Source organism: Trachypithecus francoisi, unplaced genomic scaffold (assembly GCF_009764315.1).
Source record: "Trachypithecus francoisi isolate TF-2019V2 unplaced genomic scaffold, Tfra_2.0 Lachesis_group17, whole genome shotgun sequence".
Lineage (NCBI taxonomy): Eukaryota > Metazoa > Chordata > Mammalia > Primates > Cercopithecidae > Trachypithecus > Trachypithecus francoisi.
The window spans coordinates 89,974,319-90,046,407 of record NW_022681462.1 but is presented as its reverse complement, the minus strand read 5'-3'; the positions used below and the strand labels follow the sequence as shown (position 1 = coordinate 90,046,407).

At 38.4% G+C, this 72,089-nt stretch overlaps 2 protein-coding genes and 1 non-coding gene across 6 annotated transcripts; all 3 read right to left on the bottom strand.

Annotated features, from left to right (window-relative positions):
• Positions 1–19,132: 19,132 nt before the first annotated feature.
• Positions 19,133–25,795, bottom strand: RDH14 (retinol dehydrogenase 14). Its single transcript, XM_033176490.1, has 2 exons — positions 25,199–25,795; positions 19,133–20,419 (listed from the first exon to the last, which is right to left on the bottom strand). Exons 1-2 carry the CDS (start codon positions 25,721–25,723, stop codon positions 19,802–19,804), a joined length of 1,143 nt encoding a protein of 380 aa, XP_033032381.1. The 5' UTR covers positions 25,724–25,795; the 3' UTR covers positions 19,133–19,801.
• A 2,139-nt stretch (positions 25,796–27,934) lies between these two features.
• Positions 27,935–61,194, bottom strand: NT5C1B (5'-nucleotidase, cytosolic IB). Of its 4 annotated transcripts, none has more exons than XM_033176487.1 (10): positions 61,056–61,194; positions 59,128–59,217; positions 58,619–58,798; positions 57,887–58,024; positions 56,126–56,593; positions 55,679–55,846; positions 54,448–54,577; positions 48,411–48,533; positions 47,820–48,004; positions 27,935–29,169 (listed from the first exon to the last, which is right to left on the bottom strand). In XM_033176487.1, exons 1-10 carry the CDS (start codon positions 61,083–61,085, stop codon positions 28,846–28,848), a joined length of 1,836 nt encoding a protein of 611 aa, XP_033032378.1. In that variant the 5' UTR covers positions 61,086–61,194; the 3' UTR covers positions 27,935–28,845. The 4 variants fall into 4 exon arrangements, with proteins under 4 accessions (XP_033032378.1, XP_033032377.1, XP_033032379.1 ...); XM_033176486.1 differs by having other exon boundaries at positions 57,881–58,024; positions 61,056–61,185; XM_033176488.1 differs by lacking the exon at positions 58,619–58,798 and having other exon boundaries at positions 57,881–58,024.
• LOC117063096 lies at positions 54,937–55,043 on the bottom strand. Its single transcript, XR_004428724.1, has one exon. It is a non-coding gene; the product is annotated as a U6 spliceosomal RNA (small nuclear RNA).
• Positions 61,195–72,089: the final 10,895 nt, after the last annotated feature.

The following is a 72,089-nucleotide window of genomic DNA, read 5'->3' as shown; positions in this document are numbered from 1 at the left end:
TTTTTGTGCACGTGCATTTATCTACATCTGCTAGACTGTGAGTACTTTGATGGGGAAAAAAAAATCAGTCATTTTTTTTTTTTTTTTTGAGACAGAGTCTTGCTCTGTTGCCCAAGCTGGAGTGCAGTGGTGCAATCTCAGTTCACTGCAACCTCCGCATACTGGGTTCAAGTGATTCTCCTGCCTCAGCCTCCCGAGTAGCAGAAATACACGTGCCCACCACCACGCCTGGCTATTTTGTACTTTTAGTAGAGATGGGGTTTCACTATGTTGGCCAGGCTGGTCTCAAACTCCTGACCTCAAGAGATCCACCCACCTCGGCCTCCCAATGTGCTGGGATTACAGGTGAGAGCCGCCACACCTGGCCAATCAGTCTTATTAATCTATGTATCACTAGCACTCAGTATATATTTAGAATATAAAAGATACTTATACTCACAGATAATTTCAAAATAGTTAGTTGACTTCTTCTGGTTGCCTAAATGTGCCAGGCATAGAGACACATATGGATCTGACCCAGGTATAGACACACCATAGCCATGACTTGTGGTAGTATGCTAAGGGATCAACAGAAGTGGAAATGAGAAAGGCTTCCTGTGGTGGTGGTATGTGAACTGGAGCTCATCACTTGGGTAGCAATTTTGAAAGTAAAGTGAAAAATAATTATTGTTCACACAGGGTAAGGGTAAGGGAAAGCATTCCCAGTGGAATGACCCAATTGGAGGAAAATAAGGAGCAGGTAGAAAAAAGGTTAAAAGGCTTCAAGAATACTGAGCGGCTGCAGTTAGCTGAGAAGTAAGAATCGTTTGCTGAAAGTCTTCATGTTGAAGTAAAGGTCCCTGGCTTGCAACACAGGTCACCTGTTTCCGTGAACTTCCAGATAGCAGCATAAAAGACGAGAGCCCACATATGGGATGACTTAAATTGGTGCGAGGAAATGTGTGTGTCACTCTGATCGGGGGTGGTACGTGCTGCGTTATTAGGCCCAGCCTGAGGCCACAGTATAGTCATAAATCAAGAAGCGGGTGTTTAAACAACAGTGGAAGTGTTAAGGAAACATGAAGTGGCTGACCTGTGGGGCTGGGCTGTTCCTCCCTATGAGAACTTCTATGACTAATGATGTGGGTAAATAAGTGCTTAACTTTCTTATAACCACACGTGTAATTTATTTAATTCTGGGGTACTATGCAGTTCTGTTGAAGCCCCTTCAGATGATGGTGATCAGTTGAAAAAGGTTTCCCTCTACTCAGAAGAGGCTGGAGCCTTGTTCTCACAAAGAAGATTCTTTTTTTCTGATAACTGGGATTAATGTATAGAAAGGTGAGATTTAGGAGTAGCCACCCACTTTTCTAGTTTAATTTATAGCTCTTGAAAGTCTACCAGTAGATAATCATTCCATTGGATATTTAACAGCCTTTAAAATGAAAATGAAAATAAAAATATCTGGGAAGAAGATGGGTCTTACTTTAGGATTTTTTGGATCACATTCATTGGGATTCATGAAAGTTGAGTGAGGAAAAGGCCTAAAAGCTTATGGGATTGCAGGATGACAAGTAAATGAGTAGAAGCCTAAGACTGGCCACCTGCCCTACTCATGAACAGCTGCCACCTTCCCCCTCTAAGCCTCAGTTTTCTCATCTGTAGAAGGGGCTAATAATACCTACCTCATAGTTTTATAAAGATCAAAGTACAAAGTCAGACACCTATTCCTAGACATGATATATTTCTTAGATATATATAAAAGTCAAATATATTTAAGTTGAACAAGCATATAGATACATTGTAAGAAAGAGCTGGTCCCAGATAAATATAAATCGCAAAATTTCTAATTACACCTTACAATTTCTGTATAAAAATCTTTATTCTTAGAAATATTTTTAGCATTTTATTTCTATTCTTTAAGAATGGTTTTAAATTGGATTTTATAATTGAACAGAACGACAATGAGTGTAAGCCCAACGAATATTGAGGTTCATCAAGGTCATCAAGTGTTTGCTTTCAGTACACACATTTCATTTCATTCATTCATTATTCAATCATTCAACTGGAACAACAAAATGAGTATCAACTACTTGACAATTTAGTCTCAAACGTGTAAGAATTACGAAACTTAGATTGATTTATCGCTTTCTTTTTAAAAATTTTAACCTTTTTTAAAAAAAGTATAAAATTCAGTCAATATTCATGTAAGTCCACAAACACTGAAGAACATACATGCCACTGTCAAACAGAACTTTTGGCCTCCAAAAATGTCCTGGGGATAATTCACACAGTTTTTTTAAAATTAATGATCATGAAAGTCTAAATTCAACATACACATAAGTTTCAGGGGTGTCAATGTAACATATAGATAGTAGAACAGTTGAAAACCATTACTAACATATCTAAAATGTTTTGGTTAAGGCATCTTCCAAATCTAAAGAAATATTAGGAATAGGATATCATAGGGTGATGTCAGAGTGAGAGAAGAAAGCAAGAAAGCATGCAGGCAAAGGGTAAGTCCTGTTCAAAGACATCATGCATTTCCTAAGAGCTGGCGTAGATCAAGCTCATTTTTTCTCTTTGTTATTCAAGATATCTTCTTAATGTAGTCATTCTCAATCCTGGCTGCTTATTCAAAACATTTGTTATTCCTGTAAACATAAGTCAATACCTGGGACCCACCCAAGGTTGATTAAATTAGAATTTCTGGGGTGGCATGCAGACATGGGTTTGCACTTATGCTTCTTCAGTTACAAACAGCATGGTAGTGAGCAAATAACTTGACTTTTGCATAACAATTTTCTCATTAAAATGGTTACTGATCTATATCACAGATAACTGTCCAGGTTTATTTACACCTGATACATGAAAAACTGCTCAAAATACACTACTTTCCTCTGTATTAGTAGACAATGCTAAAATAGGCAGACGCGAACAGCATTTCTGAGAGATCTTATAATATTATCAAATAAAGCAGGCTGATGAGAGGATGCAGATGCCAGAAGGAGCCAGGGAAAATAACAACATGCTCCTCAGGAAGTAAGCCATTTGCAAAGCATCTGCCAGTTTTCTCAGTCTGAGATGGGGCACCATCCACAGGTCAGTAAGTATGACTGTTTCTGACCCGGTCAATGGAAAGTGGAAAGAGAGTTTGCTGGTAGATGTGATGGAAGAGGCTCAGCACCCCAGAGAGCTCTCTAAGGAACAGGGCATGTTAACCAACCTACTTCTTGCAACTTTTCTTAAGCCACTGAATATTTGATTGGATTAACTCTTCATAATGAAAGGTTACACCACAGGATCAGAGGGTTGGAATTTATAGTTCCACCCCCCAGCCTCTGGGGAGGGTAGAGGAACTGGAGATTAAGTTTAATCACCAACGGACAATGATTTAATCAATCATGCCTATATAATGGGACCTCTATAAAACCCCCTAACAATGGGGTTCAAAGAGCTTCTGGGTTGCTGAAGGCATCCATGTGCTGGAAGGATGATCCACTTTCTGTGAGCAAATTATTGAACCTGAGGATAGGTTGTTAAGAACGTCTGATTTGTGGCCAAGTTGGACAAAATGTAGGTAACCTGTGGACCCACTACTTGCAATCAATGCCTTAAGTTGTAGGGGAGAGTGGTCTTGTGGGACTGCACCTTTAACTCTTGGAGTCTGACATTAATTATTTGTAGATCATGTCAGAATATAATTGAATAATTGGACACCCAGGTGGTAATTGCAGAGAATTGAAAAACTGGTACCCCACACATTTGGTGTCAGAAGGGTTAGCAATAGAGGAACCATTTCATTTGTTTTTAATTTTTTTTAAACCTTCCTTTAGTTTTTGCTGTACTTTCTTTAACTTCTGGAGATAACCACATAAATGATTGATTTCCACTTATGCTCTATGTTTATATATTTATTCAAGACTATAATTTCATTATCTTTTTTTTTTTTCAAAATATTTTAAAACTTCCACCTGAGGTTGGGAGTTTGAGACCAGCCTGACCAACATGGAGAAACCCTGTCTCTACTAAAAATACAAAAATTGACTGGGTGTGGTGGCGCATGCCTCTCCTGAGGCAGGAGAATCGCTTGAATCTAGGAGGCGGAGGTTGCAGTGAACCAAGATCGCACCACTACACTCCAGCCTGGGCAACAAGAGTGAAACTCAGTCTCAAAAACAAACAAAAAGAAAAACAACTTTCATTTTGGTTTCTTACATGATCCATGGATAATTTAGAAGTATATTTCCCTCCTTTCAAACTTATGAGATTTTCAATTTATCATTTACTGATTTTTATTTTAGCTGAATTGTGATTAGAGAATACATTCCATGTAATCTCAAATCCATAATATATGTTGAACCTTGCTTTATACTCCAATAGAAAGTCACATTTTGAAATTCTGCATGTGCTTGAAACTTGATGTATCCTGGAGTTGTTGAGTGCAGTGTTCCGTATCTATACATTGCATCAACTTTATTAATAAAATTGTTGTTCAAAACATTTGTAGGCTCACTGATATTTGGTCTGCTTTCTCAATTACTGAGAGAGATGCATTTTAAAAATCCACTATGACAGTAGATATACCTATTTCCCTTGAAGATACACAGTTTTGCTTTTTGTTTTGTACGTTTGAGACGCTACAATTTTAAATTTTCATGCAGTGAAATTCTTGCAATTTCTAAAAAACAGTTATATTTCTCTGGTGAATTAAAACTTTTCTTATAAGTGACCTTCTTTTTCTATGCTAATGGATTTTGTCTTAAGTTCTAGTTTGTCTTAATATAGTTGAATAAGTTAAATAACTTAACTGAATAACCGGTTATTCAGTTGGTTACTGTTTTCCTGAAGCATCTTTTTTCTTTCTTTTATTTTCAATCTATCTTCATACTTACATTTAAGATGCATCTCTTGAAACAGCATGAAATTAGACTTTTTAAAAAAGTCTAAAATCTCTTCTTTTTACAGAAGTATTTAATCAGTTACATTTATTGTAACTATACAGTTTTGGTTAAATCTCTCATATTATATTGTGACTCACACTATCTTTTTTTCAGAAAGATTATTTTTATCTCTCTGGTTATTTTCTGCTTTCTTAGTTTGGAGATTATACCATCTTAATATTATTTCAGTGGCTACTCTCAACTGTATCATGTAACCTCGACTTACATTTTAATATCAATCTTTTCTTTTATATTATTTCTAGACAATGGAAAACATTTAGAATACTTTAACTCAATTTACTCCGTCCTGATTTATACTTAAATATTGTTAGATATAAGTCATCATTTTACTTTATTATTTTATATTATTATTTTCTAATATAATTTTCAGTTTTATTTTTACTTATTTTTTTTTTTGTTTTGCTTATTTCACAAGTCTCAGAACCTCCATCTGGAATCATTTTCCTTAAAACTGAAGTGAATCATTTAGAATGTCCTTTGTTATGGTTCAGCTGTGGCCAGTTCTGTCAGTTTGGGTACGTTTGTTAACATTTTTGTTTCATATCCATTCTTGATATATATTTTGATGGAGTATAGAGTTCTAAGTTGGCAGTTATTTTTATTCATTAAATTAATTCCTCTGTCCTGGCTTACATAATTGCTGGTGAAAAGGTAGTTGTTCATCAATTGCCTCTCTTTTAATGATGGTCTTTCTCTTTTTCTCTGTCGTTTTTAAGATCTTCTCTTTGCCTTCTGTTGTCTATAGTTTCTTTATGATGTATCTTGGTATGAATACTTTTTGTTTTCTAAATAGGATTCACTTTTGGTATAGTACTTTCTATGGGTTTTGATATGCATCTACCATTGTCATACCACAAAGAATAGTTTAGATGACCTAAACATCCTCTGTACTTTACCTATGCATTCTTCCCTCCCCTCAACCTCTGGCAACCATTAATCTTTTAACTGTCTCCACAGTTTTGCCTTTCCAGAATGTCATGTAGTTCAAATCACACAGTATGAAGCTTTTTGAGTTTGGCTTCTATCAGTTAGCAACATTCATTTAAGGTTCCTTCTTGTATTTTTATAGCTTGATAGCACATTTTTCTTGTTTGAAGGAATACTGTTTTATTGATTGAATGTATCACAGTTTATTATTGCTCACTTATTGAAGGGCAGGTTGCTTCCAAATTTTGGCAATTATTAATAAAGATTCTCTGAACATCTGTGGATCTTATGTCCACCCGTGCACACATAAGTTTTTAATATATGCCTTTTCAATGTTTCTATTTAAAATTAGACTTCTTGGAGCTGTGAATTGTTGTTTTTCATCGATTCTAGAAAATTTTCATTATCTCTTCAAATATTGCCTCTGTTCCTATTCTCTCTTTATTTTCTTTCTATGTCTGACAATTCCCATATCTGAAATATTTGGATCAGTGCTGCTGATTCTCACTCATGGTATCTATACCTGTATCCTCAGTGCTACTCACTGCCCTTAAAAAAGTTATTTACAGAGGCTGCCCAAGCCTTTTTATGAAGTTATCTTCCTCAAAGAAGATGTGGGTTTTTTCCCTGCCAGTCATTTAGTATACTATCAGTCCCTAACAATTTTAGACCAAATCGATGGTTTGAACTTTCTTGGATTGCCCTGGTAAAATCATTTGTACTTCTGTATGGAGGCCAGTGTTTAACTTGTAACCTTCCTGGGAAAGATTTTCCTTTTTCTCCCTTTATATATATACGCTCTCTGCTCAGTGTTAAGGCAACGCTCCTGTTCCATGGGAGAATTAGGAGTATAATAGTGTTAATTCATGTATACCTTAAGATGAACATGTAGTTCTTCAGAATCCAGCTTCATGTGAATCTGTGTGGGTATCTATCAAACCCCAGATTTTTTACAGACTTTCACTTCTGTTGTCCTTGAGGTGCTAGGCAGTCAAAACAAACGTTCACATTCATTGTTGTTTCTTCTAGGAAGACAAATGCTCTCTGGGTAAAAGTGATTTTGCATTCTCTCTTAATTTTTAGGGTTCTCACTTTCATGCTGGCTTGATTTTGACCTGAAAATTTTTCACCAGCTTGTAGCATTATGATGTTTTTAAGAAAAAAAAAGTAGACATATGGATATCTATCTATTTAAATTTCATCCAGAATTTCTAGTAGTTCTGGAATAAAAATTGGTCAAAGTAATTTAGCCCATCATGTCTAGAAGCTGACATTCCTTTAAATAATATCGTTGAAAAGGAAAATACAGTGTTCTCTCTGTGAACTCTAATTTTATTCAGACAATTTTTATGAAATAATATTGCTATATCAAGTGTGTTATTGGTTGTATAGTGGGAAAGCTATACTAAATATTTGGAGTCTTTAGTGGGTTTTCAGAGTTATGTCTAATCTCTGAATTCTCAGCAGATGTTGAAGAGTTAAAACAGTTGCATTTCAAAAGAAATAGTTGCATTTACTATATAGTACTATAATATGGTTCTTTTGATCATCGTATTGTGATTTAACTCAGACATGTTCATTGTTTGTGCAATTTCTCCAAACCCCTGAAAGATGATATATATCCCTCTGGCAGGAAACCAACACTCTAGAGTGGCACTGGGTTATTTAACCACCCTGATAAATAATTTACACTTGGGGATACTATGCAGAAACCTTTTCAATTAACTTGTGTTGACAGAGAAACTAAATATAGTAGTCTGTGAAAATTTTTTTTAACGCATTCTTGACCTATCAGGCACAAATAATCTTATTTGAAATAACATCTACTCTAGAAAATGAATATATGAAAGAGGAAGATTTTGAATAATAACTATATTCGAGAGCTAAATATTATGATTTTTTTTATTTCAGGGGAAATTTTAACTTTTTCTAAGTACATCGTTTTAGTTCACTAAAAGAAGGATCTGCTGGTAGAGTAAAAAAAGTCAAAGGTTCTAAACTCTAAAGATTTTGGTCCAAATCGTGGCTTCAGATGAGTCACTTCAGTTTTCTGAAGCCTTATTTCCTTATCTATAAAATAGGAATAAGAATAGCTTACAATGTTGTTACAAGAATTAGAGATAATATATGTAAACTATCTCAAATAGTAGTTTTTATTCTAGAAATAATTTTCCCTAATGAGTTTAATCACATGTCCTATTTTATTCTATTAACTGATGAGCCATGGTCTTAGGGATTTGCAAGAATGTGGCATTATTTTAAAAAGAAAATAAGTCTTCTTTAGTTTTTTTCCTACATGTAAACTTATTTGAAACTTAATTAAGAGCTGGAGTAAATTAATACTAAATATGGCAAAATTAATTGTGTTGGATTTAGCAAGTCACATCTGTCAACTGAAGACAGGCTGCTTACTAAAATACACAGGCATCTGCAGAAAGAACTAGAAGATGGTAGTCAATAATTTGACTGAACTATACAGAAGTTTCCATGGAAATTTGTGACAGGATGATAATGATGATGATGATGATGATGATGATTGTCTGTATGCTTTCTTTGTAGACATTCTAGTTTTCCTTATACTAATTCCCAATTACCATTGACTATCACTGTCAAAAATAATGCCGCACTTTCTTAATGGCATTTTCGTGCCTACCATTTTGACTGCTAAATACGAGTGTTAAAGAAGAATCCAGCATTATCTTCACAAGCCAGAAGAGCTCTCTTTTCTTCAATAAAGATGGAACTCATTTCCTAGGGTATAGTAAGAGACCATCTACCAGGACAGTCAAATCAGCTCCATCTACCTTGACCATCAGTAATGTGGTAGACACCTGAGCTTTCAGGTCATTAATTAACTAATTAATTTGTCAACCTAATATTTTGTGAGTGATTGATATATAATAGCCCCACACCAGATGTTAGCAGGATGCAGACAAAGTTCAAACAGATTCCTGCTTTCAGTGTACTCACAGTTTAGTGCTTGACCACTCACAACTAACCTTTGAATCCCTTCCTATCTCTACTTCTCTGACTTGATTTGCAGCATAGACATATAAATAAATATTCCTAAGGTAACCAAGGATTCGGTCATGAATGTCTTTCTAATCCATTCACACTACCCAAAACACTTATGCAGGATGATCCATCACGAGTCATTCTATAGTCCTAATCATGCTGGCTGCTGAAGGAAGCCTCGTATTTATTACATTTTTCCTAAATGGAAAACAGCTGTGATAAATTAATCTGTTCACCAGAAATCTCATATTAGGAAATGAAGTATCATATTTCTCATATAGGAATATCTATATCCTGATATAGATTTTTCTCAACTGTCAATGTCTAAAACTGTGAATAATATCTTCCTATACCTTAGCTGTGTCTTTGAATGCGACTGGTTCACTTGGCCCCTTCTACTTCTCTGTCATACAGCAGAGACAAAATGTTTCCTGAGTCAGGCTAGAAACATTTAAATGATAAACACATATTTAAAAAAAAAATGTCACTCAGATGCAGTCAAGTCGGCAAAACAGAATGCATAATTACAAGCCCACTTAAAGAGACACACCCAGAGCATAAATCTCCTGCTTAAGGTTGGGCCTTATGCAGATACTACTGCTAATGCCACTAAACATTCCGTCTCAGAAGTCACTTCCTGTGCTCTGATTCTAGAAGAACTAATTAAGATTCTGGGTATAAGTTGCCTTTCCAAATGGATTTTCTTTATTGGGATACATTTTGCTACCCAAAGAAAATTTTCCTGTTCTTTTGTTGGTTTCTCATTATTGACAGATATTTTGACAAATTCAAATATCTGAGGCTACTAAGCTAAGGCTTAAACATTGTAAAATTGTGATTAAAGAAATGTCATACTGATTGCCTCTCTTCCCGCAACCCACCCCCAGTCCTTCAAGTGGTAATATTCAATTTCTTTGTGCCTTCTATATATGCCGTGGCTTGGTCATTTGCAAAGTGATTTTAATTACCAACTTATGTTTTTCCTTTCTGGTCAGTAATCCTGCTAGACTACATTCATTATATAAAACAGAATCCATCCCAGATATTTTAAGGAGAGAGGAACAGAAAACAGTAAAGTAACTATATATAAAATAATGGGAAGGACTGGAAGAATTGCTTAGGTTCTAGAAATAGAAATGACTCCAAGAATACACAAGAACTGACCTGCGAGGGGAAGGTACTACTTCTGCCCAAATCTGCAACTTCAGAAAGGTGTAAGACCTAAAGGCTGCCAATGGAAATATCAATTAAAACACATGGATTCATGTGTGTCATACTAGGATCAAAACATCAGGGAACTGGGATCAGGATACTACCGCCACTGCAACCTCCTCTCAACACCCATCAGGAGGTGAGTGGACATGGAATCATTGTAGACTCTGCCCCAGTTGCCTCTTGTTATAAAAACAAAGAAAACAAAAGTAAACCAAAAAATGACTCTGTTTCTATGGCCTTTCTTGCTAGCAGAAAATAGCTAAAAACAGTAGGTAAAAAGGCCTGCTCAATTGTCCCCTCAACATCTAATTTCATGGGTATATGTTTGCTGGAAACTGGTTTTCATTCATGACGCAGGCAACGTAGTTTTTGTTTTTGTTTTTAAATTGTCCAACTCATGCAAGATAAAAAAGGGCACTCTAGATGTAGGTAGGAAAGAAAACTGAATACCAGTTCACCATATCCAAGATATTTCATGTTCCATTTGTCTTATGTTCCTATGTTCCTACAAATGTAAAATAACAATTTATGCAAGATACCCTATCTTGCACATAGTCTACTCTTTGCATGCAATCTCTTAAGGCAGATGTATGTATGCATTTGAGAATATGGTTGAAATTGTACCCTGGAGTTGGTTGTAAATTATTATACTTAGTAGCATACTGCATGAGATTCTGTGTTGTACTATACCTGAGGATGCTATAACTAATGATTAAGTATGTAATAGGTTCATCATTGAACATCCCTATGCCATATATAGGCTGAAGAAAAAGCCAGACAAACCTCCACTGAAAAAAGAGCACACTCATATGACTTTTTACATCCCACATTTACTTTAATGAAATATGGATCCCCCAATCTGCTGTTTCTTTCCTTTCTACTATGCTACAATACTTTTCCTATTTAAGAATAATCACTTTTTTGGTAGCTTCAGTTATTTGTTTCAAAATGTCCAATACAGTTATCTTCCTCTTTTCCAGTTCATAAAGAGAAGATGCAAACTGTGTGTTCAGTGAAGAATGAAAAATATATATCCAAGCCTTCTCCAAAAAGGCCTCAGTGACTTTTGCAACATCCTCAACTTCATTTATCTATAGGATGGCTTTTGATAGCTTTATGTAAGCTTTTTAAAGTTCAGCCAAGCCAGCTGCATGATCAACACAAAGACAATAGCTCCCACACACAGGGTTACATGGATTAAAGAACCCGATCCATCAGTAAACCTGCCAGATGGCAGTGGAAGAAAGCTTGTAACTCTCTCACTTTCATTTCAACAGCAGCAAACAATGTTCAATGTTTAAAATAAACTCTTCCAGATGAGCTAAAGATAAACTCTGAGGTGGGTGGACTCTATCTTGCTAGGCTGCAGCTCTGAAGTGTTTGATTACATTAACACAAAACCCCTGGGTAGAACCCACTTCTGTCAACAGAATGCCTAGACTCAAACACCTACTACACGAAGCCATTTCCTGTGCTTTCATGGGTTGGTGGCAGAAACTCGCTTTGCTTTTTTCACAAACTAATAATGATTATATATTTTTCTGTGCTCAATATTTCCTCAAACCATGTGGATAACTTCAAGATATAACTAAAATGCCAACATATATGTATGCCTGCACAGATAAAATATTTTGAATCTGTTTACAACTTAAAATTCTACTATTTATTCACCTTACTATTCTCATAGTAGCAAAAGGGGGGGGGGGCTATTAGGAAGATTTAGAACCAAACCAATTCCATTCTGTTAAAAGCTGGAGAACTACCTACATCTGTGGGTTATACCAAAAAGAAACAAGACGAAGGTACAAGTGCTTAAGTTCAACATTATAAAGGAAGGCAGAAACTTCTTCGTTTTTAATAGACTCTAAAACCCCCAACTCAGGACAAAGTAGGCTGGAATAGTTCATATGTAACATGGCAACTTCCAAATATAAAATGACATACTGAAAAATAACTTTATTAAACATTCAGAAACTTATTTATCACAATAGGAGCTTTTTAAATGAGAGAGAGGGAAACAAAGCTGATGATGAAACTAAATTTTAAGAACTGGCTACAAAAACACTTTAGGACCAAATATATCAAGTTATCAATTCAATATATTGGTGCATTTAAAAAAATAAAACTATTCCCAAATTTAGATTAGAACTCCTTGGAAAAATATGCTTCACCACACAGAACACACTTATTGTCAATCCCACCAAACAAAAACTCTTCTGATATGAAGTGATACCCCTGCTGTACAATAGAAGCATTCTTATTTTGAATTGATTGGTTACATTTAAAAAGTTGATTAAAGCAGAAAGTAAAAAAGATGAATAATATGTACCACAAAATGTTTGAACTTAAAACATATAACATGTTCATTTTTTTGTCTATCTTCTAATATAAGGCTACAGGTTCAGCTGGTATCTTTGCTTTTTTCCTTTTTGAACATGGAATCACTTGGAATTTCATTTTCTTACATTGTTCAAGAATACCTTGTTTTATTATGCTTCACTTGACTGTGCTTTGCAGATACTGCATTTTATTTTTTAAAACAAACTGAAGGTTTGTGGCAACCCTGCAGGAAGCAAGTCCATTGTGACATTTTTTCAATGGTTTGTGCTCACTTCATGTCTCTATGTCTTATTTTGGTAATGCTCAGCAATATTTCAAACTTTATGGCCTGGGGCAGTGGCTGATGCCTGTAATCCCAGCACTTTGGGAGGCTGAGCAGGTGGAATCACAAGGTCAGGAGATCAGGACCATTCTGGCTAACATGGTGAAACCCCGTCTCTACTAAAAATATAAAAAATTAGCTGGGCATGGTGGCAGGCGCCTATAGTCCCAGCTACTCAGGAGGCTGAGGCGGGAGAATGGCGTGAACCCAGGAGGCGGAGCTTGCAGTGAGCAGAGATCGCGCCACTGCACTCCAGCCTGGGCGACAGAGCAAGCCTCCGTCTCGAAAAAAAATATGTATTTCAAACTTTATTATATTATCTGTAATGGTGATTTGTAATCAGTGGTCTTTGATGTTATCATAGTAATCGTTTTGGGGCACTAGGAGCCCTGCCCATATAAGGTGGCGAATGTAATTGATAAATGTTGTGTGTGTTCGACTGCTCCAGTCATTCCCACATCTCTTTCCCTCTCCTTGGGTCTCCCTATTCCCTGAGACACAACAATAGGCGTTCAAGTGAAAGAAAGAGTCTCACATCTTTCAATTTAAATAAAAAACTAGGAACTATTAAGCTTAGTGAGGAAGACATGTCAAAAGCGAAGAAAGGCCAAAAGTGAGGCCTCTTGTGCCAAACAGTTGACCAAGTTGTGAATGCAAAGGAAAAGTTCTTGAAAGAAATTAAACACGCAATTCCAGGAAACACATGAATTATAAGCAAGTGAAACAGCCTAATGTTGCTGATATGGAGAAAGTTTTAGTGGGCTGCCTAAAGTGATCTTCTAAGATCAAACCAGCCACAATATTCCCTAAAACCAAAACCTGATTCAGAGCAAGGCCCTAATTCAACTCTATCTGGGTTGAGAGAGGTGAGAAAGCTGCAGAAGAAAAGTCTGAAGCTAACAGAGGTTGGTTCATGAGGTTTAGGGAAAGAAGCCATCTCTGCAACATTAAAGTGCAAGGTGAAGCAGCAAGTGCTAATGCAGAAGCTACAGCAAGTTATCCAGAAGAGCTAGCTAAGAACACTGATGAAGGCGGCCACACTAAGTGATATGGTTTGGCTGTGCCCCACTCAAATCTCATTTTGAATTGTAGCTTCCACAATTCCCACGTGTTGTGGCAGGGACCCGTGGGATGTAATTGAATCATGCGGATGGGTCTTTCCTGTGCTGTTCTTGTGGTAGTGAATAAGTCTCATGAAATCTGGTGGGTTTACAAGGGGAAACCCCTTTTGCTTCTCTCTCATTTTCTCTCTTCCCTGCAGCCATGTAAGACGTGCCTTTCACCTTCTGTCATGATTGTGAGGCCTCCCCAGCCACGTGGAACTGTGAGTCCATTAAACTTCTTTTTCTTTATAAATTGCCCAGCCTTGGGTATGTCTTTATCAGCAGCATGAAAATGGACTAATACACTAAGCAACAGATTTTTAATGCAGACATAATACCTTTCCATTGGAAGAAGATGTGGTCCGAGGCTTTTAGAGCTAGAGAGAAGTCAATGCATGGAAACAAAGCTTCAAAGGACAGTCTGACTCTCTTGTTTAGGGCTAATACAGCTGGTGACTTTAAGTTGAAGTCAATGCACATACTAAAAATTCTAAGACCTGTAAGAATTATGTTTAATTTACTCTGCCTATGTGCTATAAGGGGAACAGCAAGGTCTGGATGACAGCACATCTGTTTACAGCATGGTTTACTGAAATTTTAAGTCCACTGTTAAGACCTACTGCTTAGAAAAGATGTGTTTCAAAATATTACTGCTCATTGACAACGCACATAGCCACCCAAGAACTCTGATGAAGATGTATAAAATGATTAATGTTTTCATATCTGCTGATACATCTAGTCTGCAGCCCATGGATCAAGGAGTAATTTTGACTTTAAAGTCTTATTATTTAAGGAAAACAACATTTCCTAAGGCTAAAGCTGCCACAGTTATTCCTCTGATGGATCTGGGCAAAATAAATTGAAAAATCTTCTGGGAAAGTATTAACCATTCTAGATGCCATTAAGAACATTCATAATTCATATGAGTAGGTCAAAATATCAACAGAAGTTAGAAAAAATCTGAGTCCAGCCCTCCCTCATGGATGACTTTGAGGGTTCAAACCTTCTTTGGAGGAAGTAAACACAGATGAGGTAAAAATCACAAGAGAATTGGAAGTGGAGCCTAAAGGGTGAGTGAACTGCTGCAATTTCATGATAAAACTTGAAGAGATGAGGAATTGTTTCTTAGGGATGAGCAAAGAAAGTGGTTTCTGGAGATGGAATCTACTCCTGGTGAAAACGCTGTGAACATTTCTGAAATGACAGCAAAGGATTTGGAATATTACATAAACTTCTTAGTTGAGAAGGCAGCAACAGGGTTTGATAGGATTGACTTCAATTTTGAAAGAAGTCCTACTGCGGGTAAATACCACCACATGCTACAGATACATATTTCATAGAAGGAAGAGTTTATCTATTTGGCAACTTGCATTGTTGTCGTATTTTCAGACATTGGTCCAGCCAACCCAGCCTTCAGCAACCACCACCCTGAAGTCAGCAGCCATCGGGGTGAGACCCTCCACCAGAAGAGAGAGAATGACTCACTGAAGTCTCAGATAATTGTTAGAGGTTTTTTAGCAAAAAAAAGTATTTTTAAATTAAGGTATGTACATTGTTTTTAGACATAAGGCTCTTATACACCTAACAGACAACAGTATAGTATAAATATAACTTTTACAAGCACGGAGAAACAAAAAAGCTTGTGTAACTCACTTTATTGTAATATTTGCTTTATTGTGGTGATCTGGAACAAAATCAGAAGTATCTCTGAGGTATTCCTGTACTCACTTAAATAGTAACATCGGATTTCTAGTTTTGTCTTAAAATGGACTCAAAGTTTAAAGTTACTTGCAAAGCACTATCTACAGACTCCTTTTATATTTTTGTATTTATTTTTAGTATTTGATAGTTGTTTGGAAACTTTAGTCAACAGTAAATTTTTAATGACTTGCTTTCATTTACTTTTCACAAAACTACTTTTCTACTTTTCATATAAATTCCCTTTGTACTCACATTTCATTGACTTGCAGTATGATTAATAATTTGTAATGTGATTATTAACCAGCACAGCTGACACATGCATGCACAAATTGGGTTGGGTTTTCTTTGTTGCCTTCTGCACGCCTGGAACTAGAATAATGCCTGGTTACATAATAGGTACTCAATAAATATTTGCTAAGTGAATAACAAATGGTACACATGGTACACAACTTACTCTTAAGTATATAATAGAACAAGAGGAAGCAGAAGGGCTGTTGTGTGCTAGAAGAAAGCCTATCAGCCTAGAGTTTCACATGCTATGTGCATTAGCATTTTTTTTTTTTTTTTTTAGAAAAAGAGAATGGAGAATCAGTTATTATTGCAAATCTCTTAGATGGTAGTTGCTTAAAAGTGCTTCCACTGCACTTTGATTACACATCTGGCTTAGTAAAAGCTTTTCCTTACCGTCTGCATAAAACTAAGCATTCCGTCTTAGTTTCCTCTAGGAGTAAACTACCTTTCTCCATGTTAATCTGTAACTAATTTAACTCCCCACTGCCCAGAGAAGGTTTGTGGAACATCTGAAGCTATCTGTGGGGGCCAAGCTCCTGAAGGGTGATTAGTAACATGTTCTCTCTTCAGTGTTCCACAGGACATTTGGAATCAATTAAATATTCAAATACAGAGTCCCTCAGATCTATGGCCAGGCCCAGCAAGTTTGTCAGGGGAGGGAGTTGAAGGCAGATAATTGCTCTTCCTCACACCAGAATCTATAGCTGGAGACAGACTTTTAAAATATACTCTCTAGGCTTCCTGCTCTGCAAGCAAATAGTTGTCCACAATTAGAAATAATATAGAAAAACAACAGCAGCCTTATAGAGTAATAGGAATCACAGCATATATGACGATTACTCCCAAACAAGGTGTTTTAAAGGTAAACAAGTAGGTGAGTACATTGGGCCTGGAAGACTGCACCAGTCATTTCAGTACAATAGTATGGTATGTGCTGGCTACAAATGGTTTTTACATTTTTAAAAGATTATAAAAAGAAATCTGGCCTTTTAGATGAAGTCTGCTGAGACTTGGTTTAGAGTTTTGTTTCCATCATATGTACTTGCTTAATCATTAGCATCGCTAATTACTATCACTGCTAATAGACAGTAATGATTATGTGCATTGTGGAAGGAGAAATGGATGTGTGCCCATATGTGCCAGGCACTTTGCTAAATGCTTTACCTACTCTGACGCTTTCATTCACTGAGCAATCCTTTAAAGTAGATACTTATATTTCAATATAGAGCCAAAAAAAAAAAAAAAAAAGCTCATTAAGGTTAAGTAACTTGCCAAGGTTACAGGAAGCATTACACAGTAGAGTTGTTAGTCAAACCCAGTGTGGTGGTGTGTTTAAGCTGTGAAACCCCTTGTCCAATTAAATGCTACTGAGAACCCCACTATATGAAATAGTTACTCTGAGCGAAGTTGAAACAGAAGGCCAGCAACCTTAACCCTTCTCAGAATAAAGCTGCTTGAAACAGGAGTCAATTTTTCAAAAAAAAAAAAAAAAAAAAAAAATGAAGCCGAGAACCAGCATGGAAAATGGGCTTTCAACTCAATTCTTCCATTATCTGGCACAATACAGTCTCCCCTCTAATATACTGCTGAGGGTGAGAACAAGTATCAAAACAACAGGACTGCCTTTTACTTATTTCTTTGCCCAGTAAAATGGTTTAAAGTGAGTCAGCAAAAGAGAGAATGAAGGAGGGGAAGTTAAGGACTTCTTCAAAATCTAACTCATCATTTTGGAGCTCTTAGTCCTCAATTCCATCAAACAGTGGTGGGAAGGACATCTTCCAAATGGCAGCTCATTTTACCTTAATAGTTGGTGTTTCCAGATAAGTTTCTAGTTTTCCATCATGGTAAGTTAATATATTGTTTTATTATGGTGCCACAAACAAGAACTCTGAAAGGCTCAACTCTTCCAAAAGGTCCAAATCCCCTGAAAAGCATCAAGTATCAAAATGCAGCCAGAAAAAGATGGTATTAAATGAAAAAAAGGGGGCTTCCTTTTAATGAAGTCGAGGTGTAGGACAGATTTATTAGCTTCCATTTTTCCAAGTTGCATTCTGGTATATTTCCTGCCCATATTTCTAAGTTCAGCAGTTCTCTTTGTAGGATTACTTTTTAAAAATACAATGTTTCAAAGAACATGATGCAGCTATATCCACTACACCTGCAGAGACACACCTGTGATGATATGCTGTTTCTCCAATTCACAAGGCAATGCTCTAACAGAAAACAGACCTTCTGCATGATATGCCAAGATCCTGCCATTCTTGAAAATAACTGATACTCATAAGCTGATATTATAAATGGTCTTAAAAATAATAACCAATAAGAATTATCCCTGGACTAGTCATTAAATTCAGTGTAACTGTCTATACTTTAGTGTTATAATTCCTTTTTCCAATATGAGATAGTGAAACAAATAATTGAAATTAAGTACTTTTGATGTTGTAACACAGATGCCTACAATATTACGATTTGGGCTCCATTATTCTTATGCATGCCATTATTTACTGATTTTTTACTATGTGGTGGGCAGTATACTTGATTCTTGAGGGAGGAAAGCTAATAATAAATCTCTTTTCCTTAGAGAATTTCTATTCTGATTATCTAACTGAACCTGTGAATGAACTCCTAAACTCCTAGTAAAAGTACCAAGATCAAGGGGGGAAAAAAGAGAGAATTGTCTCTGCCTACGAGGGTTGGAGAAAGGAACACATTTGAAAGGGACCTAAAGGCTAAGTTGTTTTCCAAGGAGAAAGGAGAGGGTATTCCAGACTGAAAGAACACTATAAAGAAAGAAAGGCCCAAAGCTAGTGAGTAGGTGACTGTTCTAAAATCAGGACTGGGTTATCTGATGGGATGACCAGAGATGTACTGTCCAAGATACCAGTTGTTAGACATATGCCTATTTAAATTAACATTACATATAATTAGAAATTCAGTTCTCAGTTGAATTTGAAGTACTTAATAACCCCATGTTTCTAGAGTCCACCACATCAGACAATGCAGAGTATTCCTCCCCTCGCTGCAAAGTTCTACTGAGCAGTGCTGAGTGTGAGAATATAGGGTAAGCATGGTGCCATCTCATGGAGCCTCAACTCTATCTTCAACAGTTTAATCTTCAGTTGAAATAAAAGTGGTTTATAAACCACTATATTCTAAGAAATCCCTTTAGGAAGAGCCTTTGGGGACTCCACCTTGGCAGCACTGCAATAACCTGCTTTACCCCTCCAGCTTCTACATTTCAGTGAAACACTTCTTTTGAAGAAAGAATTCTGCAGTTTTTTTTTTTTTTTTAAGGCTCAAAACCCACTGTTTTTTTAAGCAGGAATGTGATAGATTTGGGTTTCTGTCAGAAATATTATCTCTCAGAGCAGTATACAAGCTATGTGGCAAGAAGAGACTGGGCAGACCAAGATCAGCAGAGGCTAATGGTGATATGATAAAGGACTGTATTCAGTGAAGCCTCCAAAGAAATACACAGCTAAGAATTTGTATCAGTAAATTTATTCCAAGTAAGGCTTGTGTGCACACACCAGGCAGATTATTTCCACACAAACACCAAACGTCATAGTAAAAATAGTTAACACTTTGGCCATGAAACTCAAAAATACTTGAAAAACTTCTCGATAGCACTTTGACTCACTTAATTCTGACAAATATTAATATGTCATCCATGCTTGCCCAGTTATAATTTACAATATAATTGTATTTTTCATTGTACTTATTATTCATTATACTTACTATATATTTAAAACATCTTTGCTGAAATTCTCTTATCCCAAAAATAATTTTTCAGTAACTCCAAAATATCCACATGTACCTCTTAGCAGTGCTACTGCAACATCAAAATTCTTTTTCTTCAAGTAACAAGTTCTCAAGCCACACCATTCCTGATCACAGATATAACTGATATGCAGTTTTATAAACAGCTCTTTTACTCCTTGTTCCTATTTTAGCAGGCCAACCATCACTTCACTGATATCCCAGAGTTTTCTTGCAACAGATTCATCCACAGCTTTGGGCAATAATTCTTCCTCTTTACAATCCCCAAAGTATCTTCCTGACACTCCTTCTACTTCAGGTGAAGAGGCCAAATAAATGGAAGTCTGGGCACCTTCTACTGGAGTTTTGAAAAAAGCCCATGACACCAAATTGAAGAGTGGTCTGACCAACAGTGGAATGTGTATGTGCCTCCCCAGATTTGTCCGTACAATACCAGGATGCAACACATTGACAGTGACATTTGTGCCTTCTAAGCGGCGGGCTAATTCCCTGGTGAAAAGAATGTTAGCCAGTTTGCTCCGGCTATAACAAAAGCTTTTATTATAGCTTTGTTCACTGTTCAAGTCATCAAAGTTGATGTCTCCATATTTATAAAGTTTGGAAGAAACTACCACAATCCTGCTGGGAGCTGAACTTTTGAGGAGTCCAAGGAGAAGATTGGTGAGTAGAAAGTGCCCCAGATGGTTCACTCCGAACTGCATCTCAAACCCATCTTCAGTCTTCATGTAAGGGCACTGGAAGATCCCTGCATTATTGATCAAGACATCCAGCCTAGGCTCTTCCTTTAAATGTCGAAAAGACAATGGCAGAATTAAGAACACATGCCTTGTATTGCTTTTTCTGTTCATGATAATTACATTTTAATAAAAATGGGAACTTGAGACTAAAAGCATTTAATTTGTTGTTGATCTATCAATCAGATAACTACTTGAAACACTGGCAATTTTGTGTTTAATTAATGGGGAAAGGGATTCCTCTGCAGGATGTTCCTCAGATAAATACTGATATTCATGATCTTTCATTCAACAGCTCTTTTTTCTCATTTATTAAAATGATATACAGAAAGACATTTATCCAGTCATCTTCCAATAAAAGATGTAGAAACTAACTGTAAGACTTAATTTCTGGTTTTATGCTTTTATAACATTTACAAATATATAAACTTTAACATTGCACTAGAAAGTTGACTATGTGATCAGTACCAAGATCTTTCTGAAAACAGAAATACAGTCAATTTGAGGACAAGGTGCTCCTGTAATCCCATATTTCTCCCTTTAATTTCAGTTGAACTAGGAAAATATCAATTTGGGAGTTATCAGGTTAATACTCAGATCGTATCAAAATTATAATAAGTGTACCTATGATAAAATGTTTAAAAATACTTGCAAACTACTAAAATTCTACTAACAAACAGCCTCCATGAGCTTCCAATAATTGAGAGAAAAATAGAAAAAAAAACAGATGCACAAGCTTGATAGGAACCTGGCTTTGTGCTTGTCCCATGTCACCACATCTAATTCCAACAACTCTATAAGCAAATGAAGCTCATAGGCTAGGTGACTTAACCAGTATCAGAGCTCCTAAGTAGCAAAATAAGATCAGATCTGAAGATTAAGTCTTTGGCACCAAGGCCTATTTTCTTAATTAGTAAGCTGGCATGGTTTTCTAATTGGGATTTTCGAAACAGCTAGAGAGGCAATGAAAGCTAGACAGACCATATGCAGTAGAAAACAGATAAGCATAGTTTATTCCCAGAGCTACTAGTTATCAACACTAAAGGAAACTCATGGTTGCTTTATTCTCTCAGGGGAAATGGCACCATGGGGGTGGAACAACTTCAAGTCATTTTCTTAAAACTGAAACAAGCAATAGAAAAGGTCAGAAATGCAAACAACACTGGAGAGAACATCATGAATAAATCGAGATTCACAAAGAATAATCAAAGATTAAGAAAAAAATTAAATAGGTAATATAAAAATATCCAGCATAAAGGGGACTCTAATTTAGGAGATCTGTATCATCAACATTTTATACTTTGAACATATGCTTTTGTATCTTTCCAAATTAAAGTCCTAAAATTTAGACTGTTCTCATAGGGATATCTTTTTATTCCTTAAATCATGTAAGATCATCTTCTCTAGCCTTTTCTCGGTTGTTCTATGTTTCTTTTGATGGACAAAAAATGCACAACATGTTCCAAGTGTAAAGACACTGTGATGACCCATGATTAATTTGAGGTCAACTTTCAAATTTCACTGGCCCTTCTGCCAACTATAAGTGAAAAGAAAAATGTGTTACATTTCACAACTGTTATCAAAGCCCACCTGTCAGAGGATTAACTATTTCTCATTCTGCCCTGTCTGAGCAACTTTGGGTTTTCCAATAGTCAACTTCAAAAAGAAGGCAAGAGTTCACTCATGGGGGAAAGAAAGGAGTATTCTTTTTCACAAATCCTTTGGAAGAGTTTCCTGAATTAATCATTTGTTAGCCAGCATTCTTTGCTGGGCTTGTGTCATTTTAAAATTTTATCATTTACTATTTTTTAAATTCTAGGAGATAAATGAAATAAATACCAAGAATACCAACCTGTGGGAAATCTAAATTTCCATTTTTTTTTCCTTCTAATTATAGTTACTTAACTTCACAGCCAGGCAGGAACTGAAATACTTAGAAGCAAGGACAACTTAGTTATCTCTTTGTGTCCTCACTTTTTAATTAGTTCTGCCTCAAGTGCCAAAGAAGCACACCCAGTCCCAACTGTATTTTAAAGAGGAACAGAAAGACCCACTTTTAATGCTTCCAAAATCTCACTGATGAGTATTATTTCTTAACCTGTGTTACACAATAATTAAATACTAGCAGTAAACAAAAAAACAACTCTCTCAAAAACCAACAAACAAAAAACAGCTCCCAAACTGTGGCCTACAGTGTTTAGCAAACTCTCAGGGTGTTGTGGAGTATTTTAAATTTTCGAGGGAAACACAGTGATACTTGCTCAATACCTCAAAAACTACTAGCTCCAAGTGGTTCACAGCTTGAACATTACATTGTGCTATATTCCTTTCAATGACATTATTTCTTTGTGGAGCTGACTTTTAAGCAGCTGTTAGCAGTTGCTGTAATAAAAAACAAGAACAATGCTAAAAATCTACCTAGAAGAGGAAATGAGGGTGGCAGTGTCCAATCTGATTCCAAGGTTTCAGACACTGGTGTAATGACCAACAGGGATACATTTCCCATTAGTAGTTATGGCTGTTTAAGAATAAAATAAAGATATTATTTTTTCTTTCAATTATATGCTATCTTCTCAAATAGCTACTAAGTTGTTAGGACGTAACTACTTATTAGGTTGTGTCAAAGGAAAATAAATCTCAGAACCCAAAATCACTAAGTCAAAGGTTAAAGTCAAGCTGGGAACCGCCTCAGACAAACGTGCCTCCCATTTTATTCCTAAATAAGATAGCTACAAAGAAAAAGAAGCTACATACCACCCTCACGATTTGCCCACATGGGCCTCAAGATCTTTACCCTAAAACAGTTCTGTTGAATTTCACCCTGGCAATGTATTAATAAATTGATAGCTCATCTTCACAAGTGCCAAACAAAAGACAGAACACTAAAGTCATCCTTCTGCTCACCTGAGACAAATGCTTATCTGATTGCTGCCTCTGCCCTATTGTTTATGTGAAAATGCAGACTCACTGAGCCAGTCTAAGACATAAGTGATTATTCCTCTATCCCGCCTGCACATGTAAATTGTACATTCAGTGAAAGGCTAATCAAAGACCCAAAAGAATGCAACCTTTTGTCTCCCATCTACCTATGACCTGGAAGCCCCTACTTCGAGTTGTCTCACTTTTCCAGGAGAACCAATGTATATCTTACCCATTTGATTGATGTCTCATGTCTCCCTAAAATGTATAAAACCAAGCTGTGCCCCCACCTTGGGCACATGTCCTCAGGACCTCCTGAGGTTCTGCCACGGATGCATCCTTAACCTTGGCAAAACAAACTTTCTAAATTTATTGAGACCTATATCAGATACTTTTGGTTTTACAGTTGTTTGGACTTAACTACGTAACAAATGAACTGGGAAATATTTCTGTGCTAAAGGCATCATGAAAAAATTACTGAGAAAATCTGGGAACCTCTTCTCTAGACTCAAGAGACTCCATGTCATATAGGCACCTTTCTTGTCCCAGCTAATTTTAAATTTCACTCTTCTGAACAAACGCCCTCTGAGTGCCAGTTATCCCTGCAAGAAACCCTTCTACCTCAGTCTCAGCAGAAAACATCCACTTACTATGGAAATACTTACCATTTGCACAAAGATATCCTCACACCTCACTGCCAGGCAGCAGGAGGAAAGAACAGGGGTTAAAAGCAAGTGTTCTGCAGACAGACCACAAGCAAGTTTCTTAACCTTCCTATGCCTCAGTTTCCTTGCGTTGTAAAGTGGGGATAATAATGCCTACTCCACAGGGTTACTGTGTAGCTTCAATGACAAGTTATAGGCAAGGACACTTCACTTTCATTTAAAACAAAAAGGAAAATCTGAAATGCTTGGCACAACCCCTGGCATACAGATCTTCAATAAATGCTGGATATTATTATTATTATTATTTTTTTTTTGAGACGGAGTCTCGCTCTGTCGCCCAGGCTGGAGTGCAGTGGCGTGATCTCAGCTCACTGCAAGCTCCGCCTCCAGGGTTCACGCCATTCTCCTGCCTCAGCCTCCGGAGTAGCTGGGACTACAGGCGCCCGCCACCTCGCCCGGCTAGTTTTTTGTATTTTTTTTTAGTAGAGACGGGGTTTCACCGTGTTAGCCAGGATGGTCTCGATCTCCTGACCTCGTGATCCGCCGGTCTCGGCTTCCCAAAGTGCTGGGATTACAGGCTTGAGCCACCGCGCCCGGCCTGGATATTATTTTTATTCCTGTCCCTGTATGGAGCATGACCACTGGATTCCAAGCTCTATTCTACTTGGAAATCAGGCCGCAGTCCCGTTAAGGATGGTGCTGAGTTTACTGGTGACAGCGAGCGCCCTACCCCAGCAGAAAAGGAGCAGAGGACGCGGGAGGGAGAACTTTTTTTTAGAGGACTGATCTGAAGTCCTTGGCTAGCAACTTCCCCCAGTGCTCTGGGGTTCTGAAGACACAGCTCTGTGCAAATTCACTTCTGACACAGGAGAAACAATTCAGAGGCCATGGATCTACTCCAGGACGGTCCTCACATAACGAAATGAAATGTTCAGAAACTGGTTTATTTTTCTCTTGGGCCCATTTCTTTCTCGACATCCTTAGAGGACAGAAGGCAGCCCTCCCAGTTAATCTTTCCTTCTCAACCCTGCAGCTTCCCGGCCACCTCCAAGTGGCTTTTTGGACTCCTCTCACCCTCAGTGGTTCCCAAGGTGACACCCTGAATCCCAGGGCAGTACCTCGAGGCTCCGCCCCAGCCCGCAGTCCCCTCCCACCCCGTGCCCACCCAGGCCCTCCCCGCCAGCCCAGGCCCTGCCCGCCAGCCCAGGCCCTGCCCGCCAGCCCGGCCCCCCGAGGCCCACACCTGGAGCATTTCCTGGCAGAAGGCGCGCACAGAGCGCAGCGAGGCGAGGTCCAGCTCCCGGACTATGAGCTCGCCCGCCCCGCCGACGCCGGGCTCTGGGCCGCACTCCGCGTCCTGGCGGAGCTCGCGACGGAGCTGACCCGCCGCCTCCTCGGCGCGCGCGCGGTCCCGGCAGCCCATGATCACGCGCGCCCCCAGGCGCACCAGCTCCGCGGCCGTAGCGCGGCCCAGGCCGCTGTTTGCCCCGGTGATCAGCACAGTCTTCCCGTGCATGAGGCCGGGGTACCCGCCTCCGCGCAGCCGCTGGACCCCTGACCCCGCGAACCGCCGGGCCGCCAGCCACAGCGCCCCGCCCAGAGCGGCCAGTACTGCCGCCGCAGTGGCCACTGCCATCGTCGGGCCGAGGGCCCACCAGTCCCTCCACGGGAGTTCCGAAGCCGCCGCCTTACCGGAACCCAGGAGACACCTGTACGCGGAGAACTCTGGGGCGCGGCGGGTCGGCCCCTGACGGTGTGCGTGGGGCATCCTGGGACTTGTAGTTTCCCTCTGGGGGCGCCTGATTGGTTGGGAGAGTTCAGCGCCCCGGGTCCTTCGCCGTCCGTGAAACCTGCGCCCAGCTTAATGATGGAGGCTGGGCACCCAGTACAGTGTTCAGGCTGCTGGGGTTCATACGTATTGAAATCCCAGAGTCGGGGCGCACTTCCCCGTGGGAATGCCTGATGAGTACTTTGAATTACAGATCTCTGTACAGGCCCTGTACAAATGCCACTCCTCAGGGCATTTCGTGTGTTTTCCTTTGAGGGCTCCTGGGACATGTAAATTCAGTTCAACTCACCTTCTGGGGAATGGGCCCTGACAAGCTGAAGTCTGAGGTAGGACTGTTTTTCATAGATGAGACAAAGAATTAAGCAACATGAATCAGTTGGAAATAGAATGGGCGAGTAGTTCTCAAACTTAAATGCACATTAGAATCACCTGGAGGACTTGCGGTGGGGGTTCAGGGTGGGGGAATGAAACAAAACGAAAACAAAAAACTAGGGCCCCAGTATTAGGGTTTCTAATTCAATAGGTACAGGAAGGGGCCTGATAATTTGTACTTCTAACAAGTTCCCAGGTGCTGCTGTTGCAGATCTGGGAACCACACTTTGAGAACCACTGAACAAGGCATTATGTCACTGGTCCCTACTAAAAAAAAGAAAATCATCTTCAAATGATCTTGACACTGCCAGAGGTACAGTGGGAAAAGGTTGGACTTATTGTAAATATAGGCTTCTGAGCAGGCCATTTACAAATGCCCCCCACCCTCTCCATAGGACTATTACACACAACGATGGAAGGCAAAGTGCTTGGCTCACTGTAAAATGCCTCATTAATATCAGGGTTAGTGTCACAGGGACCCATCTTCAAGCTACAAATTTCATAGCTGTAGACGAAGCTACTTTTGAAGACTCATTCGTTCATCTGCCTCTCCATCCAGTATGTGCCTGGCCTGTTCCCTGTTCCCTGTTAGAGAAATGGGACACCATTTCTGCTCTCAGGGTGCTTACTTTCTGGAACTGGGATCTCCGACTTCCCACCCTCCACCCATTGCAGGTTCTTCAGACAAGGAAAAAGAGCCACAGCTTGTATAGTTTGAGACAAACTCCCCAATAATTGTGATAATCCATCTTCCACTCCCTTACATTTTGGAAGGATGTAACATGCAATAGTCAGAATACAAAGAAAAAGGGATGGATTCCAGGAGGTTTCTTATGATTAATGAGAATGGAGCTCAGAGGTGGGAAAGAACACTCTTACTGGGGATTACACAAGGCACCGGGAACAGGAATCATGAGAGGTGGTCCTACACCACCCTATCCCCAATTTGAAGCTGCTACTCAAACTCAGTGATCCCCCAGCGTGTCTGTTTCCACTTTATTGTCCTTTCTTCCCATCCACATCTTGCCCATCCATCAAAATCACAGGCTACCTCAAGTCTTTCTATTATGACCACTTCCAGCCTATGAAGATCTCTGCTCCCTTCGTGTGTGACCCTCACTGGCACTGAAGACAAACAGCCTTCTAGTGTTGACTGTTTGAGTTTGCAACATTTGACTTCCTTGACCAGATTGTTAAGGTTTTCAGTTTCCTAGAGGATAGGGTTTTGTCTGCATACCTCTTGTGGTCTTTGCATGGGAGGACACCTATAAAATGGTAGGTACTCAGTAAGTGTCATGTGTCACAACTGATGTATTTTGGACTGCTTTACATAAAATTAGGGAGCATCAGAAGATGTGTTTCAGCTGTGGTCTTCTCTCATCTAGAGTCAGGGGTAGAATACATATGTCCAGGTGGAGTAGAGATGAAGGTGGAGGTAGAGAGAGCAGGAGAGGGTAGGAGGAAAACAGGAGGGAGGAATCCTTAGTTAATCCTGCGGTGTAACTGCTGTGTAGTTTATGCATGGAACTTAATGAAATGATTAATCTGTACCAGATGGGTCCAAAGGCCATGAAATTAATAACTATTTGGAAGGGAGGAAAGAGACCTCATTATAACTTTTGAAGTAAGATTTGAATTTGAATCTAATTAGTCTTAATTAGTGTTAAGACTAATCATGAGAGGACCACCTCTCATGATTCCTGTTCCCGGTGCCTTGTGTAGAGTTAAGACTCATTAGCTCTGTATCCTTAAACAAGCTATCTAATTAACCTTTTTGAATCTTAGGCTCCTCATTGATAAAAAGGAAGGTAATAATAATACTATGTAACAAACATTTAATTTGATAAGAAAATGAAGTAACATGTGAAAATAACCAGGTCACTGTGCCTAACATATATTTAATGACCAACCAATTTTCGTTGAAAACTAAACAAAAATTGCATGAGAATGACAATGAAGGACCAGGATTCTACACTTTATGTCACATTTTGAAGTGGTACCGTAGGGTCTTTTTTTTTTTTTTTTCATACAAATATGGATGTGCCAGCCTGCCAGGCCCAAAGCCAGAGACTTCAAATATGAAACTCTGTGGACCAGAGGCATTTAACCCACCAAGTAATTTTCAGAGAACCTTTCTTAAGAGTTTCTGTTTAAGGCTTATCTTAGAAAGTACCCTGGAGGAACAACCAGATGATTTATTTCTAAATGAGCAGTATCAAAATTGTTATGCAGGTAGAGTGAAATTCTCATTTTGCTTTGTTTAAAAGGCTGGCCATAGCAGTCACAGAATACAAAGCTCCAGTTTTCAAGAGTGTACTTAACCATACTCCTTCTACCTTTGAAGACACTATTCTACAATGCTGATGGGTAACAATTCATTCTTATCTACAAACATCCAAAAATGAGCAGTGCTGCATGTAACTAAGTAAGCTTCTAAAACAGTCCCTTAAGCATGCAAATATTCAAGTTCTAAACTTAAAGAGTCATCATTATGGCTTACACAGAGGTAGGTGCAATGACATTCAACAGTATTGGTAGTTCAAAGAGAAATAGTTTGATAGTAACTTGAGGGTTCAAAAGATTTTCCAAAAAATCAAGAGGAAACCTTTCCAAAGAAGCTAAGTTTTAAGGTCCAATTTTCTGAAATACCTATCTAATAATCCTAGAGAGTCAAAAGAAGTGGCTTCTGTAATACCAGACTGTTACTACTTTATTTCTCCTCCCTGCCCCTAACTACTGAATTTTTTATTAAAGCCATAAGCTGCGATGGAACCTAACTTCTGTGCCCCTTCAATGTGGAACATGTGGTCATCAAAGAAGATGTGGGGCCGGATCTTCACCAAGATGGGACTTTTGGGGGCTCCAGCAAGGAAAAGAGCTTCGTCTATCTCTAGACCCCAGCGTCGAAGGGTCTTCAGCACACGGGCGCCTGAACTGGCTGCACTCCTAGCTGTAACCAGGTAGGTCCTGATAGGACAAAGTAACCGTTCATTTTTGGCATAGAACTTCTTTTGCAGTCTGCCTAAATCTTCCAGAAAGCCTTTCAGGGGACCCTGTAAAAGGAACATATATCACAGCTGTGATACAGTGAGCCAAAGAAAGTGAATGTTAAAAAGCAGAGACCCATAAGATACAATACAAAGGATATAATACAGCATGACATGCAGTGTTACGAAGCTGATGGCAAAAGGCTAAAACTTGATAGGAATTTATGTGAATATGTTGTCTGATATGGAACCATCCTTGCATTCGTGGAATGTGCCTAAAATGACCATATGATTTAACATGTAAACCTATATACTTTAAATATGAAAGAATGTTCAATAAATAATTAAGCCAGGACAACAGACATAAACTATCCATGGTAAGCTGGAATAGCGGGTCATTCTAAATAAACTCTAATTAGTTACCAAAGCACTACTCTTTTAATTTGCTTTTTGTGAATGTGCATTTTAACTTTAGAAAGTATATGCTTTTGTCTAGCTTAATGCTGTTTGACTTGAATCTAACTGTGTCTTTCATTTTTAACCTTTCCAAACACTTAGTTTTAGTATCTCTTGTGTAGAGCCTAGAATTGGATTTTGCTATGTGATACAACCTGAAAATCTTATTTTTTAAAACAATAGTTAAGTTTTTATTCATTTACATTTCTTTGTATTACAAATATACTTGAGATTGTTTCTGTCTTGTGGTTTTTATTGCATTTTCCATGTTTTAAAGATTTTAAAGGATTGTTCAATAATCTAGGTCTTTCTTCTTTGTAGTTGTATATGGGTGGTTCTTCTGACATTTAAGAAGGTTTACATTATTTCCTTCTATAAATTACCTTTACAACGATAACCTTTTATAGTACCCTCAGTCCTCTATTTTTTAAAAAGAATCCCAGATCTATTATTCTTCATAATGAGAAATAATGAAAGCAGGGTATTTCTTCAATGTGTCTGTAGTCCTCTATTTCTTCTCCACCATCTAATTTTTGTCATTTATTTACTTTTCCTTGGTGTTTATTTACTTTTGCATTATTACATTTTGTTTTATTTCTATTTATCAAGTTTACATTTCATCCTTTGATTGGCTATTGTAACTGAAAATTCCAGCATACTTCTTCCGTAGACCTTCTTTCCCCATATTTTTCCATTTTTTGTTAGTTATATAATTTGTATATCATACAAATTTGTTCTTTTGTACAGTTGTTTTACTTCTAATTCTATGGTTAACTATATTATATGAATGTTTGTGCCTTTGTGCTTCTAATTCTCCACGTGTTGGCCAAAATTTGTCCTGTAGTACTAATTTTCTCAAAAACATCTTATGGTAATAATCCCTGAGAATATGGTGTATTCTCAACTGTATATCTATTTCCTCTGTCTTTGAATAAACTTTTGGCTGGATATAGAATACATGATTTATATATAAGATTCTCCACAAGATCTTATAAGTAGTGCTCCACTGTCTTTTGCTTTTGAATGCCGCTCTTGAGAAGTTTGAGGGCCTCTTGTTTCCCATCTCACCTCTTCCACCACTTATATGAGTAGGCAGCCCAAATAATTATTTCTTCATTTTGAAGCCCAATAATTTCACTAGGCCTCTCAGTGATGGTCATTTTGATTCTATACCTCTATCACACAATATGGGCTTTTAATATTTAATATTTTAATCATTTAATATATAAATATCTTTTGATAATTTATCCGTTTTTAATTTCTATTTTTACATTAATTTGCATCTTTATATTTAACATCAATTCTCCTCCTCCAACATGATTTTAAAGTTTTTCTTCAGGGATTCTACTTAGGTATAGGCTGGGTCTTCTTTACCTGTTATCTATTTCTGTCATTTTTCTATATGTAATTGTATTTTTAATCTGTACCAGATGGGTAATATCTCTATTGGAGGGGAGGAAAGATTTACAGCATTCTATAACTTTCACATTTTATCATCTCTTCCTTGATTATTGCATTTTTACTTTATGATCTTGCTTTAAGTCTTTAAAAGTCATGGCAAATGTTCAGTCATAATTATCTGTATTATGTCAACTTTTTCTTGTAAGAGCTCTTCATCTGTTATTAGATTTTGTTCTTTTTTAATCTGCCTTTTTCTCATAGTATCTTTGAATGTATTCAATGTCAGTTATCTTTTTATTATTACTTGTACTGAAGTAGACTGGTTTTTCTTGGGACAATTGGTGGGTTTCTAGGGGAAGGTCAATGGGAGTATTTGGAGACTGACTTGTTTTCATGATTCAAAGGCTCCCTTCTTTGCTGTCATGGAAACAAACAGTTTTCTGTAAACATGACTTATTGTGTAACCATTTACTTAAATTTTCTTTAAGGTTGTATATCTTAGGAAAAAACAAGTAAATTTACTTTCTCATGGTAAGAGGCCATACATATAGGTGAAAAAACTGGGACTGTTTTTTTGACAAGAGCAGCAAACTCATAGTGACTGTTGGCAGGAGCCACCATCATTGCAGTTAGTCTTTAAAACACAGAGGGGCACAGTTTCCTTTGCTGTTTTTGGATGATTTCCAAATGGAAGAAACAGAGAATGCTGAGTTTATATCACCATATTCAAATCAAGTATCCATCTCATTCTCTTTTACTTCTATTTTGGGGTATGTTTTGTAATTTATATATTTGCACAGTAGTACAGCATATAATTTATCAATAAAAATATAAAATTACTAGGGAAACTTAGAAAAAGCAAATACTAGGGAAAGACTGTTACTCCAACTCTGATAACAAGAAAACTCCAATCTAAAAAATAACTTTTCTTGAGCCCATCAAAGAGCTGAGATTGCAGGGTAACCAACTAGCATGAAAACTAGGGAAAAACAGGCATCTTCAAGAAGATGTGGAGTGCAAGAACTGTGTACTTTTGGTAGAGTGTTGAAAAAAGTTATACCAGATTCCATACAAGCAAGTACAAGCAATTCAAGTAATTTAAAAAAGACATTGAGAAAGAACTAGGGTGCACCAATGAGAGAGCATAGAAGCCCTGGGATCCACAGGCACAAGACGTACACACTCTTTTTTAGGCTTTTCTCCATGGACTTCACTAGATGCTGATGACAAAGACTGCAAGCAGTAGGGTGATAGAATAAAGCCATCCTTGATGGTACAGGTGTGGAGGAGGGGAGCAGCTGCCACTGGGGGCAAAGACTAAAACTCCCCCAGTTGCTTATACCCTCAGAAACAAAGAGCTTAGACTGCTAGAAGGGCTTCAAACACTGTTATCCTCCAGGGCATGAGTAAAGATCCACTGTTACAGAAGAAAACATTCTAACTTTGGGAGGATAAGAGACTATCAAGGATCGGTACCATTAGATATTGGCTATCACTGGGGCATGGCAAGATCCAGGAGAATGTTCATCCCTAAGCCCTAGGAAGATAGAAGAAATAGCTGGGAAGGGGTAAGAATGAGGAGAGCTTCTCTGCAGCAGACACACAGGGAAGGCCTACTGCTGAAAGTCGACTAGAAATCTTGAGAAAACCCCTCTGGCAAAGTTGATACTAGACAAGCTTGGATCTTGTGGTGCCATGAAGATAACCATAGCAACCACAAAATCTAAAACAAGTTTAACACCTGATTTGATTGATTCAATCTATCACAATAATTGCTAGTCCTACAGTAAAACAGAACAAAACAAAATGAACAATCTACTTTCAGGAGAAATTAAAAGAACTAGACTTATGACCCAGATGTCACAAATATAACAGAGGGAATTGAAAATAACTGTGATTAATATATTTAAATGTCTGCTTTAAAGGTGGATACCATACATGAGTAGACTAGCAATTTTGGCAATTTTGGCAAAGAGATTGAAATGATAAGAGAGTTGAATGGAACTATATAAAGAGTGCCTAATGGATGTATCAGTAGACTCAACACAGCTAAAGAAAGAAAGAATGAACTTGAAGACAGGTCGATAGAAATTGCCCAAACTGAAAAGAGAGAAAGAGAAAAAGAAAAGAGTGGGGAAAAAAAAACAGAGTATTGAAATGCTGTGGGACACACACACACGCACATAACACTTACACTCCCCTCTCATATTCAAGCCAAAGGAAATATAGACAATTATAAAGGCAGTCAGAGAAAAATAGACACATTACATACTAAGGACTAAAGATACAAAATTCATAACATTTGTCATCAAAATCTATACAAATAAGAAGACAATGGAAAAGCATCTTTAAGGTGCTGGAAGAAAAACATAGTAAGCCCAGAATATTACATTCAGTAAAAATAAAATATAGTTTTAAAAAATGAATAAGGTTAAGACTTTTTAGGCAAAGTAAAACAGAGATTCAGTACCAGTAGATTTGTACTACATGAAATGTTAAAGAAAACAAAATAAAACAAAAGATCTCCTGGCAGAAGGAATATGATAACAGAGAAAAACCTGATCTACACAAAGAAAGGAAGATCTCTGAAAATGATTAAAAGGAATTTGAATATGAAATACATATTTTGCCTCATCCTTATTTAGTAGAAGGTATTTAATTACCAAAAATAGAAATAGTAGTGGAAAAGAGAAATAAGTGTTGCAGTCCCCAAGTCACTCAGCTAAATGGAAAAGTTAAGCCTGGAACAGCTTAGAGACGATCTGCCTTCCATTCTATTCAAAGTCACCCCTATGCTCACTGAGATAACTACATATAGGATTGCCTTCTCTGGAGGGGCTAATCAGAAACTCAAACCTGCCTGGAGTCCTGCCTTTCCAGACCAAACCAATGTTCATATTACATATGTTGATTAATAAATATCTCATGTCTCCCTAAAATGGATAAAACCAAACTGTGCTCTGACCATATTGGGCACATGTCGTCAGATCCTCCTGAGACTGTGTCATGCGTGCGTATCCTCAACCTTGGCAAAATAAACTTTCTAAATTTACTGAGACTTGTTTCACATTTTCAGGGTTCACAGTAGCAAAGTATAGAGAGTTTATAGCATAGATAAAATAAAAATATACGACAACTGTAGCACAAAACAGGGGAGGGAGAGTTTGGCAGTTCATTGTTGCAAAGTTCTTACAGCACATATGATATTATAGAGTATAACATTGTTTGACAATACACGGTGATTACTTAAAGTTGCATATTGTAAACACTAGAGTAACTAATAAAAATTTTAAATGAGTCATAAGCCAATAGTGGAGATAAAATGGCATGTAAAAACACACAGTAAGTTCTTAAGTAAATAGGGGAAAAAAGAAGAGGAAAAGGAAACTAAGAATGGTTGGAACACAGAGAAAACATAGGAAGATAGTAGATTTTAATCCAACCAAAGCTATGATCATATTAAATTTAAACATCCTAAAAATAGCAATTAAAACACGGGGATTGCCAGATTGTATAAATAGCAGTACCAACTGTAATATCTATAAGAAAAATAAGTTAAATATAAACAAAATTTAAATATAAAGGCATAGATAAAAGTATAGAAAAATCATATCATACAAACATTAACCCCCCCCCAAAAAGCTGGAATGATTATATGAGTATCAGATGAATATTACATAATGAAAAGGTATTAATTAAGATTAAGACAATATAATAATCCTAAATATGTGAGCACCTAAAAAAAAGATGCAAAATAAACTGATGTAAACCTGATAAAATTGAAAGGATAAATAGATAAGTTCTCAAATATATTTGGAGATTTCAACACTGCCTTCTCAATAGTAGGTAAAACAAATAGACAGAAAATTACTGACAATATAAAAAACCCAAGCAATATGACCTGAATTAATTTACATAATCTAATTGACATTTATAGAATATTTAATGACAACAGAATATTCTTTTCAAATACACATGACATATTCATCAAGATAGACCATATTCTGGGCATAAAACATACTGCAACAAATTTAAATAATTGAGATATAAAATATATTTTCTAATCACAACACAACAGAGTTAAGCTTTGTTTCAACAATAGAAAGATATCGGAATAAACTCCAAATATATGATAATTAAATAACCTACTTCTAAGTGACCTGTGGGTCAAAGAGGAAATCACAGAGAAATTTTGAAAATATATTTTGAATTAAATAAAAAAAACCCATCAGCTATCAAAATATGTGGGATGCAACTACAGCAGTGTTTAGAGGAACATTTATAGCATTAAGTGCTTATATTAGAAGAGAGGTTTCAAATGAACAATCTCAACTTCCACATTTAAAAACTTAGGAACAGCTGGCTCAGGAAAATTGATTAATCTCTGGCCAAACTGACCAAGAAAAACAACAACAAAAAAAGAAAAGACACAAATTACTAGTATCAGAAATAAAAGTGCGGACACATCACTAAGGATCCTACAAATATTAAAAACACATTAGTAAAACACTGTAAAAGTTTATGTCCATAAATTCAGTCATTTAAATGAACAAATTCCTTGAAAAACATAAGCTCATAAACAGAGAGAAGAATGAGAAAAGGAAGAAAAAGATAAATGGAATTCTATAGCTACCAAAATAATTGAATCAGTAGTTAAAAGCCTTCCAACAAAGAAAAAAGTTCAGGCCCAGATGGCTTCTTTGAAAAATTCTACCAAACATTTAAAATAGTTTGTATCACATTTTATGAGGGTAGTACTACCCTGTTACTAAAGTCAGATTAAGGTATTACAAGAGAATAAAACTATAGAGGATGAACATGAAGACATAAATGAATAAATAATACAAAATATTAACAAATTGGATTCAGCAATATATGAAAAGGATAATACCACATGACTAACTTGAATTAATACCAACAACGCAAAGCTGCCTCAGCTTTTACAAATCCATTAATGTAATTTACACCTCAACAGACTAAAGGAGAGAAACCACATGATTTTTCTCAATAGATGCAAATCAGGCATAGTCAAAATTCAACCTTCATTTATTATAAAACCTCTCAAAAAACTAGAAAAAGAAGGTAACTCCCTCAATGTGAAAAAAAGGCATCTAGAAAAGACCTATGGATAACAGTTAAGAGTGAAAGACTGATGTCCCCCTAAGATCTGGGTACGTGGCAAGGGTGTCTACCCTTATCACTGTTCTGAACATTGTACTGGATGTACTAGCAAGGTAAAAAGGCAAGAATGATAAATAACAGATATACAGCATGGAAACACAGAAATAAAATATGTCTTTAGTCACCAGTCAACATTATTGTTGACTTAGAAAATCTCAATCTACAAAATTGTTGTGAGAACTAACAAGGAAATTGAACAAGGTTGCAGAATACAAAAACCAGTTGTGATTCTATGTATTAGCAATAAATAATTGGATAGTGAAAAAAGGGGGGCGGAGCAAGATGGCCGAATAGGAACAGCTCCAGTCTCCATCCCAGCGCGAGCGACACAGAAGACCGGTGATTTCTGCATTTTCAACTGAGGTACTGGGGTCATCTCACTAGGGAGTGCCAGACAATCGGTGCTGGTCAGCTGCTGCAGCCTGACCAGCGAGAGCTGAAGCAGGGCTAGGCATCGCCTCACCTGGAAGCGCAAGGGGGAAGGAAATCCCTTTTCCTAGCCAGGGGAACTGAGACACACAACACCTGGAAAATCGGGTAACTCCCACCCCAATACTGCGCTTTAAGGAAACAGGCACACCAGGAGAATATATCCCACACCTGGCCGGGAGGGTCCCACGCCCACGGAGCCTCCCTCACTGCTAACTCAGCAGTCTGCCGCGATCTGTCGGCAAGGCAGCAGCGAGGCTGGGGGAGGGGCGCCCGCCATTGCTGAGGCTTAAGTAGGTAAACAAAGCCGCTGGGAAGCTCGAACTGGGTGGAGCTCACAGCAGCTCAAGGAAGCCTGCCTGTCTCTGTGGACTCCACCTCTGGGGAGAGCCCACAGCTGAAGTCCAATAGGGAAAGCAGCGGGGGCCGGTGCAGACGCGAACGACTCTGTCTGACAGCTTTGGGGAGAGCTGTGGATCTCCCAACGCGGAGGTTGAGATCGAGAACGGACAGACTGCCTGCTCAGGTGGGTCCCTGACCCCTGAGTAGCCTAGCTGGGAGACATCCCCCACTAGGGGCAGTCTGACACCCCACACCTCACAGGGTGGAGTCACCCCTGAGAGGAAACTTCCAAAGGAAGAATCAGACAGGTACACTCGCTGTTCAGCAATATTCTATCTTCGGCAACCTCTGCTGCTGATACCCAGGCAAAAAGGGTCTGGAGTGGACCTCAAGCAATCTCCAACAGACCAACAGACAGTCCTTCTGACTGTCAGACGGAAAACGATCAAACAGGAGGACACCTATACCAAAACCCCATCAGTACGTCACCATCATCAAAGACCAGAGACAGATAAAACCACAAAGATGGGGAAGAAGCAGGGCAGAAAAGCTGGAAATTCAAAAAATAAGAGCGCATCTCCCCCTGCAAAGGAGCGCAGCCCATCGCCAGCAACGGATCAAAGCTGGTCAGAGAATGACTTTGACGAGATGAGAGAAGAAGGCTTCAGTCCATCAAACTTCTCAGAGCTAAAGGAGGAATTACGTACCCAGCGCAAAGAAACTAAAAATCTTGAAAAAGAGTGGAAGAATTGACAGCTAGACTAATTAATGCAGAGAAGGTCATAAACGAAATGACAGAGATGAAAACCATGACACGAGAAATACGTGACAAATGCACAAGCTTCAGTAACCGACTCGATCAACTGGAAGAAAGAGTATCAGCGATTGAGGATCAAATAAATGAAATGAAGCGAGAAGAGAAACCAAAAGAAAAAAGAAGAAAAAGAAATGAACAAAGCCTGCAAGAAGTATGGGATTATGTAAAAAGACCAAATCTACGTCTGATTGGGGTGCCTGAAAGTGAGGGGGAAAATGGAACCAAGTTGGAAAACACTCTTCAGGATATCATCCAGGAGAACTTCCCCAACCTAGTAGGGCAGGCCAACATTCAAATTCAGGAAATACAGAGAACACCACAAAGATACTCCTCCAGAAGAGCAACTCCAAGACACATAATTGCCAGATTCACCAAAGTTGAAATGAAGGAAAAAATCTTAAGGGCAGCCAGAGAGAAAGGTCGGGTTACCCACAAAGGGAAGCCCATCAGACTAACAGCAGATCTCTCGGCAGAAACTCTACAAGCCAGAAGAGAGTGGGGGCCAATATTCAACGTTCTTAAAGAAAAGAATTTTCAACCCAGAATTTCATATCCAGCCAAACTAAGTTTCATCAGTGAAGGAGAAAGAAAATCCTTTACAGATAAGCAAATGCTTAGAGATTTTTGTCACCACCAGGCCTGCCTTACAAGAGACCCTGAAGGAAGCCCGAAACATGGAAAGGAACAACCGGTACCAGCCATTGCAAAAACATGCCAAAATGTAAAGACCATCGAGGCTAGGAAGAAACTGCATCAACTAATGAGCAAAATAACCAGTTAATATCATAATGACAGGATCAAGTTCACACATAACAATATTAACCTTAAATGTCAATGGACTAAATGCTCCAATTAAAAGACACAGACTGGCAAACTGGATCAAGAGTCAAGACCCATCAGTCTGCTGTATTCAGGAGACCCATCTCACATGCAGAGACATACATAGGCTCAAAATAAAGGGATGGAGGAAGATCTACCAAGCAAATGGAGAACAAAAAAAAGCAGGGGTTGCAATCCTAGTCTCTGATAAAACAGACTTTAAACCATCAAAGATCAAAAGAGACAAAGAAGGCCATTACATAATGGTAAAGGGATCAATTCAACAGGAAGAGCTAACTCTCCTAAATATATATGCACCCAATACAGGAGCACCCAGATTCATAAAGCAAGTCCTTAGAGACCTACAAAGAGACTTAGACTCCCATACAATAATAATGGGAGACTTCAACACTCCACTGTCAACATTAGACAGATCAACGAGACAGAAAGTTAACAAGGATATCCAGGAATTGAACTCATCTCTGCACCAAGCGGACCTAATAGACATCTATAGAACTCTCCACCCCAAATCAACAGAATATACATTCTTCTCAGCACCACATCGCACTTATTCCAAAATTGACCACATAATTGGAAGTAAAGCACTCCTCAGCAAATGTAAAAGAACAGAAATTATAACAAACTGTCTCTCAGACCACAGTGCAATCAAACTAGAACTCAGGACTAAGAAACTCAATCAAAACCACTCAACTACATGGAAACTGAACAACCTGCTCCTGAATGACTACTGGTACATAACGAAATGAAAGCAGAAATAAAGATGTTCTTTGAAACCAATGAGAACAAAGATACAACATACCAGAATCTCTGGGACACATTTAAAGCAGTGTGTAGAGGGAAATTTATAGCACTAAATGCCCACAAGAGAAAGCAGGAAAGATCTAAAATTGACACTCTAACATCACAATTAAAACAACTAGAGAGGCAAGAGCAAACACATTCAAAAGCTAGCAGAAGGCAAGAAATAACTAAGATCAGAGCAGAACTGAAGGAGATAGAGACACAAAAAACCCTCCAAAAACTCAATGAATCCAGGAGTTGGTTTTTTGAAAAGATCAACAAAATTGACAGACCGCTAGCAAGACTAATAAAGAAGAAAAGAGAGAGGAATCAAATAGACGCAATAAAAAATGATAAAGGGGATATCACCACTGACCCCACAGAAATACAAACAACCATCAGAGAATACTATAAACACCTCTACCAAATCAACTAGAAAATCTAGAAGAAATGGATAATTTCCTGGACACTTACACTCTCCCAAGACTAAACCAGGAAGAAGTCGAATCCCTGAATAGACCAATAGTAGGCTCTGAAATTGAGGCAACAATTAATAGCCTACCCACGAAAAAAAGTCCAGGACCAGATGGATTCACAGCTGAATTCTACCAGAGGTACAAGGAGGAGCTGGTACCATTCCTTCTGAAACTATTCCAATCAATAGAAAAAGAGGGAATCCTCCCTAACTCTTTTTATGAGGCCAACATCATCCTGATACCAAAGCCTGGCAGAGACACAACAAAAAAAGAGAATTTTAGACCAATATCCCTGATGAACATCGATGCAAAAATTCTCAATAAAATACTGGCAAACCGGATTCAGCAGCACATCAAAAAGCTTATCCACCATGATCAAGTGGGCTTCATCCCTGGGATGCAAGGCTGGTTCAACATTCGCAAATCAATAAACGTAATCCAGCATATAAACAGAACCAAAGACAAGAACCACATGATTATCTCAATAGATGCAGAAAAGGCTTTTGACAAAATTCAACAGCCCTTTATGCTAAAAGCGCTCAATAAATTCGGTATTGATGGAACATACCTCAAAATAATAAGAGCTATTTATGACAAACCCACAGCTAATATCATACTGAATGGGCAAAAACTGGAAAAATTCCCTTTGAAAACTGGCACAAGACAGGGATGCCCTCTCTCACCACTCCTATTCAACATAGTGTTGGAAGTTCTGGCTAGGGCAATCAGGCAAGAGAAAGAAATCAAGGGTATCCAGTTAGGAAAAGAAGAAGTCAAATTGTCCCTGTTTGCAGATGACATGATTGTATATTTAGAAAACCCCATCGTCTCAGCCCAAAATCTCCTTAAGCTGATAAGCAACTTCAGCAAAGTCTCAGGATACACAATTAATGTGCAAAAATCCCAAGCATTCTTATACACCAGTAACAGACAAGCAGAGAGCCAAATAAGGAATGAACTTCCATTCACAATTGCTTCAAAGAGAATAAAATACCTAGGAATCCAGCTTACAAGGGATGTAAAGGACCTCTTCAAGGAGAACTACAAACCACTGCTCAGTGAAATCAAAGAGGACACAAACAAATGGAAGAACATACCATGCTCATGGATAGGAAGAATCAATATTGTGAAAATGGCCATACTGCCCAAGGTTATTATAGATTCAATGCCATCCCCATCAAGCTACCAATGACTTTCTTCACAGAATTGGAAAAAACTGCTTTAAAGTTCATATGGAACCAAAAAAGAAACCGCATTGCCAAGACAATCCTAAGTCAAAAGGACAAAGCTGGAGGCGTCACGCTACCTGACTTCAAACTATACTACAAGGCTACAGTAACCAAAACAGCATGGTACTGGTACCACAACAGAGATATAGACCAATGGAACAGAACAGAGTCCTCAGAAATAATACCACACATCTACAGCCATCTGATCTTTGATAAACCTGAGAGAAACAAGAAATGGGGAAAGGATTCCCTATTTAATAAATGGTGCTGGGAAAATTGGCTAGCCATAAGTAGAAAGCTGAAACTGGATCCTTTCCTTACCCCTTATACGAAGATTAATTCAAGATGGATTAGAGACTTAAATGTTAGACCTAATACCATAAAAATCCTAGAAGAAAATCTAGGTAGTACCATTCAGGACATAGGCATGGGCAAGGACTTCATGTCTAAAACACCAAAAGCAACGGCAGCAAAAGCCAAAATTGACAAATGGGATCTCATTAAACTAAAGAGCTTCTGCACAGCAAAAGAAACTACCATCAGAGTGAACAGGCAACCTACAGAATGGGAGAAAATTTTTGCAACCTACTCATCTGACAAAGGGCTAATATCCAGAATCTACAAAGAACTCAAACACATATAGAAGAAAAAAACAAACAACCCCATCAAAAAGTGGGCAAAGGATATGAACAGACATTTCTCAAAAGAAGACATCCATACAGCCAACAGACATATGAAAAAATGCTCATCATCACTCGCCATCAGAGAAATGCAAATCAAAACCACAATGAGATACCATCTCACACCAGTCAGAATGGCAATCATTAAGAAGTCAGGAAACAACAGGTGTTGGGGAGGATGTGGAGAAATAGGAACACTTTTACACTGTTGGTGGGATTGGAAACTAGTTCAACCATTATGGAAAACAGTATGGCGATTCCTCAAGGATCTAGAACTAGATGTACCATATGACCCAGCCATCCCACTACTGGGTATATACCCAAAGGATTATAAATTACTCTACTACAAAGACACATGCACACGTATGTTTATTGCGGCACTATTCACAATAGCAAAGACTTGGAATCAACCCAAATGTCCATCTGTGACAGACTGGATTAAGAGAATGTGGCATATATACACCATGGAATACTATGCAGCCATCAAAAAGGATGAGTTTGCGTCCTTTGTAGGGACATGGATGCAGCTGGAAACCATCATTCTTAGCAAACTATCACAAGAAGAGAAAACCAAACACCGCATGTTCTCACTCATAGGTGGGAACTGAACAATGAGATCACTTGGACTGGGGAAGAGGAACATCACACACTGGGGCCTATCATGGGGAGGGGGGAGGAGGGAGGGATTGCATTGGGGAGTTATACATGATATAAATGATGAATTGATGGGTGCTGACGAGTTGATGGGTGCAGCACACCAACATGGCATAAGTATACATATGTAACAAACCTGCACGTTATGCACATGTACCCTAGAACTTAAAGTATAATAATAAAAAAAAATAAATAAATAAAAGTAAAGCAGTAAGTTTTCGAGGCACACAATAATGTTTTGGGTTCACATAATATAGAAATTTAACTGTAATAAATGCTGAATAAATGCCAGGATTGTTTCTGTGTGCAAATGCAATGGACAAATACATTTATTTAATAGCTAAAGGATGTGGGGCTTAATGCCTAGGTGATGGGTTGATAGGTGCAGCAAACCACCATGGCACACGTTTACCTATGCAGCAAAGCTACACGTTCTGCACATGTATCCTGGAAACTAAAAGAAAATGAAATTTTAAAAAATTCACTCAACAAGCACTAATAAATCAAGCATTAATACAAAAAAAACCAAAAAAACAAAAAAACAAAAAACAAAAAAACAACAACAACAAAAAAATAATTGGATAGTAAGGATTTTAAAAGTACCATTTATAATAGTACCAAAATATTACAAAATGCATAGGTATAAATAAAAAAATGCAATATCTGTGTGCTGAAACCTACAAAAGACTAAAAAAAAGAAAAAAAAGAAAATTTAAATGATCTAAATAAATGAGGAGAGGAGAAATACCATGTCCACGGACAGAAAGACTCAATATTGTTAAGATATCTATTATCCCAAGCTCTAGTTATAAATAAAACAAAAATAAAAATAAAAATTCTCACAAAATTTTTCCCCCAGAAATAGATACACTTCTTAAATCTATATGAAAGTGCAAGGGAATCAGACTGTACTCTCTTTCTCTCTATATATTTTTTTGTTGTTGTTGTTTTGTTTCTTTAAATTTTAACAAAGTTGAAGTACTCACACCACCTGGTCCTAAGAACTATTGTAGCCAGGCGCAGTGGCTCAGGCCTGTAATCCCAGCACTTTGGGCAGCTGAGGCGAGTGTATCACAAGGTCAGGAGTTCGAGACCAGCCTGGCCAATATGTTATTTTAGTCTCTACTAAAAATACGAAAAATTAACTGGGCATGGTGGTAGGCGCCTGTAGTCCCAGCTACTCAGGAGGCTGAGGCAGGAGAATGTCTTGAACCCAGGAGGCGAAGGTTGCAGTGAGCCAAGATCACACCATTGCACTCCAGACTGGGTGACAGAGCAAGACTACGTCAAAAAGAAAAAAAAAAAAAAACTACTATAAAACTACAATAATCAAGATAATGTAATATTGATAAAAGGATGAATATCTATATTAAAGGAACAAGACAGAAAGTCACCCTTTTCAACAAATAACGCTTGAACAATGAAGATATCCAGGAAATTAGAATAAGCAGGAAAAATGAACCACAACTTGTACTTTGCACAAATGCCATATTGACTCAAAATAGACCGTAATCCTAAGTTAAAAGCCTAAAACCATAAAATTTCTATATAAAAAGTCAGGAGATAATCATTGTGGCCTCGGATTAGGCAAAGATTTCTTATATATGATATTAAAAGCGCAATTTCTAAGAGAAAAAATTGACAAATCTGACTTCATCAAAATCATAAGTTTCTGCTCACTGAAAAGCACTGAAAGATATTAAAAGAATGAAAGACAAGCACAGGCTGAGAGAAAATATTTGTAAAACACACACCTGATAAAGGATGAGTATCCAAAACATATGAGGAACTCTCAGAAGTTGATAACAAACCAAAAACCCAATAAAATGAGGAAAAGATTTGAACAGGTACTTCACCAAATAAGATACATGATGGAAAAAAGCACCTGATAAGATGCTTAGTAACATTTGTCATTAAAGAAATGCAAGCTAAAACTACAATGAGATTTTTTTTTTATAAACACGAAAATTGCTTAAATAAAGAAAGAAAAGAAAAATACTCAATACTACCAAATGCCAGCAACAATGCAAAGCAACAAAATCATGCATTGCTTTTAGGAATGCAAAATGTTATAGTCATTTGGGAAAATAATTTGACTGTATCTCATCAAATAATGATACAGTATACTACTTATCACATGACCTAGCAATTCCACTTCTAGGTATTTAAAAATGAAATGAAATCTTATATTTACACAGAAATGTGTATTCAAATGTAAAAGTAGCTTCATTTATAAATGTCAAAGACTGGAAATGACCTACTCCTTCAACAGGTAAAAGAATAAAGAAAACATGGTACATCCGCAGAATAGAATACTACTCAGCAATAAAAAGGAGCCAAGTACTGATACATGCAATGACATGCATTATGCTATAATAAATAAAATAAGTCAGATTGCATCCCATATGATTCCATTTATGTGACACCTGGAAAAGGCAAAACCATAGAAATAGAAATCAGATGAGTAGTGGTTGATGGGGTCTGGAGATAGGGTACTAGGATGACTACAAAGGGGCATGAGGGAATTTAGTGATTTAATGAAACGTTGAGTATGTATTTTTATATTATTTCACAATTACATATATTTGTTAAAACTCTTAGAACTATCCACTTAAAATTATAAATTTTACTCTATATAAATATACCTCAAAAATTCTGATACACACACACACATACACACACACACTTAGAGACCATTATCCCAGAATGGTGAGACAAGAGATAGGGATCAAATCAGGAGATATCAGTTACTTGTCACTGTACTACATTGGAGATTGGAGGCTCATAAACTACATTCAGACTTGTTCAATTAATCCTCTCCAGCTGTCCCATTTGCTGGTGACTTTCAGACCTCTTCCATTTGACAAAATTAAGATATTGTCATGACCAAACCATCACCCTACTAGCAACATACTTGAATGTCTTCAGTAGGAGTTGTACCTCATAGATTCTTTCTCATCAATGGAACACCCAGCAAAGCCTTCTGGCCTTTATGGAAAATCACCTTTTTTTATGTAAAAAATGGCATGGTTTTTAAACTGGCAGAAGTACTGCATAATAAAGGAAAGCATGAAATTTGTTGGGTATTCCTGCAATAAGTAGGGTTGGGATTCACAATTTTAATTGTTTAATGGGAGAAAAAGGCCATTTAAGGAGCAAAAATAAGTGAGAATACATAAAACTAGGAAGTTTCTGCAAAGCAAAGGAAACAGAGTGAAAAGGCAACCTATGGAATGGGAGAAAATATTTGCAAACTGTACATCTGATAAGGGTTAATTTCCAAAATATACAAAGAATTCTTACAACTCAACAGCAAAATAAAAACAAATTAAGCTGGTTAAAAATGGGCAAAGGACTTGAATAGACATTTCTCTAAAGAACACATACAAATGTCAATGGGTATATGAAAAGGTACTCAACACATTAATCATCAGAGAAATCCAAATAAAAACCACGATCAAATATCAAATTTTACTAGTCAAGATGGCTATTATAGAAGACAAAACAAAACAAAGATACCAAATGGTGGGAGAGTATGTAGAGAATGTGGAACCCTTATACACTGTGGGCAGAAATGTAAAATTGTGTAGCCGCTGTGGAAAACAGAATGGAAATTTTTCAAAAAAAACTAAAACCAGAACAACTGCCAAATGATTCAGTAATCCCACTGTTGAGTATATATCCAAAAGAAATGAAAGCAGGATCTCAAAGAGCTATGTAAACTGCAATGTTTACTACAACATTATTCACAATGGCCAAGATTTGGAAATAACCCAAATGTCCATCATCAGGGGAATGGATAGAGAAAATGTGGGATAAGACACAACATAATATTAATCAGCCTTTAAAAAGAAGGAAATACTACCATTTGTAACAAAATGGATGAGACCTGGAAGACCTGCTAAGATGAATAAATTGTAGAGATCTGCTGTACAATGTAGTGCCTATAGTTAACAATATGGTATTGTACACTTAAAAACTTGTTTAGTGGATAGATCTTATGCTAAGTGTTCTTACCACAAAACAAAAAAATTTTTAAAAGACAAAGAGAAAAGTAAGTTTTTGGGAGTGGTGGATATGTTTATTACCTTGTTTGTAGTGACAGTATCATGTGTGTATGTATATGTCCAAATTCATCAAAATGTATACATTAAATATGTGCAACTTTTAAAAATTAAGTATAACTCAATAAAACTGAAGAAAAGAACAAAGTACAACATGAGAAAAGAACTGAAAAATGTAAAATTTTAAAAGAAATTTAGATTATTTACTTCAGATGAGAAAATACTACTTTAACATTTGTCTGGAAGCAATGCTTTCTTTGAAGTGTTTTTGTTTAAGTGTTCTTTTTATGGAGGATTTCCACATTTCAATAATGGTGAATGGCTCTGAATTTCAGCAGAGTAGACTGAAATAAAATGTAACAAAGAATTTTCTTCTCAATAGTAAGCTTTGTTAATACGGAACTTTATAACACTAGGTTAAGCTTTCCAAAGGAGCTATTTAGAAAGAGAATATGAAGTTGAACACATACACTCATAGTTTAAATATCCCTTGCTTTAATGAGAGGTGACAAAGTAGAAAAACTTTTCAACTTTCAGTTAGTCTATTCATACTTTTATAAATTTATATAAAAATAGCAATATTTAAGTTTAACTTAAGTTCAGGAAGAACTGAGAAAAAGGACAATTAAATTTCTTGGGAAAATTGATAGAATAAAATTAAAAGACCTATAAGTTTAGATTCAGATTAAATGACATTTTGATCTCAGATTTCCTTTTGTTCAAATGTTATAGGTTCTGTTCATTTTCGACCTTGATTTTAACACTTCGGTTCATGGATGGATTGAAAGGTACTCAACAGCACTAATCCAAAAAAATCTAAATATTTAGTTTCAGTTTGATTACATATTCATAATTTGCACTTGTTTGAGGATCATTATTTGATTCAGTTCAAGTTCTTAGTTGTGCATATTTTCTCAATTAAGCAATGCCTTTCTTGAGTTTGAAGTCAAGGACAGAGATTCAACAAATGCTTACTCTAATCTATTGGAAATGACCCTACTATTTTGAGAATTTATTATGTAGTAGTGGCTTATTGATAAGTAGTATTTCCTGTTACTCTCAATTTGGAGAGGGTAGACTTCTTATTATGGAAAGATCATATAAGCATTTCCAAAGGTATAGATAAAATAAGGTTAAAATTAAAAATAAAGTTGTCAGCAGTGAATGCATCAAAGTGAGCAATTCATGGAAGAAAGAGAGAAAGCTCCAAAGATAAGACAGTAAGAAGGAGTGGCCTGCCTAAAATAACTTAAACATTCATCAGAATGGACCAATATTGATATTTATATAGAATAGAAAATAAATAAGTACATAAAATAAGTACATAAATAAGTACATAAAAATTAATTAGCACACATTGAACCTACCTGAGCAAGAGGCTTACTTTCACATAATGTATCATACTGGAAGAATTTGTCCAGCCCATGCTCCTTGGTAAAATGTTCAGACTCATCAGAGAAGAGGACAGCATCCCCATCAAAGGCTACACGGAGCTGGGTGTCACAGTAAGCCATGTCTTTGGCTCCATCAAACATTGTGGCAGAGGCAATACCTGATAAGATTATGGAGACTGATTAATATTCTTCTCAGGTCTGTGAGTTACAGTTTCTACCATTAAAAAAACAAATTCTCCCAGACCTTATGTTTTCTCTCTAGCTATTACCTGATGGCTCAACTCCTCTTCACAACCACAGATCTCAGAACAGTTGTCTATGCACTGCCTCTATTTCTATAGGGATGGGAACATGTAAAATGGATTGTAGGACAATTACTGAGGATGTCCATTTCCAGGAAAAGTCAAAGCTCTAAAGGACAGACTTAAGTGTTGCCCCATGTGGAAAAACTTCAGAAGAATATCCAACAAGACCATAAGCCTCATAATCATATGCAAAACTTAATGTAAGTAACCATTAGTGTAAACCTCTTTATTAACTAGAGGAATAAAATCAGACTAATACCTTCTTGTATTGCCTCTTGCACTTTTTCAGAATCTGCAGCAATATACAAGTTGGTAAGATATGCCTTCAAATAGCCAATTGGGTTTTTTCCACCGGTCAGACAGAAGCGGTCAATCTGTAAGCCTATTATCAGACAAGAAAGACTTTGTTATGACAGATTAAAGACAAAATGCTGTAAATCCAAGTAAAAGTTACCTTACAGATAACTGAGCTTATTTGTAAATTCAACTGGCTTTGTTTGTGAACCTAAAGGAAAGTTACCTCAGAAATAAACTTTTAAAATCGTCTTATAGCACCAATATTTAAAATTCCTCAACTATTTTATGTAATAGTGGTTGTGTTTGGTACATTATAGTTTATGTGCATAGTATATTCACATAGATCATGCCATTTTATTCTCACAAACATACTGAAGGTATTATTATCTTCATTAAAGGAAAGGAAAGTTAGACATAAAGACTTAATCTAACACACTGATTTAGATGCATAGAGCAGACTTGAGCCCAAGTGTTTGACTCTTGTCTAGGTTAGAACAGGGTACTTTTTCTTGAACTACAGCCTGCTCACTTACTGTAAAGGTCTATTAAGATGTGGCTCTTGAGATCGTGCTACTGGACTCCAGCCTGGCAACAGAGTGAGACTCTCTCACAAAAAAAAAAAAAAAAGAAAGACTTTATCTCAAAACCATACAATTACATGGAAAGTAAACAACCAACCTGCTCCTGAATGACTTTTGGGTAAACAATGAAATGAAGGCAGAAATCAAGAAATTATTTGAAGCTGATGATAATAAAGATACAACATACCAGAATCTCTGGGACATATCTAAAGCACTGTTAAGAGGGAAGTTTATAGCATGAAACACCTTTATCAAAAGATAGAAAGATCACAAATTAACAACATAACATCATACCTAGGGGAACTAGAAAAAAAAAGAAAGAAAAAAACTAACCCTAGAGCTAACTGAAGAAAAGAAATAACCATAATCAAAGCTGAACTGAATGAAATTGAGATGTGAAAAAATATACGAAAGATCAACAAAACCGAAAATTTGTTATTTGAAAGAATAAATAAGATCGATAGACTGCTAGCTAGACTAACAAAGAAAAAAAGAGAGAAAAATCCAAATATACACAATCAGAAATGACACAAGTGACATTACTACCAACCTCACAGAAATAGTAAAAACAAAAACCCCTCAGATTGTTACAAACACCTCTATGCATAGAAACTAGAAAACCTAGAAGAAATAGATAAATTCCTGGAAAAATACAATCTCCCAAGATTGAACCAGGAAGAAATTGAAACTCTGAACTGACCAATAACAAGTTTCTAAATTGAATCAGTAATAAAGAGCCTATCAACCATAAACAGCCCTGGACCAGATGGATACTCAGCCAAATTCTACCAGACATATAGGAACTGGTATGAATCCTACTGAAACTATTGTAAAAAATTATGGAGGAGAGACTCCTCCCTAATTCATTTTATGAGGTCAACATAACTCTGATACCAAAACCTGGCAGAGACACAGAAAAAAGAAAACTTCAGGCCAATATCCCTGAAGAACACAGATGCAAAAATCCTCAACAAAATACTACCAAATCAAATCCAGCAGCACATCAAAAAGCTAATCTACCATGATCAAGTAGGCTTTATTCCTAGGATGCATAGTTGGTTCAACATACACCAATCAATAAATGTGATTAATCAAATAAATAGAACTAAAAGTAAAAACTATATGATAATCTCAATAGATGCAAAAATGGCTGTCAATAAAATTTAACATCCTTTCATGTTAACCCCTCCCCCAAAAAAGCCTCAACCATGAAGGAACATACTTCAAAATAATAAAAGCCATCTATGACAAACCCAGAGCCAACATCATACTGAATGGGCAAAACCTAGAAGAACTGGAATAAGACAAGGATGCCCACTCTCACCGTTTGTATTCAACATAGTCCTGAAGTCCTAGCCAGAGCAGTCAGGCAAGAGAATGAAAAAAGACATTCAAATAGAAAGAGAGGAACTCAGATTATCTCTCTTGGAAGATGATATGATTTTTCACCTAGAAAATGCCATAGTTTCTGCCCCAAAGTTCCTACCTGTGATAATAACTTCAGCAGTTTCAGGATACAAAATTAATGTGCAAAATCAGTAGCATTTCTATATACCAACAGTGTTCAAGCTAAAAGCCAAATCAAGAATGCAATCCCATTTGCAATCACCACACACAAAATTAAAATACCTAGGAATACAGCTATCCATGGAGGTGAAAAATCTCTAAAAGGATTACAAAACACTGCTGAAAAAAAATGAAAGACAACACAAACAAATGGAAAAACATCCCATGATCATGAATAGGAAGAATCAATATTGTTAAAATGCCCATACTGCTCAAAGCAATTTACAGATTCAATGCTATTCCTATCAAACTGCCAATGACATTTTTCACAGAATTAGAAAACACTATTTGGAAATTCACATGGAATCAAAAAAGAGCTTGAATAGCCACAGCAAACCTTAGCAAAAAGAACAAAGCTGGAGGCATTACATAACCAAGCTTCACACTATACTACAAAGATACAATAACTAAAACAGCATGGTGCCAGTACAAAAACAGACACGTAGACCAATGGAACGGGTTAGAAAACCCAGAAAAAAAGCCATACATCTACAACCATCTGATCTTCAACAAAGTCAAGAAAAACATGCAATGGGGAAAGGACTCTGTATTCAATAAATGGTGCTGGGATAACTGGCTAGCTATATGCCAAAGATTGAAATAGGACCCCTTCCTTTCACCAGATACAAAAATTAACTCAAGATGGATTAAAGACTTAAATGTAAAACCCAAAGCCCAAGCCCTAGAGGAAAATCTAGGAAATACCAATCTGGACAGGCTCTGGTAAAGATTTCATGATGAAGACACCAAAAGTAATTGCAACAACAAGAAAAAAATTGACACATGGGAGCTAATTAAACTAAACAGCTTCTGCATAGCAAAAGAAACTATCACCAGAGTAAACAGACAGCCTATAAAATGGAAGAATATATTTTCAAATTATGCATTTAACAAAGGTCTAAAATCCAGAATTTGTGAGGTATTTAAACAGATTAACAAGCAGAAACAACCTCATTAAAAAATGGGCAAAGGACATGAATAGATACTTCTCAAAAGACATACATGCAGCCAACAAGTATATGAAAAAAACGCTCAACCTCACTAATGATTAGAGAAAATCAAATCAAAACCACAATGAGATTATCATCTCATATCAATCAGAATGGCTACTGTTAAAAATCAAAAACTGACCTGCTGATGAGGTTGTGGTTAAAAAGGAACACCTACGTGCTGCTTTTGGTGGTGTAAAATAGTTCAGCTGGTATGGAAAGCATATTGCAGATTTCTCAACGAATTTTAAACAGAATTACCATTTGACCCAGCAATCCCATTGCTGGGTATATGCCCAAAGGAATATAAATTGTTCTACCATAAGAATATATGTATGGCAGAGCATGATGGCTCACACCTGTACTCCCAGCAGTTTGGGAGGCTGAGGTGGGCAGATCATCTGAGGTCAGGAGTTTGAGACTGGTCTGATCAACATGGAGAAACCCCGCCTCTACTAAAAAAATACAAAATTAGCCGGGCGTGGTGGCACATGCCTGTAATCCCAGCTACTTGGGAGGCTGAGGCAGGAGAATCACTTGAACCCAGGAGGCAGAGGTTGCGGTGAGCCGAGATAGTGCCATTGCACTCCAGCCTGGGCAACAAGAGCAAAATTCTGTCTCAAAAAAAAAAAAAGAAAGAAAGAAAGAAAAAAATATTTATATATACACACAAATGTTCATTGCAGGACCATTCACAATAGCAAAGACATGTAATCAACCTAAATGCCCATTGATGATGGACTGGATAAACAAAATATAGTGCATATATACCACGGAACACAACCATAACAAAGAATGAGATCATCTTTTTTGCAGCAACATGGATGGAGCTGGAGGCTATTATCCTAGGTGAATTAATGCAGCAACAGAAAACCAAATACCACATGTTCTCACTTATAAATGGGAGCTAAACATTGAGTACACATGGACACAAAGAAGGGAGCAATAGACATCAGGGCCTACTTGAGGGTGGAGGGTGGGGGGCAGATGAAGATTGAAAAATTACCTATTGGGTAATATGCTTATTACCTAGGTAATGAAGTAATCTCGACACCAAACCCTCATGACATGCAGTTTAGTCATATAACAGTGAATTATCATCATTAAACATTAGTATAACATCAAATGCTTTTGTAAATCAGTAACTATTACAAAATAACACTGGCTGTCTGTAAGGGGTTTGTAAAATAGGCACCTTCATATACTATGGGTAAAAGTATACATTGGTACAAGCTGTCTAGAAAGTGACTTGATGATACGCAGCTTTGTACCTTTTGACCTAAGAGTCCTTATTTTTGTAAAAAGGAATATTCTGAAATTCTGATAAAGATTTCTATAGAAAGGTCTCAGTTTAGGGTTATTTATAAAAGCAAAATGTTCAACAATGTGACAGTAGTTATATGAAGTATAGGATTATCCATATGATAGAATATGTACCAATTCAAAGGATTTTTTAAAGATATATGATAAACTGGGTAGCTACACATGATATAAAGCAGAATACTGTCTAGTTAGTTGTTTATCATCTGTATGGACCAGGAGAGTCGGTCAGGTCCATTAACTGTCTTGGTGGAAGTATCTGCTTTGGTATTAGAAAATGCTCTCATTTTTTCGCTTATGTCAATGTTGGGCATATGTGGCACAAAAGTGTGCTCTACAAATCCCTAAATCATGTGAATTTCATCACCCAGAAATTATTTGGTGACACCGAGACTCTAGAAATGATTAAAGCATCGTCCCTCTTCTTAAGGAGATCACAGTTCACTGAGGAGCCTGGCATGTAAAACATTTGTTACAATAAAGACCCCGGCAGACAGAGATACGAATTGCTTTCAGTACCCACAGAAGGAAGTAACTAACTCTTCTGGGTCAAAAGATTTTTATTCCATGAACAAGGCTGCATGAGAAGGTTGTACACAATCAGTTCATCAGCAGAATTAACAGGTAAATAACTGATTTCTTATGCTTCCAGCCTTGATAGGTCAGTGTGGTGAGGGATAGATAGACCTTAATCACCTACTAAATCAATGTTAAATTCTAGCTGTTGTTTACTAGGTGATTGTTATATGGTAGTCATTTATGTTAAATTTTTATGTTCTCTCTTTTTACTTCATAACACTACGAAGACTACACTTTTAAAAGGCAAAAATATTTTTAAATGTACTTCAATGATTCCAGCCTTATAGTTAGAATAATATAAAGTAAAACTCATAACTTATATCTCGATTATTTGTAAATATGCCCAATTTAAACGTTATTTTAACTTCACACACCAATTTAGAAAATAGGCCAATTGTGCCTGAAATAATTCAGGTAGTTCCATAATAGGAAAAGTTGGAACTTTCTCTTAAAGTCCCCAACACACTGATAGAAACACTGAAGAGACTAGAATCAATCATATTTTCCATGTAAATTATTTTATGTGTGGGGAGAGAAAGCAGCCAGGGACAATCAGATTTTAAGAGTGGAAAGGAGAGGTGAAAACCTGTAAACCTTTAACACGAATCTGTGGTGAGCAAGAAGTTTGATCACACAGTAAAAATCTTTGGGTTGACGGCTCCTTGAAGTCAAGTTCAGAAGTGAAAAACATAAAACACAGAAATATATTGCAGGACCTAGGATTAAGACTTTGAAATTCACACTTGACAAGTTAAGTCCAGAGCTTTGAGCCCAACTCTGTGCTGAAGTTAAAAATGAACATGGCCTCTCTTGTTCTGACATAGGCAAATAAACATTCCTGGCGCAGAAGGGGGTGTCAGTATCAAAGACACTGCGTTTGGTTAAGCCACAGTTAGCAAAATAACATGGCTTCTCTCTTTCAGAGCAGAGAGCTGTTCTTCCACATGGTATTTATTTTACTTACCATAGTGATTGACGCTGTTTATAAGCCGCACTCCCACTTGGGCATGGTTATTAGTCATCAGTACAATATCAAATAAGTCCTGTTCATCAGGATATAGATCACGGAGTCTAGCATTGACATACTGTAGTGCCTGCAGGTTACAAACATGAATGTGTGTAAAGAGGGGCAGGCAAGGTGGTTCTGGGGAGGCTACAGAGGAAGCATCTCATCAGAGTCAAATTCAAGCTCTGAAGAATCTTCTCTGAGAGATTCTGGCTCCTTTAAGGAAGATTTATCCCATGCATTTCTGTATTATCAACCTCTCATTCATAGGAACTCAGTTAATCAGTAATGTTTGTTGAGAATTGTTTCAACTTTGGGTTCACTAGAATTGTCTCTGGGGGACAGGTAGAGAGTAGGGTCAGGCTAACCGTTTTATGCTTTGTCTATGTTTGATTGATTTTTAAAATCTGCTTTTATTGATCATCTAATGATTGTTTTTTAATTTTGAAAAATATGGACTGCTTCATGAATCTGCATGTCATCCTTGCCCAGAGGTCATGCAAATTGTCTCTCTTTTGTTCCAATTTTAGTATATATGCTGTCAAAGAGAGTACTTTGTGTATTAACATGTATCTTTAGGTTTGTAGCTCCTGCCCATGCTTTTACTGTGACTCATAAGTACATTCTACCAACAACTTGTAGAGGTGTCATTTGTTTTTGCATAGTTCTAATGTTATTGTGTAATATTTATATAAGCAGATCAAAGTTGTAAGTGCTATACATTTCAGTGTAAGTTCAGAGAACCTTACCTTTTCTATTAAAATCACACCCCCAAGTGACAACAGCATCTTTATTTTCTTAATATGCTATGTTTGGGGCCAGAAGAGCTAACGTGAATTTCATTTCACTGTAATATGGTGTTTTATTTCTACTACTCAGGATTCTAAATTCATTATGCCTTCTTAGCACTCCTTCGAGGGAGAGAGGCTTCTGTTACAGGTCTCATGATTAGGACTTCACTTAGGGAAGGCTAACATACCAAATCTAGGGCTGTGGGCTGGAGTCCCTTCCTCCACAGTCTGGAAGCCTGTGCGAAATCATAAACTGACCTGGGTCAGCTAGAAGGAGACAAGAATGACAATGGTGGGCTAGGAATGATCTGGGAAATTGAATGCCCTCCCAAGGGTTGGCCTGGGTCCTTCCCTCGCCATCGAGGGTCCTGGCGGACCAAAGACAGGTTGCAGAGTACCTTGACGAAGCGGAACGCTGGACCCGGGGTCAGGATGACATTCTCATTGGTGAGCTGATACTCCATGTACTTTTCCAGACCCTCTTCCTCGTAGATTTTCCTGCCGTCCACCATGTTGAAGAGCGCGCAGGATGAGAGCGCAATGGTGATGGCGTTCTTGGGTTTGGGCTGCAGAGAGGGACGCCAACGGGAGGACAGTCACATAGTCAGGAAGGGGACAGGGTTGGGGCTCCTCCACGGGAGGGTGAGAATAGGACTGCGGGTCCCTGCTTGGAGAAGTGGGATGCTGGAAAGAGCTGAGGCTGGGACTCCCCGAGATTTGGGGAGGAGAAGCGGGAGACTGGGGAGGACCTCCCTGCGCAGTGGAGAGGAGGGCGGCTGGAAGAGGCTCTGCTGCCCGCTGCAAGGAGGGGCGCCCCGGGTGCCAGGGGTGGCGGGCTCGCTCACCGGCCTGGGACGCGAGGAGCTCGGGTTCTTCTCATAGAACGACCTCATGGATGCCCAGTAGGCAGCCTCGTAGTCGTCCTCATCCTCCCGCTGCTGCTGCTGCTGCTGCTCAGGCAGACAGTCGTGGTCCAGTTGGATGGAGGCGGGGTAGATTCCCCTGCGCTGGCTGGAGGACTTCCATTCGGTGGGGGATGTGCGCGAATATTCCCGTGACTGCGAGTCCCGGCTCTGGCGGATTTCCCGCGCGATGCCTTGGGCCCAGGCCTCCGGATTCTCTTGCATTTTGGTGTTGCGCCGGGAGCCAGGATCGGGCTCTGGGGGCGTGGGAGGCCGTGAGTCCTGCGACCGGGGTGGCTGGGGCGACGCGGGCGGCTGGAGCGAGGGCTGCCCGGACAGTGCCGGTGGTGAGGAGTCATGAAGGCTTGGGGAGGTGGATGGAGTCCGGGAGCTTGTGGAGCTGCTGGGGAGCTGCAGCAAGACAATGGGTGTCTGAAGTCGAGGCCTGCCCGGGGTCCCTGTGGCCAGCTCTGCCCAGCTCCCGTCAAGGATCTGTCCTTTCTGCCTGTTCCATTCCTAGACCTTGGATGGGTGCTGGTTCATCTCAGCTCCTTAAGTAGGGCTTAAGGGAACCGGACATTTCTAGGCTTCAGCTGTTTGATATTTCTGTTAAACAGACACAGAGACTGTCTGCTTTCCTTCTGTCTCCCCTAGCTTCCCCATAAGCATTTCGCACATGTTTATTTGTTTGGAGTAGATAGGACCTAGTCCTCCTCCTCCCCCTTAGGCAGCTGACACATGGTTTGCAAAGTTCTGTCCCCTGCTTGGCATATACCTACTCAGTCAGAGGCCTGCAGGTAGGACAGAGGGCGTGCAGAATGGATCTTGCTTGGCCAGTGCCTTAGTGTGTGACCTCCAGTTAACCCCGTGAGCAAAGTGGGCCAGACATTCTCACCAGAACACTCTACATATCTCCTTGGGGCATGTCTCTCCCCGCTCCCCATGTGAATGTTGGAGTGATGGCTGGGAAAGTCGCTTGTCGGGAGACTGGAGCATCTCCCCAGGGCCTTCAGAGCGCCTTGTGCCAGGGAACCACAGTTATATTGAATCATCTTCCTAAACAGGAAAGGACCATTCTAGAGAAAAGTCTCCTTTACTAAGGTGAGCAAGAAGTTATTAGGCATCCATGTATGATTTCAGATTGTTTCACACATGACTCAAAAAAGGATGTTTTTGTTTAGATGATTGAGTCAAATCCGACAGAGATGATGAATCGGGTAGGAATGCATGCTCTCCCAGTGGCTGGGTCTGGATCATTCGCTCTGCTTCCAAAATCTTAATCTCAAAACTAACTTTTTTTTTTTAATTGCTTATGTGGTCAGGCCTAATTAAAGACTCAAAGCCCCACACAATCTGACACTCTTTTTCTCTTGTGGTGACCATTTCCTTCCCTCTTCTGAGGGAATAACTATTTGTCAAATTAAGGAAGGAAGGGGGAAGTGTGCAGCCTGTAGATCTAGAGCCCCTGGGTTTTCATGCTAGCTCTACAACTTACTAATGTGAAACCTTAAACAAGTTCCCTCTATACTTCAGTTTTCTTAGCGGTAAAATGGGATTTATGGGCAGAAGGGAGTTCTCCTGAGGGCTAAATTAGCTAACACATGTAAAGCACATAAACAGGGCCTTGCACATAGAAAGCATCAATAAATGTTAACCATTGTTATTATTTTATCATCTACTCCTCCCTTTCATCTTTACCTCTACCTTAGCACTGGTGTTCCTGCTTCTAGGCTCATCTATGGATGGAGCCTTGGTGGATGGGCTGCGGGATGTTCTAGACCATTGACTGCGCACAAGGTACCCTCGAGAGTCTGTCTTCCGCACTGATGATTCTTGTGATCCCTGTGATGGAAAGAAGAAACCCAAGGGTGTAAAACCCCGTCACCCACTCCTTCTATACATGTGCCTGCAGAATAGTCATGTCAGGCTGAATATAGCAGCACCCAGTGAGAAGATCCCTGGCCTCAATGACTCTTAACCTGAACTCTTGTGTACTGTTCTAACTCTGGTCTAGTCCTCACTTCTGTTTGGAGCATCTATGTGGGGGTCCACTTGAAAGAGCATCCAAAACCAAGATGCAAACATATTTTTTCACTGTGACTCCTCGTATATGGAACTTAGTATGGTTCACCATTGTTCCTCCCTTTTCCTCACTTCTTCCCTCAAGGATAAGCCTGTTAACTGATGCTGAAATGTTATATCCACCGTTTTTTACCAGACTCTAAAGGTGAGGGCACCTGGTGCCCCACTGAGGTTTCAGGGGGACTCTAAAGCAGCTGCTAAAAGGAATGGAGCCCTCAAGCTTTCCTTTTAGGAGAAACAAGAATGAAGGAGACCAGGGAGCAGCAAAGTAAGAGTTTCTATTTGCCATATTCTTCCCCTCACCCAGATTGTCTGTGGTTCCCCTCCAGAATCAGTAGTGTGATCTCTGCTCACCCTCATCATGGTGATCTGCTGGCCCTGCTCCCACAACAGGCACATGTGAATATAAATACGTATTGTGCGGCAGGGGCCAAGGGCTGTTCCCTCAGCTGCACAAAGGCAGCGTCTACACGACGAGTGACCCCGGAAGGGGCAACATCTCAGCGAGTGATTCGGATTGACTGCACGCCTCATCTGAAAGATTGTGCAGAAAGTGGTCAATGCGATGGCCAGACCCCCTCCCCTCCCTGATTTGAACAAAGATCAGTCTCCTCCCTGTGTAGGCTGAGCAGAGGAGCCTGCTATGGTTCCACGCATTCTAAGTGAACACTCGGGTATGGATGGAGGGGAAGACAGGGCCCAACCTCTCCTAGTTCCTTAACCTCCTCATGAGGACATTAGGGATGCCTTAATACAATTCTCAACAGCTTGGTCTTCTCTCCCAGAACTTCCTGCCCCCTAACATTTTCCTTTATGCTCTCTGCTCCTTAATTTCCTCACCTCTGCTACAGAGATCGGCTCACCTGATTGCTCAGAGGAACTCCTGGTTTGTCAGATTCCTTTCTTTTTTCTGCTTCTAGACTCTCTTTTGAGGACCTCATTCTGGGCTCATTCTCGACATGGAAACAAAGAATGTTTATTAAGTTTTAATCTCAGGGCATTAGGAATCTTGACTTTAAGAATACAGGGATAAAGAAAACATGGAATTTATTTATTTGCTAATGTAAAAAGATATAAACTCTAGACCTTAGTTTCCCCTGTTCTAACAAGCATGAGTAAAAGATAACACATATTTTATTAAAAAGAATTATATAAACAAATTTTAATATAGAAATTTGTTGGTTCATAGATTTGAGATATAAAGCATTTATTGTTTAAAGACTGATAACACAGGAAATATTAGAGAATTGTGAAGTTGTTTATGTAGAATAAGTTTTTTTTTTCTGTTACTCTGAAGACTGCTACTTATGAAACTTATTTTTCCTTACCATTTAGAATTCAATTTTTTCTCATTTTCATCATCACTATAGCTCACATTTTCTGTGGATCTAGCCTTGCCAATATTAGTTTGATTTCTAAATATAAGGACCTTAATCTCATACAAATTTATTGAAAGTCATGTCTTCTGTTCCTATCATCTAATTACTCATAGATGTAGAGTGGAAAGGGATTTCTTACCAACAAATTAATAACAGATAGGGAAAACCAAGTAACAGAGCACAAGAAGATAACTCACTTTGTGGAACTCTACTCAAATATTTATGTTTTCATTTTCATTTGGAGGAGATACTTATTGGAGTATTATTTGAACTGTTTCATGCTAAGTAAGTGGCCACAATGTGATCAAGATTAGTGTTATTTATCTGTTTAAGGAGCACAACTTCTAGGTTAGACCAAGATCCACTAGAGCACTCTATAGTCATCCATTTAAGCTCTATGTTTTGCAGGAAAAATCTCATCAATGTTAGTTGCATGAGAATGTTAGTTGCATGAGAGAATGGCATAGCTGTACGGCTCCTGAACTAATTTTAAAATCTTTTCATCAACCCTCACCCCCCTTATACACATACATAGCAGTCACCATAATATCCTCTTACTTCTAATTCCAAATGATATTTTAAATCCAGTTCCTTTTTTCTATCTCTATTATCATTGCGTTGTTCCAGGCCTCTGACCATCCTGGGACTACGTTTTTTGAATATAGCCTTTCGAGCAGGTTTCATGGCCTTAAATCCTCTCCACTTCTAGATCTGTCCACCGTATTTATTTAGAGTAATATTTACGAGATGTAAATCTAGTAATGCTTCATTCCTGGATAAACACTTTCTTCACTTGGTTCGCTCAGGAGCCTCATGATGTATTCCTGTGTACCTGCTACTTGCATGCCCTTCACTCTACACTTTATCACTATGTTCTACTAATACCAAGTGACTTGTATTTGCCTGCATACACCACCCTTATTTCCTTATGGTCACCTCTTCTCTCTTATGTTCTTCAAAACCCAGCTCAGTGTGACCTGGGGGAAGTTCCCGGAGTGAAATATTGCCCTGTGTTGCTTGTGTCTTTTGTATATACTTTTACAGAGCAATGAGCTGTCCTTTGTCTGTTCTCTCTCCTACTAGGCCATGCCTTCTTCAAAGACATCCACTGTTTTTACCTTTTACTACTAACATATGAGTATATGCTAAATTAATACTGACTTATTGGAATGATTTGCATACTACATGTTTTAATCTTTTTCTTTTCTGTCTTCGTTTTTTAACCATTTCTCCTTCTTCCCATTTCTCTGCTCTTTCCATTGCCTTTATTCTCTTCCTTCTCTTTTCCTCTACATGCAGCCATTATCTGAAATTATTTGGTTATTGCAGAGCCTTTGCAGAGGCAAATGATGGACTGATACCCACATTTCTTCAGCCCCATGGCAAGATTCTAAGATACGCGATTCACTTACCTTTTTCTGTTTGAGAGTTGTTTGACTCATTTTTTAACTGTTGAAATTCTTTTGTTGTTATCCAGATTTTTGTCTCCCCAGCTCCATTTCCTGTCACTTCCCTTACTCAGTCTAGCTTTGCATTTAGAATGTCAAATTTGTGACATCATATGTGATTCCATAGTAACAAACTGACTCTGAATATGTGATTAACCTTTTCTTAAAAAATAAAAAAAATATTTCTTCATTTTTAATGTATCTGCTCATAGCCATTGTCTTTGTTTTCGGAAATTGATGTCTAAACATTGTTCAGATGTTCAATATGTAGCAATATCAATATTACCACTTCCTTCTTTTTAAATCTTTTTAAGCATTTCTCTCCCATTCATTATATTAATCCCATTTGTGGCTGTGTGTTTCCTGGTACTGCCAAAATGAGTGGCAAAGTCATTTGTGGATCCAGTCATTTATCCATGTTCATTCTGCCAGACAGACTTTGGAGGGCTTCCCTCAGATCTAGAGACTCTCTTTGACAGCTGAGATTTTGTTCTAGACATGGAGTTTAGACTTGAGTTTAAGTTTAGCTTTAGTGTCTCATGTTTCTTTCAATGGCAAAACCTGTTGAGGAAGACACTGACAAAGCCCTTTCCCCATGGCTAGACTCAGTGTAGAATGTTACCTTTGCTGCCCAATCCTTAACCCTTAACCCTGGGCTGCCCCATCCTTAACCCTTTAAACACTAAAGCTAAACTCAAACTCAGGTTTAAACTCCATGTCTAGAACAAAATCTCAGCTGTCAAAAATAGTTTCCAGATCTGAGGAAAGCCCCCCAAAGTCTGGGAGAGTGAACAAGGATAAATGATTGGGTCCACAAATGAGTTCGTGATTCATTTTGGCAAGTAACAGGGAACATACAGCTACCAGTAGGATTGATATTTGTAAAAAGTAGCCCCTAACTCTGGTTTACAGAATATAAACATGTTCTCCATTTTAGTTTTCTCCTTTTATCTTCACCAAGGCTTTAGATAGGAGACATGTGCCATGCCAACCTGAGCTGATGAAATCATAAGGGACTGAGGCAGGTTTCTGGCCTGTTTTCATGGGATAAGTTGATAGCTAAGGATGAATATCGGAAGTTGTTGATGGTTTTAATTTAAGTTATCCAAGGAGTCTTTTAGTGAGTAAAACATTCAGACTGTAGGTAAGAGTGCCTGGATTTAAATTTTTTCATCTCTCCTCTACTCCCCACTCTACTCCCAACCCCCACCATTCTACCCAAAATTTGTACAGGGGTCTTTTGTTTTTGCATGGTTATGAGGTTATTGTTTAATATTTTTATAAGTTATGTAGACAATCAAAGTTGTAAGTGCTATACGTTTCAGAGTAACTTCAGAGAACCTTACCTTCTCTATTAAAATCACACCCTTAAGTACCAAGAGCATCTTTATTTTCTTAATCTTCTATCTTTGGGGCCAGAGCAGCTAACGTGAATTTCATCTCATTGTAATAAGGTGTTTTATTTCTACTATTCAGGATTATAAACTCATTATGGCTTGTTAGCACTCCTTTGAGGGAAGGAGCAAAGGCTTCTGTTACAGGTTTCATGAGTAGGACTTCCCTTAGGGAAGCCTAACATCCCAAATCTAGGGCTGTGGGCTGGAGTCCCTTCCTCCACAGTCTGGAAGCCTGTGCAAAAGCATGAACTGACCTGAGTCAGAGGTTTATTCAACTCGCACTCCAGCAGACTATACAGGAAGCATAGTGCTGGCATGTGCTTCTGGTGAGGCCTCAGGAAGCTTCCAATCATGACAGAAGGCAAAGAAGGAGCAAGTGTGTAAACATGATGAGAGCAGGAGCAAGAGAGAGAAGGGAGGAGGTCCCAGATTATTTTGAACAATCAGATATCCTGGTAGCTCATTACCATGGGAGGGCACCAAGCCATCCATTAGGGATCCACCTCCATGACCCAAACACCTTGCACTAGGCCTCACCTCCAACATTGGGAGTCATCTTTTAACATGAGATTTGGAGGGGACAAATATCCAAACCATATAATGGGTTGAGCATGTTCTTGTTGCAAGACTTAAATTTGCTGCTCCATCTGCTGCAGCGGCCCATATATTCATGTGCCTTAATTCCTTATTTTAGTTAACTCTGCTCTCAAGCAGTCTCCTCAGAGAGGACTTCTCTGACTGTCACTAAAAATGGGAACTTGGTTCCTTCATCTTTTAACCCTTACGTCACTTTATTTTCAATCATGACATTTGTTTCAACCTGACTTTGTTTCACAAGACTTTATTTGCTTATTGTCTTTTCTGGTCCTGCTGAAGCAAAAGCTACTTGTGAGAAGTGACCTATATATCTTTTCTACTGCTGCTTTCTTCTTGCCTGGAGTAGTTACTGGGAGGTACTTCTATAAACATTTGTTGAATAAATACACGAATCTTTTAAGAAATGCATTTACTTAACAGTGATAAACAGGATACAGAATATTGTGTTAACAGTAGTGGTGGAATTTTTTTTTTTTTGAGACACTGTCTTGCTCTGTCACTCAGGCTGGAGTGCAATGGCATGATCTCGGCTCGCTGCAACCTCCACTTCCAGGTTCAAGCAATTCTCCTTTCTCAGCCTCCCGAGTAACTGGGCTTTCAGGCATGTACCACCACACCCAGCTAATTTTTGTATCTGATAGAGATGGGGTTTCACCATGTTGCTCAGGCTGGTCTCTAACTCCTGATCTCAGGTGACCCTTCCACCTTGGCCTCCCAAAGTGCTGCGATTACAGACGTGAGCCACTGCGCCTGGCCATGTGGAAATTTTAAAAAGTCATTTCCCTATGCCTTTGAGGAGGACAATGAAGTTAGTGTGTGGGAAGAAAACCCAGAAAAGTGCTGTGTTTATTTCCTGTCCTTTAAAGCTTTTTTTTCTAGAGATCAGGGGTTCTCAAGCCTGAAAGTGCATCAGAATTTGAGAGCTTGTTAAAGTGACTTTGCAACAGGAGAATGGTTAAACTATGGCACATCCGTACCATAGAACACTACTCAGCAATGCAGAGGAACAAACTATTGATACACACAATAACCTGAATGACTCCACAGAGAATTATGCTGAGTAAAAATAAGAGCCAGTCCCCAAGAGTTATATACTATATTATTTCATTTGTATAACATTGTTGAAGTGACAATTATAGAATGGAGAACAGGTCAGTGGTTGCCAGCATGAAGAGGTGGGTGAAGTTAAGTGGGTGTAGCTAGGAAAGGGCAAAATGAGAGATCTCTGTGGTGATGGAAAGTCTGTATTTTTTATTTGGTTGTATCAGTGTCAACACCTGGGCTGTGATATTGTACTATAGTTTTGTAGAATGTCTAAATTGGGCAAAGGGTAATGGAATCATTCTGTATTTTTTTTTTTTTGCAACTGCTTATGAATCTATAATTATTTGAAAAAATTTTTAAAGTTTAATTAATTTCTTAAAAAACACATACACACAAATTTTGGGGCCTTTTCCCCCAGAGTTTCTGATTCAGTAGACCTGGCTAGGGCCCAAAACCTAAATGTGTAACACGTTCCCAGATAAAGCTGATACTGCTGGACTGAGCATCACACTTTCATAATCACTAAGCCAGAGTAATTAGGAATTCTTCATACTCACAGGTAAGCTCTAGCTGGTCCACTGACCCCATGTGAACAACATCAAATAATCCTCTCCCATCTTAAATATCATTTCCTGTAGTAAAGACTATCATTAGTGAAACAGTCTCTGGAATGGGTCTGTCAGACTCCAATGCTCAAGACAAAGCCTCACCTTTTTTTTTTTTTTTTATTATACTTTAAGTTCTAGGGTACATGTGCACAACGTGCAGGTTTGTTACATATGTATACTTGTGCCATGTTGCTGTGCTGCACCCATCAACTCCTCAGCACCTTTTTTTCAATAGGGCCCTGTCTGATTGGCTGGACCATAAGCAGTTCCCAGCAACAGCTGCGTCCTTTTCTGACCTCCTTAGTTGGAAAGGAACTGTCCAAGTTGTAGGTTCACATCCTTGGCTGCACATTAAAATTACCTGAGAGCTTTTAAAAATCCCAGTGCCTGGGATCTTTCCAGGTCACAATCACAGACAAGTTTAATTAGAATCTCTGAATGTAAGACCCAGGTATCAGTATCATTTGTGTTTGACTGGAGGGCTGAGCCCTAGACTCTCAGTAGAATTTCTAAGGTACCTTCCTTCCTTCCTCCCTCTCCCCACATTGCCTTGGGTTCAGTTTCCCAGATTCCACAAAGGGGAGGCAGCACCTGCTCAAGAAGCTGAACTCCCAACAGTCTTACATTCCTTTCTCTCCCTTATCTGAGGTTTTTACAAGTTGCTTGTCTTTTTTCTCAGCAGTGTTTCTCAAACACCAGGCACCCTTGCATTCCATTAGCTTTTGTCAGGTCTTCATCTTTTCCAGTGAGCTGTGCAAGAGTCTCCTCACCAACCTCCTCAACTGTACTATTGTGTCCTCCTCAAATCCATCATTATATAGCCACTAAAGAGATCTTTCTAAAACACCAATAGATTCTTTCACTCCCTTATTTAAAACCCTTTGTGGAGAACCTTTTCTCCCCTTAGAAACAAATTAGTATGATATCCAAGACTTCCATGACTGAGTCTTTCTCCCATTCCTTGCCTCCTTTGAAAGCTTCATATATCTAGATTTCCTCAACAAAACACTTCTTACTGCCTTAAAAAAAATCCTGATTTATTGAGATATAATTAACACACCATACAATTCACCCATTTAAAGTGTACAATTCAATGGTTCTTAAAATATTTGTAGTCATGCAACTATAAACACAGCTGAATTATAGCATATTTTCAACAGATATAACCCCTATCTTCTCATCCCCTGCCCAGCCCTGAGTAATCATTAATTTACTTTCTTCATAACCCATTTTACAGATCGATGCATCACTACCCAGTAGAATTCTGAACTTTGGAGCAAGACTGACCTAGGTTTAAATCTTACCTTAGCTAGTCTATATGTTTGGATCATTTACTCCATCCAAACTTCAGTTTTGTTGCCATCAAAATTGGAAAAGTTACATCTACTTCTCATACAGGCTGTGAGGATTATTGACAGTATAAGAAGGTGCCTAGCAATAATAGATAGGTGTTATTATATTTTAGTGAATTATGAATATAAAAATTTGAAAAAATCATTGCTGTGATCCTATAACCAATAACTAGATACCCCATTGCAACAGTAACTACACTTTCAGATTTTAATAAGAATGTGGTCTAATGTGATATTTCAAATCAAGACTGTCTTAGAAAATTTAACATGATTAGCACTGGACTCAATCTAGGTCACGGGGTGGATAGTTTTGGAAATATCAGGCCTAAGATTAGTCAGCATAGGTGCATGATTCCTGAGGCTCACAGAAAGGCTGTGGAGAAGGGGAAAGGGTCACATTTTCTTATCATCTCCACCTGTCACTTAGATCAGCTTGCTGTATTAATTTTGCATGGCCATGTAACAAATTACTACTAACTTACTGGCTTAAAATAATGTGCATTTATTATCACACAGTTCTGTTAAGTTAAAAGTCTGGGGAAACTCACCTGGATTCTTTGCTTCGAATCTGTTAAAGGTAAAATCAAGGTGTCAGCCATGTTGAGCTGTTACCTGGAGGTTCTGGGGAGGAATCTACTTCTAGTCTCATATGGGTTGTTGGCAGAATTCAATTTCTTCTAGTTGTAGGACGGAAGTCCAAGTTGCTGGATGTCAACCAGGGAATCACCCTCAGCTCCTAGAGGCCACTCTCAGGCCCTTGCTCTATGGCTGCCTCCATCTCATTAATGGAGAACCTTCCTTGTGCTGAATCCTATCAGTCAGAAAAAAACTCCTTTTAAAGGGCTCAGATATTAGGTTATGCTCACTGGGATGATCTCTTTTTTATTATCTCAAAATCATCTAATGAGTAAGCTCAATTATATCTACAAAGTCTGTCTTGCCATGTATAATAACATAATCATGGGAGTGATGCCCCGTTGTATTCCCAGGGCAGGGAATTACACAAGGGTGAGGGTCTTTGGAGAGATCGTCTTAGAATTTTGTCCTCCACACTTATTTAATTGACTTTGCCTAAGTGAATCCTCAAAATAGGGAATTAAATAAATAAAACTCAGACTTGCAAATTGGTGTCCACCATTATCTGTTTCAGTGCATATGGACTATCTGGGGCTAGTATGGGCACTTGATTTGAAGATATATTCTGTTTTTAAAGGTATAGACTAGGAAATGTAACACATATGGACGTGTTAGAGCCTGTCACTAAGTCCCCTGGATGTGCGTGTGTGGATATTTTTGGAGGAGTTGTGTACTTTCTCCTGCACCTTTCTGAGATCTGTGATTGTTGATGTGGGCATGCAACAGATCTAGGAGCACATTGACACCTCAGAGAAAGTTTACAAACTCAAGATGTCTTCATTGGAATAGTCCTAAAATTAAGTACAAGGATAAAGTCATATATCCTTCTTATTTCCTTTCTGTAGAAATGGAAGTGTATTTCATGGTTGATCTCTAAATATACTAAAGTAACAGTATTGGTTTTGGGGTCAAATAAATTTGAGTTTTAAAACCAGCCCTGTTACTAACCACTTGCTTAACATCAGGGAAGTTACTTAACATCGATAAATCTTTTTTTATGTCTATGAAATGGGTATTGTACCTAGTTGGAGGGTTTTTCGGAAGAAATAAACGAGTAGCACATATAATGTGCTTGGCCCAAAGTACTGGTTCATGGTTAGGGTCTGTGGTGAGTTGAGTCGTGAACAATAATTTGAAGCTGTTCCCATCAGGAGCTGTATTCTATTTCCCATCTTTTGAATCTGGCTCTGTCTTGTGATATGTTTTAACTAATATAGTGCAGGGAAAATAACATTATGGGAGTCCTTGAGCCCAGGGCTCCCAAGGCTTGCGGTGACTATCTTCTTGGAATGCTGCTTCCAAGAAGCATTCAAGGGGTGGCTTGAAATCTTCGTGTTAAGAAAATAAGGACAATAAGAAATAATATTTTTAAGCACATGCTAGACACATTGCATTTTATACTATTTAGTACTTTTTAATCACCAAGCAGTGTAGAGTGAAACAACTTGCCTGAAGTTGCGAAGTGATGGTTGTTTAGTCACACTTTCTCTTCTACAGTGGCCCCGTCTTTTATACGTATCTTAACAATGGGCCAATCTGGAATCCTATGTAATTAATTGGATAGTAAAAAAATTGGATAAATAAAGTCATTATAGTTTCTAAGTATGAGCTTCATCCAACGAGACTGTATCTCTATGTATTCGCCTATTTTCATGCTGCTGATGAGACATTCCCAAGATTGGGTAATTTACAAAGAAAAAGAGGCTTAATGGACTCACCGTTCCATGTGGCTGGGGAGGCCTCACAATCATGGCAGAAAGCAAAAGGCACTTCTTACATGGTGGCAGGCAAGAGAGAATGAAAGCCACGTGAAAGGGGAAATCCTTTATAAAACCATCACATCTTGTGAGACTTACTCATTACCAGGAGAACAGTATGTGGAAACCACCCCCATGATTCAATTATCTCCCACCGGCTCCCTCCCACAAGACGTGGGAATTATGGGAGCTACAGTTCAATATGAGATTTGTATGGGGACAGAGCCAAACCCTGTCACTCTAAAAGTCTCTACAGGTCTCAGATCATGATAAAGGAGCAGCTTTTCATGAGCTTGGCCCTGTTCATGGTGCATATGCAGAATACTCTTGCCAAACGCTGGTAAGTGAAAATTCCTTGTCCAGAATATCGACTAGAGGTCAATGTATATCTACTAGCCTCTTCCCAGATGGCAGTTACATCAACATTCCACTCATGTAGGTCAAAGTTGAAAAATACAAGTTCTGGGAAGGTTATCCAGAGAGGCGAGCGAGTCTCTCACAAGTCATCAGTGAAGAAAAAAGTTTTATTTGAAGTTCATAGTTCTTGAATCAGTCCATCTTGACCATCCGCATGATTCAGGGGTTACTATGGAGTCAGAGCACCAGAGAACTCTGTCCATGGACACTAGATAGAATGCCTTTGATGGATTGGGAAAAAATTTTTAAAAATTGAAAAACACTTGTACTTTAAGAAAGGAATTTTTAAAAATATCCTGGGGAAGGTAGTCTCAAATGTAAAGATGCTCTATAAAATATAAGGTCTTGAAAAATAAAAGTGCCACTTACTTGCATAGATTAGGGCTCTGAAGTTCAATCTTATCTGTAAAATAGGAATTAAATGCCTATGCACATCTTACAGTTTTTTTGTGAAACGTGAATGTGGTCATGCAAAGAAAAGCACAAAAGAAGTTCACAGGAAGTTCTTTATAACACATCCCACCAAAAATCTGCATGATGAACAAAGAAATAGATCACTTGGAAGATGGCCAAAGGATTTGAAAACTGGGCAGTCTAAGTGGAAATTGGTGACCACTTCCTCATAAAGGTAAGGGAGCTTGGTGCCAGTGCAAGATCAATGTCTTGCTCTTTTTAAGAAAATCATGAGGAATTTTTTCCATGTTTTATTAGGCTTAGCCAAAATGGTACATGTTCACCTTTTCCCTCCATCCTGCCTTCAACACTCACTTTAGTAAGTAAAATTAACAAATAACCCCATTTCTCCCGTTAGTAACAGCCATGAGTTGGAATGTTCGACACTCACCAGCATTAACCAAACCCTAATCAACCAAATGCTGTCTGCCACCCCCTCCTTACAATGCTCACCTTTCTTTCCCCACGCCTGTGATAGTTTTCCTGAAAGACATTTGTGTGCAGAACTCCTGTCTTTGGTTCACTGTCCCTCACATCATTAATCAGTGTGCTATGCCTCATCCAAAGGAGGGAAAATAATCCAGTTTCCTGCTTCACGCCAGCCAGATGAACAGGTGCTAAGTAGGACTTACACAGGCACTTAAGCTGCTGCACCTGGAATCATGGTGCGTTTATGAGATCGTGTCTTGGATCTCACAGAAGCTGTCTTTGTGTTGACCAGTTCTGTATGATGTCCTCATGATTCTGCTGTCCAGGGTCAGGCCTTAAGTAGAACAATTCAGGAAAATAACTTCTAGCCTAGGTTCTTCAGGAGTTGATCAGTTTGCCAGGAGAACCTATGATCTGAAAGGGACTGTGGGGATGAGGAGACTTTATTAGGTAACTTTTAAGAAAGGAAAATAATCAAACAAATAGGCTCAAGACAGGTTAATCATACCTTGCCTGCATTGAAACCAAGGGATTTCTTGTGTGGGGGTGGTCCTTGTAGGAGCTTTCAGGCACCAGGAGCTCCCACGTGGCGTGTTCACCTCCTTGAGACAGGCAACATGTTGCCAAGAAAAGAAACATCTTCATACTCTGCAGATGTGCCTTTTCATATTAGTGCTATCACTTCCTATGTGTCTCTGAGAGTTGCTTAGCCTCACAGCCCATTTCCTCATTTGTAAAATAGGAATGATAATAATAGTGACTTCATAGAGAGAAAGGAAATGAGGAATGTAAAGGATCAAGCACAATGCCTGGCACAGGACAGGCACTCAGTAACCATCGTCTTCCCAGGTTCCCTGCCTCCCGATTCATCTGCATAAACATATTTCAGGCACTCTGGGTAGGGTTTTATCTGGACCCTGTGACCACCTAGGGAAGGCCCTGCCCTGAACCCCAGTGCCCCATGGATGACAGACTGTGTGTCTTGTCTGTTTGTTTTCCTTTGGCCTGTTTTTTTTATTTTGGGTCTGTGTGATTTCCTGGCAAAAGCCCCATCAGTGGTGAGAAAATATGTGTGTTTGCTGTTGTATTTGAGGAGTGAGCAGCTTGTTCCTAGAGGTCCCCCAACCCCCGATATTGTTGCAAAATGTAGGTCAGCAGTGTCCTCAGTGCAGCACAGCTCAGAGTAGAGTCCCAAGTCTGGACCAGCTTGGATTCTGTATTTTTGGTGATGAAAATGGATAGAATTCATTCTAGTGATGTTTTTCAGTTTTTTAACGTTTGGCTTTGGCATCGATGACCTTCATTTTCTTTTCCACTTAGTTCCTTTGGCTTCCCACTTCTTCCTGTCCAGTAAAATTTTAAAAAGCTTGCTTTTGCTCCTGTGTTTCTGTTCCTGTGGCCAGGACCACCATCCTCCCAATCAATAGTTCAGGAAAGATCCCAAATTAATCACAGATTGCTGCATTTTCCTCCCTGTCACATCCTGTTTCTCTCTAGCATCTTTTGGCTTGACTTCCTTAATACCAGTAAAAATCAGCCACACAGCCGCATCACATGTCCAGTGTCTTACCGTGGGCCCTTCCGTGGCACCTGTGCATTCTCTGTCCTAAGCCCCAGGCCTGCCAAGTTATAATTAATTGTTCTTCTGTTTTTCTTTTCCACTAATCTGTGAATGTCTTTCAAGGACAGAGCCTATGCATTATTCATCTCCGCATCCCCAGTGTTTAATACAGTGTTTGAACAAAATGTTTCCTGAATGAATAAAAGAATGAGTAAAAAATCATGTGTTCCGAATTAGAAAGACTTTCTGTGCCGTAGGGTAGACAAGGGTTTGAGGAGGCACTTTCTAGGACAATAAAATGAGACTCCCAATACTATCTCCATCAACCCTGGGCTCTAATGAGACTATGCCTATTTGAATTTTTCCAACTTTAGCCAAAGCACAATCAGTAATTGATTAGTCTCCTTTAGAGCTTGGCAGAGGATATTCTAAGTAAACATAGGTATGAGTACTGCGCTTATGACCCAGGAATACCTACAACTTCACATGCCCAAAACTGGACTTATTGTCTAACTCCAAAATCTTTTCTTTGTCCTCTGTTTCTTATTCCAGTGAACTCTGTTACCTGAGCAGGACTGGAGAGGCATGCAAAGCCTTTCCTGGCTCCACCATGAAACTATTCATTTGGTCACTGAGTTCTACTGATTCATCTTCTGTAATGTCTCTTGAATCTGCACTCTCCTCCTGCTCACTGTCTAGTTCCTGCCCTTCTCGCTTCTGATACAAACTTCTACACCAGGTGCGCTG

Bases quoted from the DNA above. Each gene is read 5' to 3' on its own strand.
- RDH14 (XM_033176490.1), bottom strand. From the start codon at position 25,723: ATGCCCCACGCACACCGTCAGGGGCCGACCCGCCGCGCCCCAGAGTTC. The intron at 20,420-25,198 runs GTGTGGGCCTCG...CGACATTTAAAG, and splicing joins TCTGCCAGGAAATGCTCCAG to GAAGAGCCTAGGCTGGATGT.
- NT5C1B (XM_033176486.1), bottom strand. From the start codon at position 61,085: ATGAGTCAAACAACTCTCAAACAGAAAAAG. The intron at 54,578-55,678 runs GTACTCTGCAAC...TGTAACCTGCAG, and splicing joins CAGCGTTCCGCTTCGTCAAG to GCACTACAGTATGTCAATGC. The intron at 29,170-47,819 runs GTAGGTTCAATG...TTCCTTTTACAG, and splicing joins AAAGTAAGCCTCTTGCTCAG to GGTCCCCTGAAAGGCTTTCT.